At 34.8% G+C, this 72,089-nt stretch overlaps 6 protein-coding genes across 6 annotated transcripts; 4 read left to right on the plus strand and 2 right to left on the minus strand.

Annotated features, from left to right (window-relative positions):
* Positions 1–744: 744 nt before the first annotated feature.
* Positions 745–5,138, minus strand: LOC143583131 (plastidic ATP/ADP-transporter). The gene is made up of 5 exons (XM_077065528.1): positions 4,235–5,138; positions 3,278–3,532; positions 2,637–2,780; positions 1,679–2,026; positions 745–1,102 (listed from the first exon to the last, which is right to left on the minus strand). The coding sequence occupies exons 1-5, from the start codon at positions 4,991–4,993 to the stop codon at positions 773–775; spliced, it is 1,836 nt and encodes a 611-aa protein (XP_076921643.1). The 5' UTR covers positions 4,994–5,138; the 3' UTR covers positions 745–772.
* Positions 5,139–16,691: 11,553 nt separating this feature from the next.
* Positions 16,692–20,479, plus strand: LOC143581086 (uncharacterized). Its single transcript, XM_077063953.1, has 6 exons — positions 16,692–17,427; positions 18,109–18,753; positions 19,230–19,358; positions 19,426–19,629; positions 19,713–19,913; positions 20,026–20,479. Exons 1-6 carry the CDS (start codon positions 17,065–17,067, stop codon positions 20,137–20,139), a joined length of 1,656 nt encoding a protein of 551 aa, XP_076920068.1. The 5' UTR covers positions 16,692–17,064; the 3' UTR covers positions 20,140–20,479.
* Positions 20,480–20,828: 349 nt separating this feature from the next.
* On the minus strand, positions 20,829–22,319 carry LOC143581095 (putative histone H2A variant 3). The gene is made up of 2 exons (XM_077063961.1): positions 22,192–22,319; positions 20,829–21,279 (listed from the first exon to the last, which is right to left on the minus strand). Exons 1-2 carry the CDS (start codon positions 22,297–22,299, stop codon positions 20,983–20,985), a joined length of 405 nt encoding a protein of 134 aa, XP_076920076.1. The 5' UTR covers positions 22,300–22,319; the 3' UTR covers positions 20,829–20,982.
* A 2,059-nt stretch (positions 22,320–24,378) lies between these two features.
* On the plus strand, positions 24,379–29,167 carry LOC143583142 (uncharacterized). Its single transcript, XM_077065535.1, has 7 exons — positions 24,379–24,849; positions 25,561–25,696; positions 26,190–26,271; positions 26,375–26,550; positions 26,728–26,865; positions 28,513–28,652; positions 28,850–29,167. The coding sequence occupies exons 1-7, from the start codon at positions 24,732–24,734 to the stop codon at positions 29,074–29,076; spliced, it is 1,017 nt and encodes a 338-aa protein (XP_076921650.1). The 5' UTR covers positions 24,379–24,731; the 3' UTR covers positions 29,077–29,167.
* Positions 29,168–43,220: 14,053 nt separating this feature from the next.
* Positions 43,221–53,079, plus strand: LOC143583154 (boron transporter 4). The gene is made up of 11 exons (XM_077065545.1): positions 43,221–43,502; positions 45,322–45,427; positions 45,541–45,623; positions 45,724–45,916; positions 46,219–46,357; positions 47,875–48,040; positions 48,128–48,294; positions 48,436–48,609; positions 49,282–49,590; positions 52,300–52,622; positions 52,768–53,079. The coding sequence occupies exons 2-11, from the start codon at positions 45,333–45,335 to the stop codon at positions 53,039–53,041; spliced, it is 1,923 nt and encodes a 640-aa protein (XP_076921660.1). The 5' UTR covers positions 43,221–43,502; positions 45,322–45,332; the 3' UTR covers positions 53,042–53,079.
* A 347-nt stretch (positions 53,080–53,426) lies between these two features.
* On the plus strand, positions 53,427–55,996 carry LOC143581879 (putative serine/threonine-protein kinase PBL22). Its single transcript, XM_077064567.1, has 5 exons — positions 53,427–54,705; positions 54,969–55,110; positions 55,174–55,307; positions 55,642–55,756; positions 55,860–55,996. The coding sequence occupies exons 1-5, from the start codon at positions 53,542–53,544 to the stop codon at positions 55,994–55,996; spliced, it is 1,692 nt and encodes a 563-aa protein (XP_076920682.1). The 5' UTR covers positions 53,427–53,541.
* Positions 55,997–72,089: the final 16,093 nt, after the last annotated feature.

The raw sequence follows: 72,089 nt of genomic DNA on the forward strand, positions 1-72,089 counted from the left end.
ATAAGTATGCGGACTTGATGTCCTTCACTAGTTTAGTCGTCATGAACATGACACTACTAAAAATAAGATCATTCCTAGACAACCAAATCATCCACCATGTTAACAGATGTGAGGTTTCTGTCCCACCCCCGCGGTTCTATAATGATGTGCCCACAAATGATGAGACCGCGAAGGGTTACTTGAACCTATATGTTGGTTACAACTTACAAGCATGATTTTCTTGGCGCGATTGCAAGCGTGCATATTCAGTTTGTTTTGGCTTTCGGGTTCATCTTCACGTACTGCATTCAGGCTTTAATTTTCAGAAGAGATGATATAAAGGATGGGGAGTTTGTATTCTTTCTAGTTAAATAAATTGTCACATAAACCAACTTTTTTTTAATTAAGTTTTGTAACTCATGTATGTATTATTTGTTTTATGTGCTAAATTATTGTGTTTTATTTCAAATTTTGAAAATTGTGTCATATTTAAACGTATAGCCTTAAATCATCATCCAACTTTGTCATAACATTTTTCTTCATTTTATTATATAAAAATAATAATGAAGCCAATAAACTAAATTAAATTAACAGAAATAATTAAATATGCTGTTTATAAAAACTTAAAAGTCACCAACATTCCTGCCTTTGCTGCTCTTATTCCTTTTACTCAAAACAACAAAAAAAAATAAAATCTAAAGAAACATCCCAAATTTTCAATCTTTAACTATCTCAATGACCCTACCCCCCCCCCACAAGTCTTTTTTCTCGAGCCCGGCCCACAAACCTCAAATCATGCATTTCGAGGAGACGATGTTTCAGTTGAACTGGTGGTGTTTGAGTCACTCTCGAGTGACCCGTTTGTAGAAACAATCGGGATTTTGACCGCTGCTCGTTCCATCTCCTTCTCGAGCTCTTCCTCCTGCCTCAAGGCGGTGAATTGTTTGTCCAATGAGCTGGCAGCACCTAACCATGCCATCACTATGACTAGCAGAACCCCACCAAGGTACGGTGTTGAGTTTGCAAGCGACCCGAACGTTAAGATCATGAATTGTTGAATCAAAGCTCCACCCGATTTACCCAACGGGTTGCACACGACATCTATTGCCGCCTTACCTTTAACCTGATATTTTTAAAAAGAGTGTTAAAAGTTAACTTTGCAACTTGATAAATAATAAGGGTGTAAATAAGCTGAGGCCGAGCTTGAGCTCGAACTCGGCTCGTTTCAAGCTCTACTTCTAAAGCAAAGTTTATCAAGCTCAGCTTGTTTATTATTTATTAATTAATTTATAAACATGTATAATTCTACTTTTTATATATTTATAAATATAACCTCTTTATAAAGCATATCTTTAAAAAAAGGTAAAAATTATAACTTTTAAAACTTGATGAATAGTATTAAGAGTGTAAATGAGACTAGACGGGCAAACCAAGCTCGAACTCGACTCCTAAGTAGTTTTTCAAGCTCTCGGCTTGTTTGTTATTTACTAATTAATTTACATACGTTTATAATAACTATTTTTTACATATTATTTAGTTAATGTTCTTTAATTTCGTATATAATAATAACTAACAATTATAAACATATATATTTAATACATTAAATAAAACTATACATATAATAGGCTCATTTAGGTTCACTACTAAGCATGAACTACACATCATCATATATATAAACAAGACAAACAAGAAGCCTAACCTTGGTGTCTTCATCCAAAGGAATATATGCCATTTCTTTGCAAGGATCAAACAAACTATATTTTGCACTTTTGCTAAATATGTTTTGCATGGCACCGACATAAACCGCTGCTAAAAGTGGGGTTATTCCGAACTTCATAAGACCCGGTGCAAGAGGGTCGCCAAACAAGATCAAAGAAAAGAACCCGACCCCGGTCAAAAGTAGGACCGTTGGTGTGATTTTTGCAGCTACCCCCCAACCGTACTTGTTGAATATCCATTGACTTAATAACATCATTGTAAACGTTGCTATTCCGGTTGCGGTTGAAAAGTCGCCCATAAATGAAGAATATTCGTTCGGGCTAGGAAACTGTACCAAAAAAAGATAATAATATAAATTAGTTTATATACACATATATGCATCAGAAACTATATTTAATGTTTTAGATATGATTAACTCTATTATTATAATTATATTCGATATTCTTTTTAAAAGTGATCTAGGTGTACATGTATGAAACTATGAATCTATGATAATTTTCAAGCCAAGTGTGCTGGTAAAGCCATTTGACCCGTTACATTTTTTAGTTAACTTCTTTTAATTTGAAACGTTTGAGATTTAATAATAATAGCTAAACAAGAAACAGAATGAAAGTCGCACGATGTGCATATTAAATAAACCAAACCTCCTGCACGATTTTATTAAAAAATAATTAGATTACTATCGAAATATATATAAATTTATAGCCACATTTGACTCACTAACTGTTCATATAAATGTAAATACATTTGTCCATAAAAACATTCAAGTGTTGATCAAATTAACAAGTCGCAATATATTGTCAACTTTCAAAAATGGACTGTTGTAATTTACTAATTATCTGGTTACACCCTTACCATTGATCTTTTCAGAAAGAGTGTAATCGATAAATACTTCATTTTATCATTTTTCAAAGATTAATATGAATTTTAACTTTTACCTGCGCCTTGAGCTTTGATTTCCATGTAACCTCAACAAGATTAATACTAATTCCATATGCAACAACCAAAGTGGCTAAATCTCTAATGTATGGTGATGATGCCAAGAATTTCAAACTTTCCATTGTGGTCATGTTCGGTTTCTCCTGCAACAACAAAAATACACAACGTTACTAAAAAAAATTAAATAAACAACTGATAAGTACAAAAACTTAACAAAATCATATAATAACAACCAAATCATAAATTGTACCAAAAAAAACTTTCATTTTAAACTATAGAGTCCTTGTTGCGTGATTAAATCCGTAAACTTTATAAAAATAAATTTTTGTGAAGGTTTAAGAGTCCAAGGATTTAAATATGCAAAAATAAAGTCACATGAATATATAAAATGACAAAAGGTGACATTTTTTCCCGAAAATATAAACATGGTTGTCTCAAATTATGTTACAAGAAATGATAAATGAGTGAAATTTTTTTTAACTTTTGTTTGTTCAAAACAAAGTGTTTGACCCCTAAACAATGAGAGAAATTAAAAGCAAAAATCTGTTTTATAATCAAAGAATTAGTTCCAAAACGCAAATACAAACACCACATTAATTATTAGACCAGAAAAATTAATAAAACAAAATTGTGATTTTACCTTCTTCTTCTTGCTACGGGTAGGAAGAGGAACATATGTATTGACCCACCAATAAAGCCCGCAAATTGCCAGGCCCATTACCACCACAATACTCATCATATATTTTAAAGAGATGGCCCATCCATCGACTCCTGGGCCCAAATGTTTCCTCATATTCGAGAAGTACTTCACTGTGCGGCCCGAGAAAATTAACGCAACATTTGCCCCAAGCCCAAATAAAGGATAAAACTTTTTGGCTTCTTCAATAGTTGTTATCTGCACCAAAAATTTACAAAGGTCAAATTTTTAAAAACTATACATACGTGTAAATAAATTTGAATATACATACATGAAGAGATATACATTTCTATATATATATTATATATGTGTGTATGCACTTGTTTATATACATGTATGTAAATGACACATGCTATAAAAACATTTTAAGTAAATCTAAATATCCAATTGTTGAATATGAACAAAAGACACCCATTTCTTGCTATCCATTTATATTCTCAAAAAAATCAAATTAACAACCCGAAATACCAAATTTATGGTATGCAAGAAAACAAATCCTTACCTAAAATTTAATATAATCTTAATAACAGCTTTTTTATGGTCTGAAAACACTTAATTCAATCAAATTCACAACCCAAAACATCAAATTTACGGTCTACCATAAAGAGAAAAAAACACAAATTCTTATCTAAATTCTAATTATTATATCAAAAGCAACAACTTTATGGTCTAAAAACATTAAACACAATCAAATTCACAATCCAAGCCCATTTTATCTACAAGTAAAAAAACAAACTTTTAGCTAAAATTTGATTATAACCTCAAAAGGCAGCAAATGTTTCATCTGAAAACAGTAAATTCAGTCAAACTCACACTCATCCACAACAAAAACAAATCTTATCTCAAAATCCCAATTCAATAACAATCAACATAAACTTATAACAGAATAAACCATTATACCTGATTAGCAAATCCCCAAAACAAAACCGAAACCACCACACTTCCCCAAAGCTCAGCCATCACATAAAACAAACAAAAACTCCAAATTCTCATAATCGCAAGCGGTCCAAGAAACCGAGGTCCCAGAACAGCAAGAAGCTTATCAGCAAGTGCAGTTGGATGAACATAACCGCTAAGCGGATACAAAACAAACCCGAAAGCCCCGAAAAATGCAATAAACGGAAGAATTACCGTATAAAAAAGAGCCTTTTTCGACAACACATTAGCCAATTTTGTATACAAAACCATGAACCCAATTGCCATTGGCAAATTAACCCAAGTTTTCAAAAAAGGTATAATTTCAGCACTTGACCCTTTAGCTGTCACCACCAACACATCCTTTGTATCCCTTAATATTGTGTAATTAAAAAGAATACAAAAAAACATTAACCCTAAAGGTACAATCTTTTTCAATGTCAAGACATCAATCCCCAAAACCTTTGGTGGGTCAGCCTCCAATTCACCGGCGGCGCCGGCGGCGGCGGCGTTACAAACAAGAGAAAAGTTTGGATTTTTATGATTTTTGACACTAAAAAGTTGAATTTTTTTAGACCCATCAAGAGTTAAAGAAAACCCATTTGGGGATTTGGGTTTTAATGGGGTTTGTGAAAGATTGAGTCTTTGTTTTAAAGATTGCTGTGGGAATTTGTTGAAAAAGATTCTGGCTTGTGGGTTTGATGGGAGAGATAAGAGGCCTTTGGTTTGAATGACACCTTCCATTTTATTATCACAACTCTCTGTTTCAGTTTCTTGAAATCAAGAAACTGAAAAGATAAGAAATTGAGATGAGAGAGATGTGAAGGAAGATGATAATGTGAAGGCGTGTGCAAATTGGGTAGATGTATAAAGGGTTTTATGTATAAAAAAAGCTAAAACCTTGATGAAGAAAGAAGACAAATATGGAATTGGAATTTGGAAATCAGGATTTGTTGGTCAGAGTTTTGTGTAATCGGTAATTAATTAAATCGGTAATTCGGGTTTCGAGATGACTTTTTCAGTTACACATTTAATATTTTACCTTTTTACATTTTATATTCATTAATATTATCCAAAAAATATTTTTAGCAACAAACACAATGTTTGAACTCATGCCATATTTTCGCGTTCAACTAAATAAAAGAAAATAAATAAATAAATAAATAAAATTTCTTTCACTTTCTTACCCTTTTTACCTTTTCTTTAATTTTTTTTTCTTTCAATCCATTTCATTTCTTTTTCATTAATAAATTAACTCAAAAACACAATTTATATAGTCTCACTATTTCATAAGTGTAAGGATCTCAAGAAGCCTCTGATTAATCGCTAGTTTTTGTTTCTTCGTCACACTAGCTACTATCACTTACTACAACATTGTCACAATTTAAATAAATAAACATATTATCTAACAACTTAGTATTGTTTAAGGGTGGCAAACCCAACCCAAATGGATTGTTTTGGCTTAAGATGGATAAACTTTAAAAGTAAAATGGGTTATAATGGATCAAAAAAATTCTTCAAGTGGGTCAGGATAGGTTGGAAATATACAAGTGAGTTTCATTTATAGGTTAAGATGGGTCAAAACAAAATATCCAAGTTATCCAAAATTTATCTAATTCAAAATACCCAACCTATCACGTGCGAAACAAAACTCATCCGAAACCCAAAAAACAATCAAAACGAAACAAAAACCCCGAACCGACTAAAACGAAACAAAAAAAAGCGGGAATGAAACTGATAAACTGACCAAAACGAAACAAAAAAAGCGAAATGCAACCGAAACGCTAACCAAAACTAAACAAAAACACCGAATCGACCAAACCGAAACAAAACTAAATCAAAATAGAAAAACGACCAAAACGAAACAAAAAAAAAGCAAAATTAAACCGAAAAGTTGACCAAAACGAAACAAAAAAAAACGAAATGCAACTGAAAAGCGGACCAAAACAAAAACACCGAACCGACCAAAACGAAACAAAAACACCGAATCGATCAAAACAAAACAAAAAAAACAAAACGAAACTGAACCGAAATAGGAAAACGACCAAAACGAAACAAAAAAATGCGAAATGCAATTGAAACCTGACCAAAACAAAACAAAAACACTGAACCGACCAAAGCGAAACAAAAAAACCGAAACAAAACTAAACCGAAATAGAAAAACGACCGAAACGAAACAAAAAAACCGAATTGAAACTGAAAAACTGACCAAAAGGAAACATAAAAAAACTAAATGCAGTTTAAAAATCGGACCAAAACGAATCAAAAACACCGAACCGACCAAACGAAACAAAAAAACTGAAACGAAACTAAACCGGGATAGAAAAACGACAAAAACGATACAAAAAAACCGATATGAAACCGAAAAACTGACCAAAACGAAACAAAAAAAGCGAAATGCAATCAAAAAGCTTACCAAAGCGAAACAAAAAAACTGAAACGTAGCCGACCAAAATAAAACAAATGAATCGAAACGAAACGAAACAAAACAAAAAAACGAAATGAAACCGAAAAAACTGACTAAAACAAAACAACACTGAAACCGAGAAAACCGAGAAATCGAAACCGAGCAGATACCGAAACCGACCGAAATGAAAAAAAACAAAACCGAACCGAAAAAAACCCCGCGAAAAACTCGACTCTGAACCGGTATAAAAAGTTTTTTTTTTATGAACGAGGATGATGGTGAAAACATTTTAGTTATTTAACATTTTGCGTTTTTTATTTATATTTTGAGTTATTATTTTTTTATTAGTTTTTTTGAATATTTTTTGAGAGGTTTTTAAAACCCTTTATATGTCAACCTTCATTTGGGTCAAGATGGGTTAGTATTACCCATCCTGACTCATATCCATCCTAACCCTCTATTTTAAAAATCCATCCTAATCTTATATTCATTCTGACCCATACCCATCCTGACCCATCACCCAAATCCAACCCAACCCACTTTTATTGCCATCTCTAGTATTGTTATAGTGCTAAAACAGTGACTGCTTTCAAATTAAAATTCAATTAAATCTCAAATAAATTTGTTACTTGCATATGGTTTTAAAAGCAACTTGGTAACTTACATAACACATCTAATGTATGACAAATTATTTAAATATTAGAATTTTTGTAGAGCAGCGACTCACTCATACTATTTTAGTTGAATATTTTTCTTCAACATAAACTAATCAGGGGCGTAGGCTACTTGGCCACCCCTGGCCCCCTCCGTTTTTCCGTTTGGTAGTGTAAGTTTCTTCTTTTATAATGGAAAATTTTTATATATAGTATAATTTCACCTGTTTCTGACCGAAATTTTGAGTCCGGTCCCCTCCGTTTTTCACTTGGTAGTGTAAATTAATCATTTTTCAACCGAAAATTTGTATACGTAGTGTAAATTTACCTGTTTTCGACCGAAATTTTGAGCCCGACCCCTCCGTTTTTTTGCTCGGCAGTGTAAATTTATCCTTTTTCGACCGAAAATTGTACACAAAGTGTAAATTTAAATGTTTCCGAACGAAATTTTAAGCCCAACCTTCTGTTTTTTTTTTGCTCGGTAGTGTAAATTATCCTTTTTCGACCAAAATTTTTATACATAGTGTAAATTTACCTGTTTCCGACCAAAATTTTGAGCCCATCCCCTCTAGTTTATGAATTTTTTTTATATATATTGAGTCCGGCCCCCTCGACGTATATGTCCAAGCTTCGTCAGTGAAACTAATAATATTATAATGGTAGGTAGGATTTCAAATAGTTTTTTCGTTTCTAATATCAACAAAGTACGCCTAGATGAAACAATGAAATTAAAGAGTGTGATATATTGACCAAATAAATGTTTTAATATTTCCAAAAAGTGCACGTGAAATGGCATATTTGTACAACAAGATATTTATAAAAGTTGCCCTTTCTCATAAATGCTTTTATGTGTTTATATGTAGAAGCATGGTGTGAAATAATATTTGCATAAATCATCCAAACTAAATTACATACTTAAACTGACATATGCTAATGATTTTTAGCTTAAGATTGAGATGAGACAACAATATACTTCGATTTAAAAGGGGGAAAAAGAGTTATTAGGTTCAAGTCTCATATTCTCACATGTGATACAAAAAATAACGGGTCATGGGTTGGGTCGTGAGGTTTTATTCGCATAGTCAATGGTCACATGCGGTGTTTTTCTCATGAGAGTGAAATAAATATGATCGGGTGGGTTAGTGATCCGTCAGTAATATAGACAACCGTTTAAAAAGAAAACTTAAAACTAAAATGTAAATTTAGAAATGTAAAACTTTATGATGCGAAAGTCATCAAAGTGGTTTATGTTATTTATCTATTTATCATTTTATAATATGAAGGTAAATTTGATAAATTATGGATGCGCATTTTTATTAGTTGTTTTATGTAGTGGCTCTAGTATGACAATCACAGATGGTCCAATAATTCACCTAAACATATGGTAGTATATTTTATTAACTTGTCATTTTAATTCTAGTAAAATATGAATTAAAGAACAATTAAAGTTTCATTTTGTTATTAAAAGTTAAAAGAATATTAAAGAAAATGTAAGGGTAACTATGCTATTTATTAATTTATGTTGTTTAAGTTTTTGACGGTTTTTAAATCAAACCCTCTGCTAAATTGTTAGTTTGTTTCATTGTTTAAACTTGCTAGGCTTTAAGAATGTAACTTTTGACATGGCTTAAATATAACCAAAATTTTTATAAGTATGTAACAATAATATGTAGCTATATTGTATTAAAATTGTATAATACAACTTTGATTAAACATGGCATATTACATATGATAAATTACACTACACAACTATATGACATGTTTTTTACACTATGGATATTTTTAAATAATATTAAAAAAGTAGTGATATTTTGACACAAAATGATTGGATAACGAGAAAGATATGGTATGGTGTCGGATGGTGGAGCATCATCCACGATCTATAATCAAAGTATCTCATGAATATCCTCCTCGAGATTCTAAATCTTCCCAACATAAACCAAACCAAAATTAATAGAGAATCAAATTAACCAAAAATCGATTAACTAAAAGCTGAGTAACCGAAAATTAGTTGAGAACCAAATTAACCAAAAACAATTAACTAAAAACCGAATCAACCGAAAATCAGTTATATATATATATATATATTAACCCTTGGTTAACCGAAATCAAACGAACCAAACTAAGTCATTCATATTTTCGTACAATTATAGCTTTTATAACTCAATTTCATCTTTTTCATGTTTTATATCTCAATATCATGTATTTCAAAGCAAAAATATTAGCCCAAGTTCAGTTTCAATTATTAAACGAATCGAACCGAAACTCGACAAACTAACCAAATAAACCGGTATTGACGTCAGTTTTCAATTAAGGGTAGTAGACTAATAAATGAACCGAACCGAACCGAACCCAACTGTGCACACACAATCCCTAAATAAAATTATGTAATGTGTTAACCATTTATTAAGTGTTACCTTTGATGGTGTCATCTTTTCCGGCGTGACAAAAAGAGGCGCAGAAAATATCAATACCGTCCACGTGTGATTCTCTGATTGGAGGTACATAAGCATAGTGAGCATACCTCCCATTGACTCCCCAAACATAAACGCCGGAAGTTTACCGTACCTTTCACTCCGGCGAACGGTCAGAAAATACGAAAGTGACGTGGCAGCAGCGTTATCCATATCACCGATGTACCCGTGGAGTCCATCAGATCGTCCGTGACCAATAAGATCCGCAGCGAACACAGCGTATCTAATAGTATCCCATGATTTACGTAATTATATTGTATATATGGTTAGTCAAATATGTTAATTTAGGTTGTTAAATAATCTCCTAAGTTATAGGAGATCTCTGGCTATTTATGTTTGTAAGTTATTCATTGAGATCATAAATTCAAACTATTCCGGCAGTGCCTCTTCACACTCTCCTTCATCTACTCTCTATGAAACTCACATCCACAAACTACCTTCCTTGGAAAAATCAAAATCTATCCTTTCAAAATCTCACTGGTTACCTTGATGGAACCCTTCCTCCTCCACCTGCAACTATTACTACCAAACACCCAACCCTGCTTTTTAACATGGAAAGAGTCTGACCAAAAAGCTTTGCTATTAATACAGTCCACTCTCTTTGAAGAGGCCATGACTGAAGTCCTCGGGCTTACTTTCGCTCAACAGGTCTGGCAAGCCCTTGAAGCTGCCTACAACTATAACTTGTTAGAACATATGCACATTCTACGCGATACCCTCCGTCAAATGCAAAAGGGTTCGTCTACAGTGTCAGAATATGGCCGAAAATTTAAGCTTATTTGCGAGCAACTTGCCGCCATTAGCCATCCCGTCAAAGACCATGACAAATGTCATTGGTTTCTATGCGGTCTCGGATCGGCCTTTGAGATGTTCTCTATTACTCATCGTGCCCTTCCTATACCACTAAACTTTCGTGATTTATTGTCCAAGGCAGAGAGTCACGAACTCTTCATGCAATCCATTCATAATTCTTCATCTCCACAAGCAGCTTTTGTCGCTCATCCGTACCGACACACGGGTTTCTCTAAAAATTCTCGTGGGGCTGCTTCCTCAAATAAGGGAAGGTCACAAAATTTTTCCATGGGTCGTGGTCGTGGCCGAGGTCGTGGTCGTCAAACAATCACCTGTCAACTCTGCCAAAAAGAAGGTCATTCTGCTTCTTCTTGTTCAACCTTACCAACATTTGCTCAACGTGCTCCTCCTCTAGATGCACACCTTGCTCAAGCCTTTCAGGCTCAATGTCACGTCAATGGAAACTATCCGGATTGGACTGTCGATTCCGGTGCAACCGCCCACATGACACCAAATCCACATGATATTCGTCCACCATACACAAATCCGGGTAATGTTTCTGTAACCTTTGGAAATGGACAATCCCTTCCTGTCTCTAAAGTTGGTAACGCTGTCATAAATAACACCCTTCCTTTACATAATGTTCTCGTTGTTCCCCGCCTTACCAAAAGTCTACTATTCATCAATAGACTCATCAATGACTCCCCTGTTGATGTCCTATTGTCTAATGATTATTTTAATATTCAGGATCGAAAAACGAAGGAGGTGCTAGCGCGGGGAACTTGTGAAAATGGTTTCTATATTCTTCGGGAGGGACAAGGAGCATTTGTAGCTTCTATCTCATCACATCATCTTAAAGCATAATTTGAAAGATGGCATAGCAGACTTGGTCACGTTTCGTTTGATGTTATTTCAAAATTACATAAAACCAGTCATTTATGTCTTACTTCCTTGTTACCCAAACCGGGACTTTGTTCGTCATGTAAATTTTCTAAGTCACATCGTTTATCTTTTGACTTAAATCCCAAACGTTCATTGCATGTTTTAGATTTAATTCATTGTGATCGGGACCGGCACCTGTTATATCTACCGATGGTTATTTGTACTATGCTATATTTGTTGACGACTATTCTAGATTTACGTGGTTCTACCCGCTAAAATCAAAGTCTGAATTTTATGATGCATTGATGGTTTTCTTACCATTTGTGAAAAATCAGTTTGCTTGCAATATAAAGATTTTTCAAAGTGACGGTGGTACCGAATTCACCAACAATCGTGTTCAACAACTATTTCAACAAGAAGGCATCCATCATCGACTTTCGTGTCCCCATACACCCCCACAAAATGGGCGGGCCGAAAGAAAACATCGACACATAATCGAAACAGGGCTCGCTATGTTGTTCAACTCTCATGCTCCGGCAAACTTATGGATCGATGCCTTTACCTCAGCAACTTTTATTATAAACCAGCTACCCACCTCTCTACTTGATTACAAGTCTCCATTTGAAGTTCTTTATGGACAAAAACCAAATTATAAAAATTTCCGAATTTTCGGATGTCGGGTCTTCCCTTATTTACGTGACTATGCCAAACACAAGCTTTCTCCTAAAAGCGCTTCGTGTATTTTTATTGGCTATAGTCCAAAATATAAAGGGTATCGGTGCTTGGATCCAATAACCTCTCGCATATATGTTACACGTCACGCGCAATTTGATGAAGACGTGTTCCCTTTTAGTGGAAATGTTACACCAGTGGATGAAGCAAAATTGGTTTTCTCCAATTTTGATGAATCCATGTCATCCCCATCACTTATCTTACCCACCAAAAATCCACCACAAAAATGTACAACCTCGGTATCCCAAACACAAGGCACAAACTCTTGTATCTTATGTCAAACACCCACTACAACAAACCCAACCCAACATACCTTTACCCCTTTGCCGACCCAACAACAAACACCTACTACCATTCCATTGCAAGCACAACCAACTTCCACTCTCAACCAACAACATTCACCCACCATTGACACACTCCAAACTGTGACTTCTAACCACCAGATCCAACACCAGCTACTACCACAAATACCTCAGCCCAACAACCTCCACCAACAAATCAAACAACCATTACCTCTAGTCATCATATGCACACTAGATCAAAATCTGGCATTTATAAACCCAAACACTTTGCCAATCTTTCATTCCTCACTAATAGTATCCATCATGCTCTCTTTGTAGCACATGATCCTAAAGGCTACAAATCTGCAGCCAAACATGCGAAATGGGTAACTGCCATGCAAGAGGAAATGCTTGCTTTACAAAACAACAACACTTGGAAACTCGTGCCTCGTCCGGTTGATTCAAATGTTGTCGGCTCAAAGTGGATATACCGAACAAAATACAAAGCTGATGGCTCCATTGATCGATACAAAGCTCGCCTAGTGGCTTAAGGTTTTACGCAAATACCGGGACTCGATTACTTTCACACCTTTAGTCCGGTTGTTAAAGCATCTACGGTTCGGGTTGTCCTTGCTCTTGCCACCATCTATGGATGGCCCCTACATCAATTGGATGTCAAAAATGCCTTTCTAAATGGCAATCTTACCGAGACCGTATACATGGAACAACCGCCCGGCTTCTTCGATCCAAAATACCCCAATCACGTGTGTCATTTACAAAAGGCTCTCTATGGTCTTAAACAAGCTCCGCGAGCTTGGTTTCAACGACTTAGCACGTTTCTTACTACTCATGGTTTTTCTTGTAGCCAAGCCGACACATCGCTCTTCGTCTTCAAGCGCGATAACATACTTCTTTACCTTCTTGTGTATGTTGACGACATCATTTTAACCGGAAATGATCACTTGTTTATACGGGCATTTATTTCTCAACTTCATAAGGAATTTGCTATTAAAGATTTGGGAACCTTGGGCTACTTCTTGGGTCTTGAGGTTACGCACATGAAATCAGGATTATTCCTAAGTCAAGCAAAATATGCTCATGACATCTTGTCTCGTGCAGGTCTCTTAGACGCCAAACCGGTGGTTACTCCTCTTGCCACCACCGACACTTTTGTCTCCGATGGTGTGCCATTTCATGATCCCACATTATACCGGTCCTTAGTCGGTGCTCTACAATACCTTACCATCACTCGACTGGACCTGTCTTATGCCGTAAATCAAGCAAGTCAACACCTACAGTCACCAACTACTTCTCATTTTCAATCTGTTAAGCGCATCTTACGGTATGTTAAAGGAACTGTTTCCTTTGGTTTAACGTTTAGCAGACCTATTACCACCACCTTGGTTGGTTACTATGATGCTGATTGGGCTCGGTGCATTGAAACGCGTAGGTCGACATATGGGTATTCTATCTATCTCGGGGGAAACCTCGTATCTTGGAGTGCCAAGAAACAACCAACTGTATCCAGATCTAGTTGCGAATCGGAATATCGAGCTATGGCAAATACCGCAGCAGAGATCATATGGATCACACATCTCCTTCGAGAACTTCATGCATTACCTCTCGATCGACCCACACTACTATGTGACAACAAAAGTGCCATCTTCTTGAGTCAAAATCTCGTGTCACATAAGCAAGCTAAACACATTGACATAGATTATCACTTTGTTCGCGAGCTAGTTTCATCCGGGCGCTTATACACGAAGTTTGTCTCTACCAATCTTCAGGTGGCTGATATTTTCACGAAGAGCTTAGCCGTGAGTCATGAACACGAAGGCTTTGACCGGTTGAGTTTGGTCAACTGGAAGGCATGACCGTGTGAAGATTTTGCCGTTGGGTGTTTGGAAGTAGGATTTGGAGTTACGGACGCCTTGTGATTTGTAGAACAGAAGAATGGAGGAGGCGGTGGTAACGGTGGGAGGTCCGGCATGACGGTTGTATGGTGGTTGTAACGGTTTACTATTTTGGATATTGTGGATTGCAGGCGGAGTGTTGATTTATGGAGGGAGAATGTGGTATTGGGTTGGTGGACCTACTACAAGAATTATTTAGGTGGGGTCTAGGGTTATCGTGGTTGGTGGGTTTTATCAGATACAAGGAGGAGAAAATGGACGGATAGGATGTGATCTCAACAACAACCAAAAACGATAATTTTGATGTGGTGGAATTTGGAGAGAACAAGGGAAGTTAATACTTAATCGTCTTCTAGTTTTACAAGTTTGCTCGTATAGCTATTAAACGTTTAAAGTTTTACCAATAAATTAGTAACATTGTAATGAGTAGATTGACCATATATGTATCACATTACCACATAAGTGGGTTAATCAGTTTAAGGTTTTCTAGGTCGTGTTAATCAGTATTTAGGTTCCTATATACAAATCGCAATGAATACTTAAAACTTACCAAACATCGGATATCAGGTTTAGTAGTGGTGATGCGCATCAGTCAAGCATCCAACTACTTGCTTGATAAAGTTTCATCCACTAGTTTTCTTTCATCCTGTTTCAAATGACACCTAGATACAATCGAATTAACAATTGCATTTAGGGGTATTCATAGTTGGTATCAATTCATGAATACATGTAACCTTATTCGAGTTCACCTGCCCAAAACCATTTTCAACTCTATTTCCCTTAAAAAAAATATCTAAAACAAAATTACACTTCAACCCTTCAACCTTTTCATATTTACATAACCACCCCTCCATCCAAATATCCCATACTCCGTCACCTCCATTTCAAACACAAACCTTTGTCCAATTAATATCGCCAACGGTACAACGAGAAAACAGGTGACGTCCGGTCCGTCCAATTCATCCACCGGCGATCATTACATGGCCGGTTCGCCACATTCAATCAATTCATACAACAATGGCTACCGGCAAGGGCGGATTGTTCGAGAAGATACGTCGATTCGTACGGACGATTCATTTCCTTATAGTAATGGTGGCATCGTTATTAATCCTATGGCTTCCGATTCTGGTTGCAATTGGTGATGTACTGGTTCCGTGTTATTTAATATCGAGCTTCGTGTGCGTTTGGTGCTATAGTTTAAATGAGCATTTGCATCGGTACGATTTCAGAAGCTCGTTGACGGATGTTCCTCTCGTTTCGGCCATCAGATCTGTTATTATCACGTGTATGTGATTAGGTTAACTGTTTATCTGCATGCATTGTGTTTGTGTTTGATTATTTATTATGCATGTGCATGTGCATGGACATGATAGATGATGATATATGGATATGAATTGTGCATTGATTTTGTGTCGTTTATGCTCGGTTTTGAATTTCTAGCTGCTATAGGTGTTAGTGTTAGGATCTCGGTTTTCATACACACACAATTAGCTGCAGCTACAGACTAAGCAGCTAATGTGGAAAAATATTGGGTGATATTTGATATATTGGTTATCGTGGTGGGATATTTGTAATTTTAATATCATGTAAAGTTCATATATAAGGCAATTTAACAGTAATAGTTCAGTATATTCTCCTACCATTAACAAATTAACCTTTTGCAACTTGCAAAACACTAACAATCAAGCAAATGGAAACTGATTACGACTTAAAACAATAACTTTGAACACTAAAAATTGATAATTAAGACTTTAAACACTGATATTTGGAATATCAGTGATATATAAGTCAATATCGCCGATATTATTGGTACCGAGATTCTGACCAATATTTTACCAAGAGATCGATAAACGATATATCACTGATATATCAGTGATGCATCGGCATTATCGACTGCATAGGCTGCAGAAAAGATAGAACTCGAGAACGGTTATGTGGCTTGATTACAATGAGTAATCTATGTCCACGGGCTGCAACCAGGATTTATTATTTACGATGCTCAAGCACGAACCTAATAGATGATGATTATATCTGGCTTTGAATTGTGTAGTTTTTGCACAATTTTGAACTTCATTCTAATATAGGAACTGTTAAGATGTTGCAGAGTTGGTGCTTAGATGTGATTTTTTTAAATATGACAGGTTTTTGCCAAAATTTTGTAGTTACAAACTGACTAATAAAAATTTGAAAGTAAAACGATAAATAGACGCCTAGCTTATCTTATCAATTTACGCGTTATAGGACAAAAAAGGAAAGTACTAAAGATTGACAGATTTGGCAGAAAATCTCGATTGGCTAAATCAGGGCTTTAAATTAATGAGTTTAGGTCTGAGAGTTGGCCCAAATTGTCTATGGCTGTTTTCCATATGATCAGGCTTGTCGAGACCTTTCCGTCTATTGGTTATGGGACTGTAACTCCAGTCCTTGCCCAAGTTATGCTTGTTTGAAGTTTGGGCCTTTTCTGCCATGCTTACCCTTGTCCAACCGGTTCAAATAAGAGCCTGCGAGCTCTTGAATCATCTCTCGATCATTAAGGATTCATGTAATTATGTTAAGTAAATTTTAACACCAACAATCCACTCAGCATTCATCAATGAAACTAACTGCTCCAGCTTTGAATATAGTTATTAGTTTCTATTTGATCTAGATACATGTTATAATGCCGGAATTTGCTTTTATATATGCGGAAATTATTTCTAGCCTTGTTTTTGATAACTTTTTCAAGTTTTGTAACTTTTTTCAAATTGGTTGCAGCTGTTTATATGATATATGATGGGCAATATCTTGGAACGGTGACATTATGCTCTATTATTTCAATACTTGTTTTATCAGTTAAAGCGTGTGTGTTCACTGTAAATTCTCAATTTGAGGCTGAAAATTCATCTTCTCTTTCAAATCAAAGGCTTCATTTGAAGAAATCACGGGGCATGAATATATTATTCTTGTCATCTGTGGTTTTTGCTCTCGGACATACAGTTATTGCTTATAGAACAAGTTGTAGAGCACGAAGAAAGCTTATGTTTAATCGAGTCGATCCGGGTTCGGTAAGTTTAATAATATAGAAAAATAGTTAATTTCGAGAGATCGCAGTTTTGACCCGTTTACTTATTAATAAGCCGATTCGGGTTATGATTAGGCTTGCAAATGAACACGAACGGAGCATGTTCAAGTTCGTTTGTTTAACTTTAACCGAACAAATTTTTAAAAATGAAATATTAAAAGAACGAAGTTTTCTTGTTTGTTTTCGTTCATTCATTAGAAAATGAACATGTTCGTGTTCTTTTATATTCATTCGTTAAAAGCATAAACAAATGGTTCACGAACGTAATGAACGAACCTAACTGAACATTGATAAACTAACATAACTGAGTCAAACTAGTTAAAAGTAACATGAATAACAGTGTGTCGGGCTTAAAATGTTATTACTTCTAAGATATTATGGGCCAAAAATTTTTAATGAATATATTAACGAATGTAAACAAAAAAACGTAAAGAACGAACATGAACAAATTTAGATGAATGTTCACGAACATAAATGAAAACGAGACACGTGTTCATGTTTGTTCATTTAACTGAGCGAACTTTTCACTGAATAGCTCAAGAACTGTTCACTGAACGTTTAGTTCGTTTACAAGCCTACTTTCTAGGATAGGCTTTAATATGTGTTGAATGCAAATATGCAATCATAACTGTTTTTTGTACATTATTTTCTTACTACTTTCCAGGCTTTTATGAGCAAAATTTTATCTTTAATCGGTTACGCTACGCGATCTTCAACTCATGCTGACATGTCACGGAAACGTAACAAGAAGAACAAACGAAAATCATCGCGTGGAGGTCACAATAACCGAGAACTACCAGTCCGATTACTAGCTGACTTAGACAGTTTATTCATGAGTTGGAATAATCTCACAATCCATTACAAACTTAACGTACCAAATCCACCATCTAGAACTTTATCTTCAACAAATCTGCTCGATGATCAATCTTTAATTTCAGTTCCAAAAACCCAACATCATCTTAGAAGGAATTATAGTATTCAATTTGAAGATTCTTCTTTATATACTCCCTTGTTAGATGAGACGGATTCCCATGAAGAAATGTCGGTTCTTAATGTGGATGAAGGGAATAACGGGAATGTTTCAAGTAAACTGTTACAAAAGGATGCAAGTGGGAAATTTGGGGTGGTTTTGGTGCATGGTTTTGGCGGTGGAGTGTTCTCCTGGCGGCATGTGATGGCAGTGATGTCTCGCCAGGTGAATTATGTTGTTGCTGCGTTTGACCGGCCTGGTTGGGGTTTGTCTTCTAGACCGAGGCGGGAGGATTGGGAGGCAAATAAGCTACCTAATCCTTACATGCTTGATACACAGGTAAAGCGTTAGTTAGGATTACAAAAACAAGGTTATAACATGCTTGACAAATTTTAGTAACTTTCATTTCGCATGCACTTATCTGGAAAAACTAACGCCCGTCCATTCCAAGGACTATCTGTGTTATGTTTTGGAAACGGTGGGGAGCATACATGTAATTTCTCAAACTTAAGAACCAAACCCGCAATTTAGGCAAACCACATGGACTATCCGAGTAATTAACTCAGAGTTGAATTTAAATGATTTAGGAGTCTATGTACTTATAATTTAGGCTTGGTTTATGATAATTCCTTAATTAAATTAGTAAGTGTTTCTTATCCATAATTACAGTTTTAAAGTAGATAACCATATCATAGTTTATAATATATCAGCTTCAAAACTAGCTAGGATTAGTCAAGTATTATGCTTGATTTGATTATGGATTCTGTCATTATTTTTTTGTATTTAATTTTTAATGATGAAAAAATTATTTCTAGGTTGACATGCTGATTTCTTTCTGTAAAGAAATCGGGTTTTCTTCTGTGGTGCTTGTTGGTCACGATGATGGCGGCCTTCTTGCGTTAAAGGCTGCACAAAGAGTTCAGTCATCAGCAAGTTCTGTCGATGTAAATAACATTTGTCAAATCAGGTTATTGTAAGTTACCAATGTGTCAAAATAGACTATTTTTTCAGGTCAAAATAAAGGGGGTGGTATTGCTTACAGTAAGCTTATCAAGAGAAGTTCTCCCCGGGTTGGCCAGAATACTCATGCGCACATCTCTCGGGAAGAAAAACTTGGTTCATTCTTTACTCAGGACCGAAATTAGTCAAGTTGTTAACCGAAGAGCATGGTATGATGCTACAAAACTAACAAGCGATGTTTTAAGCCTCTACAAGGTAATGGATGCACAAACATATGATTGTGCTAATCATTACTATAGCATATTTTCTTATCACTATATTACTATTGCATGATGTAGGCCCCGCTATACATTGAAGGATGGGATACATCATTGTATGAAATTGGTAAATTATCATCTGATACGGTCCTCACCGAAGAAAATGCATCCTCATTGGTGAAAGCAGTTGAAGACACCCCGGTTATGGTTATTGCAGGATCTGAGGATGCTTTGGTTCCTCTTAAATCTGTTCAAACCATGGCATCTAAATTTGTAAATTCTGTGAGGATATTTGATCCCTGTCATTTCCTTTGATTGAAAAGAAATTTTTTAATGTTTATACAGCCTTTTCAAATATTGTTTGATGATGACCTGCAAATGTATAATTATGCAGAGACTAGTTGCGATATCAGGTTGTGGTCATCTTCCACATGAGGAGTGCCCCAAGGTGTTGCTTGCAGCAATGTTACCCTTCATCAGTAAAATATCAAGTAAGACAGATAAATAGTTTTTTTCTTCTTCTAATGAAGTTATGTAGTGGGGTTTGTATTGTATGGTTCAACTGAAATCACACATCTCTCCCTCTCTCTCTCTCTCTATATATATATGTATATGTTTGTTAATTTATTGTAAGCGAGTTTGGAGAGGAGTCGACATTATGCATACTTTTTACTTTTTAGATTGTTAGGTTGATCATTTGGTTCAAGCCAACTTTTCATTAATTTTCAGAATATTATGGGGGTTGTTTCCATGTTTAGGGCTGCAATGAACCGAACATTTAGACATTTAGTAAGCAGCTTGTGAACTGCTTGGCAGGAAATTTCGTTTATGTACATTTAGCAAACATTTTATATTCATTTATTTAAATACGTGAGCGCACAAACATGGTCACGTTCATTGATTTACGTTCGTCATGTTCGATTATTTTCATTCATATTATGGTTAAGGTTTGTTCATGTTTGTGTATGTGTATCATTTCTTTGTTAATGATTGTTGGCGTATTCACGAACAAAAACTTCACTCTACACAAACAAGAATATAGTTTACTTACATGTTCACACTCCTCTGCTTGATTAAAGTTAAGCCAATGAACACGGACAAAACTTAGTTCTTGTTCATTTGTGTAGTTAACAGTGTGTTTTTGGACCACTATGTTTTATGATCCTTGGTGTGCACAAAAACATCACAGTAGTAAAATACTCATGGTGCTCTTCCACATACATAAAAAGAACCACAAACTTCAAAGTTTTTACAAATATGCCATTTAAGAATACATATAGAACCACATTAAGGTCTTAAAATTAGTAAATACCCAAAAAGCAGGTGTATAAAATATAAACTATAACCACTTTTACTCTTTAGAAGACTTGTTGATGAGTGACTTGTGAATGTGAGGGATAACACCACCACCAGCAATGGTTCCTTTTATGAGAGTGTCAAGTTCTTCGTCTCCTCTAATAGCAAGCTGCAGATGACGTGGAGTTATACGTTTCACCTTCAAATCCTTGCTGGCATTGCCAGCTAACTCTAGCACTTCTGCTGTTAGATATTCCAGGATAGCTGCTGTGTACACAGCAGCCGTCGCTCCAACTCTTCCACTAGCAGAAACTCTAGTTTTCAGAAGACGGTGAACTCGACCCACTGGAAACTGCATGCATATAATGCATCATTAATATTAGGTTTTAGTTTGGGTTGAAAAAAATCGTTTTAAAATGGGTCACAACGGTTCTGAAGTTCAAAAGACATTCTACCCTTTTGAGCTACGGTTACAAAAGTAATGTCATTAACATATAAACGTTTTAAGAGGCTGTAATGAGTAAATATACACCTCCCGGGCCTCTTTTAACCCATTTGAGCCGTTTCAACAATTAACTACTAACCCATTTGACCCATTTCAACAAGTAACTTCTAACCTATTTGACCTGTTTCTAACAGAATTTGACCCGCTTCAATGTAATGTGACTCGTTTCAAGGTAAGTTTTAACTTATTTGACCCGTTTCAATGGAAATTGACCCATTTACGGTACCAATAACCATATCCACTAACTTTATTCAACACTTAACCCAAAACTATAGCATCCAAAAGATACTTGGTCAAATTAGACAACTTTCATCATTGTTCTTAAGATCTTCATTGATCTATGAGTGCCATATGAAATCAGCTTGTATGGTGACACACAAAGCTTGAATTGATCTTAAAAATTGTAAAAGAAGTTGGACTGTATGACATTTGACAACAGACTGTTTCTAAGAAGTTAACAAAAGTTTAGATTTTGCAATAATATAACAAAACTTGAAGATGAAGTTCACACACTTATCTTGAAAATCATTCTTCACGGATTGTATTCGCATTCAGACAGAAAATTGTCTATTAAAAAAACAGAGTGTTGTTGTTTCAAAAATATAATAATGAAGGGTTTTATATATCGGAGTAGATCTAGCGATCAGTAACAGTAATGGATTCATGGGTTGATTGATTGATGGATAAACATAAAGAGAAAGAGTGGATATAATAATAATAATAATAATAATAATAATAATAATAATAAGATTTGGTAACCTGAAGGCCGGCGCGTGAAGATCGAGTGACGGCTTTCTTCTTGTCTTTGGTGTTGGCGTTGGGGGTTGTTTTCCCCATTATCAGACCTTTAGCTCCTTTTCCAGACATTTTCTCTGAATTAGGGTTGATCGCAGTCAGTCAGGGATAACGATGATTGATTTTTGCAGCAGCAGCAGAGGAGAGGAGAGGAGAGGAGGTTAGATATTTATCTTAACAGAATATATAGGGGTCTCGTAAGACCGCCCGGACTCTATCGATGATAATTATTGTTGACCCACGCAATTAGTCAGCTCCCTACTTTTTCTTTAACAATAGCTAACTTGCTCTTTCGGGGCTATGTAGACTCCTCGCTCTCAGCCAAGTTTTAACTCGGGATTAATTCCTTCATTCGTCCCTTCACCCATATGCCCTCAAATTGGCTCAAGTGAGAATCGAACACGTGTCTCCGCATAAAAAGGGTATGTCTCTTACCACTAGACCAACTTTACGACTAAACTTCTTTTAAGATTTTTTATTAATGTTTATGAAATAATAATAATAATAATAATAGTACAATAAATAAATAAATAAATAACAAGATAACATGGTACCTTTCTAAACATCAACTTTGAGAACATATTAGAAGTTAAGTCACTTCTTCATGCCGATGGTTTCTTACGAAAGAGCACAATGAACATTGAAGGACTATTCGTTATCGTCAAATAACATTTACTAAACCGAAAGAAAGTTGCTGGACATATATTCTTAGTTGACACAATGGATCAGTATTGCATTGATAGTTTGCAAATTGCAACCTGAATGTGGGCTGGAGGCTAAAGCCAGACGAACCACGATTGATGCTACGACTCAAACATGTGTCGACCGTCAAACCATTGGACATATTTTTAAGAATAAATCAAGACCAGTGATTAAAGTTAATTTCAACAATGATATGAAGATACACAAGCCATAACAAAATTCAAGTTTATAAACTAATTAAGTGTTCGCTTTTGAAAGTTATTATAAAATCACACATGGAATTTCATATGAAAAGCCAAAATCCCAGTTTCAATAAAAACGAGAAAAAAGAACATATGAATTTTTCTTTCGAATTAAAAACTAAGGGTGGTTTACTCAAATGGAGACATTGACCAAACTATTTGAAAAGAAAAACAATGGTTCTTTCATTTTGCGGAAACTATGGTAAAGAATGACTGGATAGAAGAAAATGAATGGACGCACATTGTGATTTTAACATCCATGCGTTTTCTGTCGTGATATATATTTTTTAGCTTTGTCAAAATCTTCTATACAAACAAATAAACATTATGATTTTTATCATTAATATGGTAACATGTATGTTAGAAGTGAGATATCGACTCTTTTGGTACAAACCCTTCCATCTATAAAAACAAATTTGTGAGTGAGATACGAGCCAAAATGACTTTAGATGATGACACTTATTTTTTCTACAAAAATCTACACACGTAGACCAAAAAAAGCTTACTAGCAACACAATAAATAGTCAATCTATTTAGAGTGTGCATAAGATATTTTCACTATGACTAACATTTTGTGTGAAGATATATGTCTTTTGAAAACCTTATAAGTAGTTGAGAGAATTGAATGCCTTCTTATTAGATAGAGAAGAGGGGCTTTGAATGCTCATTGAAAAGTTGAGCTTGGAGCATTAAACGTACTTAATCACGAGTTCTTATGGCCGACTTTGTAGGCCTACACGCAAGGCCTTTAACCATTGGTCACATGCTACAACCCATGGGTAATGTGATCACCACGAGCATGTACAAGCTCGTCTAATGTATGATATGTTACCATTAGGATTTTTTTTGTATCGTTTGGTCTATCTCACATCACGTGTCTATATAGCTCAAAAAAGTACAATCTCGCTTGATGTGTCAAGCCTGGATAGCATAAAGAGACATGATCTTGTTTGGTACCATGCGTTTTAATACTCCCTTCCAAACGTCCGTTGTACCCTTATCTGGTCACGTCGTCTTTCATGAGTAGGACGATTACCGTTGTAAGACGGGGAAAAGAAAAGGAGAAGGAGGTGTTGGTAAATGATATTTATAAGGTGTCAATATACAAATTCTGAAAACATTGGGTAATCATATCACATAACATAAAACATAAAGGACCCATGACCAAAAAAGAAAGCACAGGGATACAATGAAGAAAGCAGAAACAATATAAATGGAACCAATCTCTTCACGGCAGGCTTGCGCCTAGCCCTAACCTATACACGAGCACACGGTCTTACTATGTATTAATTTTGGGTTGAGATTATCAATTAATAGTTAGATCCGTTCGTTCTTCATTGATATCACAGGGTAAGGAGGTGTGGATAATCGATCCCACCTGTGTTAATTGCCGCCATTTCTTCGTGTTCAACACGAATAATATCAATCAATCATCATCATCCATTTTATTATTGAGCCAATTGCGCGTCATCCGTTATCGGTTTTATAGTGATTGATTTGTGGAATTAGGGTTTGTTTGTTTGTTGTGTAATTTGAAGTTTTGTTTAATTAATTAATATAATGGATAAGAAGAAAGTTGCCGTGCCTCTTGTGTGCCATGGGCATTCTCGTCCGGTGGTGGATTTGTTTTACAGTCCGGTGACACCAGATGGTTTTTTCCTCATTAGTGCCAGCAAAGGTATGCTTTTTGTTTGATAATCTTAGCATTTTTTTAGGTTATATGAGTGTTTGAGTGAAGAATAATGCTGAAACGTTATCTGTTTATTGCAAGGTGTAATAAGTTGTTTTGAATTATTATTATTATTATTATGAGATTGATTAGTTGAAAATAGCGGTGTGCACGGTTCGGTTTGGTTAGGTTAATAGTCTTAACCAAATTAACCAATTGGTTTTCGGTTAATCTGTTCAGTGTATTCGGTTTCAGTTCGGTTCGGTTAATACCCAAAGTCGAATTTGAGCTAAAATTTTTACTTAAATATAAATGAAATGGTGGTATAAAATATGTATAAAAGCTAGAAATATATGAAAATATGAATTGTTCAACACGATTAATTTCGCTTAACCGAGGGTACAAGAAGTAACCGATAACTACTTTTCGGCTAATTAAGTTATCGGTTGATTTCAGTTCAGTTTTATTGGTTTTCGGTTCGATTCGGTTAACAGTTCGGTTATTGCTCACCGCTAGTTGAAACTAATTATTCTTGATAGATTCGAAGTTGTTGTAACTAAAGAGTAGTGTTAATATCGAATATATTATTTATTGTTGTTAAGTTTGTGTACAAGTGTAATGTCGGAATCACTTACTTGTATCAAAGTCTTAATACTGCAACATGTGTATATTGTACATTAGTTTTTTAGGATTGTTATTGTTTTAATTTGTTATTTTCAGATTCCACACCTATGCTTAGAAATGGAGAAACTGGTGATTGGATTGGAACTTTTGAGGGGCATAAAGGTGCTGTTTGGAGTTGCTGTTTGGATACTAATGCTTTACGTGCTGCGTCTGCTTCTGCTGATTTTTCTGCGTATGTAATAGAACTTTTTCTTTATTATTTATATCTAGTGAAAGAAATCTGCTTACCATGTTATATTGAGCAACACTTTCATTTATATTTTTATAGAAGTTCAATTTATCATATGCATCATTCTAAAATTCAGAAGTTGTAATATCATATTCACCCTTTTAAAACAAAATAAAAATCAGATGCTTATAAATTGCTTCAACGAATAAACGTAAAAAAATAGTCTTTTGAAAGAGTAAAAATGATATATAATGTTATGAAATTTTAAAGGCTAAATATAGCATTTTGAACTTTTTAAGGATATATATGAAACTGATCCTTATTTTAAAAATTGTATCAGAATACTTTCATTCCGCGGTCGTTGATTTTGTCTATTTCAAGATGGCTGTGGCACTTACTTTTATTTCACTATGATGTATGCTTTAAACAGGTTTTGTGTGATCCTGTTAAATGAAATAATTGTATTTTTAAAAAAAATCTCTTTATGTTTTTGTAGGAAATTATGGGATGCTTTAACTGGGGATGTATTGCACTCATTCGACCACAAACATATTGTTCGAACATGTGCTTTTTCTGAGGTAATTCATAATTGCATTTAAGCATATTATATTACGACTTTACTCACTGTGAATGCTAGTTTGTATGATGTATACATATATTTATGTATGTATATGTATACAGGATACTCATCTATTGCTGACTGGTGGTTTTGAAAAAATGCTACGCGTATTTGATTTAAATCGACCCGATGCACCTGCAAGGGAAGTTGAGAAATCTCCCGGTTCTATCAGGACTGTTGCATGGCTTCACAGTGACCAAACTATTCTAAGTTCTTGCTCTGATTCTGGTGGAGTAAGGTATGCAATAAAAAAGAATTCAAATTTACTTTTTTTTAAATGACCATAATACCTTACATTGATGATACATGCAGTTTATGTTTGAAGGTTTTTGTAGTGTAATGAAAAACTAGGCAATAATTCAGCATACAATAGTGTAAGATAATAATATGTTTGTATGAAATGATTTATTGGCAGGCTGTGGGATGTGAGGAGTGGGAAAATTGTAAATACGCTTGAAACAAAATCGCCTGTGACCAGTGCAGAAGTTAGCAATGATGGCCGCTATATTACGACAGCAGATGGTTCCAGTGTCAAGTTTTGGGATGCAAATCAGTAAGTTATTGTTACACCATGTATTTGATCTTATTAACTAACTTTAAATTAGGCATAAATTAGAAGCCAACTTAATCAACCAGGTTAGAGGCCCGTGTATTATATACATGGATTGAATAAAGAAAATATTAAATGGTTAGTAATGAAGATTTGAGAATTTTATAACAATAATTTTGATTTAAGATATGACTGAAATTACTTACAAGTTACCAACTAATGTATATCTAGTTAGATAAGTAACTACGTCCCATGCCATAATTCTTTGAGGCCACTATTCTTTTTCCTATTTCTCTTATTCTATCCTTTCGGATTTATCGTAATAAAACGTAATATATTAAGTATATTAAGTTAGATCGTAATTTATGTGAGATATTTGACTTTAAATATATTAAGTTATTAGTTAGTAACCTATACATTATATTCTTTCATATTTATCTCAAAATATCAATTTTATAATTCTTAAGTTTTCTTTACTATTTGTAACCTATACGTAATTTCCATCACTTTATAATTTTCAAGTTTTCATTAGTATTTGATACTTTCTTTATTCAACCCATGTAATACACGGATTTTTAACCTAGTAGTTTAGTATATTTGAAGACAAATATCTCACCTAAGTTATTTTATTTAATTTAGTATTTATATTATGTTTTATTACTATAAATACGAATGGGTGAATTAGGAGAAGCGGGAAAGAGAATCTTGGGGCTCACAGAATTGTGACACGTGGCGCAAGTAGTAACTTATTTTAGATTCTAGCAAATGACTTCATTTTAACTGTTTTTGCTTGTTTATTGTTGATGTGACACTGGTTCATGTCATGCCAGCTGCCACACATGCAAAAAACTTCCATGTGCAAAAGTTAATATGCGAGTTTATTCACAAGTTTGAAAAAAGTGTTTTTTTGTTAAAAGGCGTCTAAAGGTAATTATAATCTGTTAAATCAGATACCAAAGGGCTCTTGGTCTAGCGGTATCAAAGTGTATGATTAAGTCCCTAAACTTTGTTAATTGCATAATTACCTTTAGTTTATAAAACTAAATGAAAAGGTTCTTATCTAACAAGGAACAGGACAGTTTTGTTAATTTTTAACAAGTGAAAGGATTAATTCACACAGGAAAAGGTTTCCGTTCGGATATGATAAAGCCTCTAAACTTATAAAACTGAACAAAAAGGGTCCTTTTTACAAGTAAACACATATGATCATGCAAAAGACACTTTAAATTAAATTTTAACAAGTTAAAGTATTTAATCATACATAATAGGTTTCGTTCATCTTCATATATTTCATAAAACAATTTAATCAACTGATTTTTCAATTTTTGCATGATTAAGTCCCTAAATGTTGTTTTTATGTGATAAAATCCCTTAATTTATAAAACCTGAACAAAAAGGGTCCTTTTGACAAGTAAATACATATAATCATGCCAAGAAGACGTTTAATTAAATTTTATGAAGTTAAACTATTTAATCGTACTAAAAAGGTTTCTGTTCATATTCAAATTTTTCGTAAGTTAAAAGTGTTTAATGATTAATCGTATGAAAAAACAAAGTCTAGAGACTTAACATGTAGTCCATATCTTTTTGTTTTTTTGATTTTTTTGCTTTTCATTACAAATTTCATGATATTTAAATATACATTTTTAGTTTTGGACTAGTGAAAAGTTATGATATGCCTTGCACCGTGGAATCAGCATCATTGGAACCAAAATATGGCAACAAGTTTATTGCAGGAGGAGAGGACATGTGGATTCGTCTTTATGATTTTTATACTGGAGAAGAAATCGGTAAGTAACATGAATAATAATATTAGATGTGTTCGTTTTGGCCCGTTTAACCAAAACGTGTCTGCTTGGGTTGTATATTATCTCAACAATGTGACTCTTGTCATAAGTTACCCAAATGCTTAAAAACCTCACAAGTCACTTATTAAAAGTTTATATTATTACAATAGTAATATTATTTTGATGATTTGGGTTTGTAGGGTGCAATAAGGGTCACCATGGTCCAGTCCATTGTGTGAGGTTTTCGCCCGGAGGCGAGTCGTATGCATCTGGGTCTGAAGATGGGACTGTACGAATATGGCAGACGGTAACGGGTTCCACTAGTCAAAAAGACAGCACTGCCCCTGTTGTAAACGGGCCAAACAAGCAGCTTTCTGCGGTTGATGTTGTTGCCTCAAAAGTGGAGGATTTACATGTTAAGGATTAAGTTATATTTATTAGTAAACATATGTTTGTTAAATGAGTTGTTTTATACTTTTTGCTCACTAACTATTCTCGCATGACATGGTTCGCTACTTTGTTACGTGCGCTCTTTTTTGTTTTGTGATTTTATAAGCAAAATCTTTGTTAAATTTGTTGAAAAGTCTTGACCTTGGATAAGTGGCAATATAGTGGTAACTACAAGCAATAGTAACTGTTACTACTGTTGAGTTTTCTTCATGCTGATTTAATTAAATCACTGTCGACAACTGTCAACTAAGACGCTATGATGGTTTCTTAAGTATAAAAGGTGAGTCTTTGGCTTATTTTTGTTACGTATTGTGTTCATTGGAGAACCGCAAATCCGTCCTTGTTTACTCAAAAGAATTATCCGATTAAACTTTTGAAGCTAATATTGAAATATTTCAATCTGAAAGTTACGCCTTTTTAGGTTCTCAAAACCGAGAACTTGGTCACTAAATGCAGGTTAAAACATCCGTTTCAAAACGAAGTTATAAAAGCACTCGGGCCGATGTGAACATTCAGGTACGGGTCATACAATTGATGAATTAAATACAACCTTTTAAAATCAACAAAAAAGGAGGCACACATATAATTCATGTACCCTCATCTAGCTACTGTCTAGTCTGCCGTACGGTGGTCATTAGTATGCTATTTCGATGGGCCATAAAGTTGAATATAGCTTCATCTTTTGTTGGGACACTAAGAAAGAAATGGGGCCACTTTGAGCCGTTGAGGTGAACAAAATAACCGGTTCTGTAGTTTGAAACCCGAAATCGGTTAGCGATTTTTGAACCAAGAGTTGGTCTAGGAACCGGTTCTAACCATTGGGCGTGCACATGTCGTTTTTTAATATATGTTGATCGTTTTTTTAACCCTTTTGCCCAATGTGATAGTATAGAAACAGGTATAAGCATTTGAACACGCTCTCAAATGGCTTCCAAAATTGGATATATTCTATTAATGTAGGAGTTTCGTCAAGCAACACTGTTGCACAAGTTTTATCTACAATGGGGAACCCAAAAATTTGGTGCATTTTTCATGTCAAGTGGTCATAACAAAGCTCGATAAAAGAAATGTGGTACATTGAATTTGAATAAACATTAAGAAACGTATTGCAAGGTGGTGAAAAATGTTCCGTCTTGAGGTCAAGCAGCAATACCAAACGATGGTAATATTTGGAATTTCTATGTAAATGCGGTTCAAAATGACATGACAAAGTTCGTGACTTAAGTAAAAATAAAAGTCAATAGTGTGACTATGTAAGGGGTCAAATTAGGTCTGGTTAATAATTTCCACTAGTTTTTTTTTGTCATTGATTGCCGTTTAATACTTATTTGTTTTATGTTGCTTCTAATATACTTTTCATGTCAAGGGATGGTTTTGGAGCCGGATGTCTTTCTAGAAGCAATCTCTCTTCTATCCTGAGAGATACAGATGTAGTTCGCATACGTTACACTCTCTCCGTAGCCTCTACCAATCAGGGGCGGACCCACATAGACCCGATCGGGGTCCTGGGACACCAGTGTTTTTTAAAAATTACTTAGAGGCGGTATATTAAATTTTTGTAAGGACCCCATAAAAATTAATACTTGGAACCCATACTATTAATGCTGAACTGGTCTGGTAGAAAGTCCCTTGGTTTTTCTTTGAGAGGTTGCATGTTCAAGCCTCACCATACTATGTTTTTGTTGTTTTTTTTGTTTTTTTATATCCTAGTCAATATTAGTTATTTAGTTAGGGTATTTGTGTTTTTCTTTAGTTTCTCTCATATAGTCATTATCATCATGCAAAATATATAATGACAACATAGATTTTGCATATTCTTTTATTATTTAAACTGTGTATGTATATTATAATTAATTATTTATTTGTGTTAAAGTTTGTTTTTTATGTTTTGGTCATGTATGTAAGACAATATATATATATATGGCTTACGTTTATGTTTTTCGGATATGAATAAAAATGAGTTAAATGTCTATGTTCTATCTAGTTTATAATCTAGATTTTTTCTACTTACTCGTTTTCAATGACATCATATTTCCATGTTTTATTATGTTCCTCGTCTCGACACGACCCGACCCGAATAACGACCGACCCGAAAATTTTTGTAAACCGAAAAAATTAGGACCCACTGGCAAAAAATCCTGAGTCCGTCATTGCTACCAATACCTTTGTTATATGCGACATTTTACGTTTGTTGTATGTTTATTACAAACCGAGATAAAATATTACATTTGTTTAAGATTTATGTTTCGCTTTAAAACAAAAGCTGATCATTACGTTGAATTTTTAAATGATTTTCATATTATTTTAATTTAATACATGATTTGTTATTTACTTTAAATTTAGTGTTTTTTATTAAAATCCATATACACAGCATGTTTCTTTCCACAAGAGTCTTGGATGAGTTGTCAAATTAGATTCAGGAGACAGTACGCGGTGCATAATGTTCATAGACGATATTCTTTTATTTTAATCCATATATACACGATTTTCTCAACGCTATTATGTTCCATGTAGAAAGAGTGAACAGTTATGTATTTTCAAATGTTAAATGTGTTTTGTATTGCCAATCAAATTTAACTTGTGTTGAATTTGCAACTCTCCTTTCTCATTTGACAGTATTTTCTTTTAATTTTTGCATTTATGACTTGTGAAGGTATTGCTAAGAAAGTATTAGAAATTAAAATTATAATACTCGAGAAAAGCCATTTTGACCCCAAAAGAAAGTGACAATGTTTTCAAATCGACCTGTATATCCAAAATTATTTTGACCCGAACCCTTTTTAACATGAAGTTATTTTGACCATAACCTTTTTAAAACATGAATCTTAAATCTTTGTTTACAATGTATCTTGAATTCTTGATACATATGGCACTATAACATATTGTAGCTTTCTATGATAGATGTTTTTCACACACTTTTTCAGCCGTCTCTAACGTTATTGATATTTCACTTGATTCTTTAGAGGTTTACATAGTATTTCTTTCAATAGAATATGAATATGTTGTGAGCCTATGAATATGAATTTGTGATTTTAGTTTTATTAAAACTTGAATTTTAGTTCTAATGAAATGTTTATTGAAAAGAACACTCAACGGCGTTTAAATTCTCATATTCAATGAATTCATGTTGTCAAGCGGAACGGGTTGCAGGTCATACAAAGTTCAATGTAGCGTTACGTGCGCACCGACACCTGACTGAGCATGCACCGCCGTTGTGTGACGTGCTTACTAACACCGGTTAAGATTTTAATGCCGCAATACGAGCATCCTATCGCCAGGTTACACGTGTACTATTGTGAAGTCAGGCACAAACAGAGACAGTAACACCGGTTACGCATCTGATGTCATGTTTGCGTGCATACCTCGCCGCATCGCGCGGGCACATAGCTAGTACTATATATAACATATGAGAGAAGGGCAAATTAAGACAATTTGGTTTTAAGGGATTTACAATCTACATAACACATGATACAACATACAAAACATGTTGCAGAATAACAAAATGATCTTTCTAACATAAAATCTAACATGAATGTTCAATTCTTTGAAAATATTTATAATTTTTCACCCTTAACTTTAGTAGACTTTAGTTAAATTAAATAATACTTGTAAGTTTGGTCCCTCATCTTTTACTATATATTATTTTTTATTTTAATTATAAACCAACTCCCCCTCCCCTTATTTTAAAGCGATCATAACTTTCATACGTTAATATATATTTTTTTAAAGTTACACCATAAAAATGAGTATTTTATTCTTTTTAATTTGAGTATGATATTGTTGTAGTTTTTTTTAATTAAAAAAATAGCATGTCACGTATGGTTGTTCACAACTCGGTTTTGACGATTTTAAGTTAAACATGTGAGATAAACCTTTAGTAACACTTTTTTATTGACGAAAATCGAAACTAAATTGTTATAAACTGAACTGAAAGTTAAAGAAAAAACGAACTGTGAAACCTAGCCGTTGACTGGTTTAAATGATTTTAAAGTTTTAAATCGAACCATGAATAAACATAATTATTTGTGATTATCAGAGTCTGTATTTAAATATCCACCGCATCGCGCAGGCTCTCGTTTAGTTTAGTTAATATGTTGGAATTACCTTTGTCAATATTTGACATAAAAATTGACTGTTGTGTAAAAAGGAGGATAGATTGAAAACCCGATGTATGTACAATTGTGCATCATTTTCTATAATACCTTTCATTACATTATCTACGTTTTAATTAAAAATAATTTATTAAGTATTTATAGTCGTTGCGAAATCAATGTGATTCCATATGATTCTCAATCATTCGTTTTCAAATTTATTTTTGAAAAAAAATATGTGAACTAAAATTTTTGGGTGACAGAATAAAAAATAATATGGTTGGTTATGGACTGTGGTCCATATGGAATGATTGAGGTGAAGTTATTTACTATTCTTGGTTCACTTAATTAAAATAAAGACATAAATATAAATTTTAGTCCTTCAAACATATCTGATTTACGAATCATTTTTTTTAAAATGTATATTTTCAGACGGTGATCTTTGCATGCTATGTTTATTTGATTTTCGTTAGTTAAGCTAATTGTCATCAAATTCCTTCGTTAAGTTGATGCGCGTGAGTAACATGTGAGGGCTTTTTGGTCTTTTAATATGTCAGTTATACAAAACACCAGATCAATCACACCCAAATATCTTTAACATGTCTGCATGTTACTCACATGCATCAACTTAACGGATAAATTATTGGATGACAGTTAGCTTAAAGGACGGAAATCAAATAAAAATAGCAACACCGCCTAAAAGTAAACATTTTAAAGGACCTGATTCATAAATTATGTATGTTTAAAAGACAATATTTGTATTATGTCCTTAATTGAATGGTATTTGTTTATGACAAAATAGCAAAAAAACGTTCTTTATGTTTGATCGATTTTTCAATGTACGCCATTTAGCAAAAGAAATGGCAGAAAACATCCTTTACGTTTTAAAACCCTATCACGTTATGTCATTTGACACTAACCCAATTAATTTTTTCTTGTTAACTCTGGTAATTTGCAAGGCACATGAGGGTATTTCTTGTTAATCAGCATTAACGATTCTAAATGTTGATCAAGTAATTCAACACTTGGTACTTCATATGATGTCGTTTATTTTGTGTTCTAAAATGATTATTTCTATATGTATATATAATATACTAGCTTTTGAACCCGTGTATTACACGAGATTTGTAAAATAATAAAGATAAAACGTTTCATTATTTGAAAGAATGAACAAAATTATAGATAAAAGAAGATAAAATATATAGTACAAACAATAAGAAGTCTAGAATCTCAAATTTACAAATTCGATTTTTTTATATACAAAATTTGCAAAAATTGTTTTGACCAATTACCCGTGGATAACTATGTAATGAGATGAGAGATTAAAAAAATAATTATACCACATTTCTCAAAATTGTTTTGTCCCATGACCCATGAATAGGTAGGATAAATAAGATTAAAATTAGAGAATTATAAATTAAATTATAACCCATTTGGCAAAATTATTTTGACCCATGATCAATGGATAGTTAGGATGAATGAGATGAAAAATTAGAAAATTAGAAAGAAAATTATAACCCATTTGCCAATATGGTTTTGCTCCATAACCCATGGATAGGTAGGAGGAATGAGAAGAGAGATTAGACCAATAATGAATGTAGGATTGCCACATCATCCTTATTATTTTCTTTTATTAGTATAGTTAGATATCTATATATAAATTGGTTGTGGCTCAATAGTAGACCACTCATTTTACTAGTGAGAGGTATGGGGCCAAACCTCACTATCATCAATTTATATAGGAGATACGAGGGATGAACCTGGCTTGCAAGGGTGTCCTAATCTCACCCGGTTTTACCGGCTCTTCGCTGTCGTGACGTTTGGCGGGCGTGGGGGTCGGGTTTTATCCGGGGAATCCCTCAATAGGTGGACCGCTAGGGGCTCCGTCCGTCCGGACTCGTGGCCTTCTCGGGCTACCTTTAGCCAATGGGGGTCGCGTACGAAGTACCCGGCGTTACTTAGTTGATCGTTCCTACGTTACTTAATTTATCAAACCCGGCGTTACTTAATTTATCAAACTGCAGAGCATATTTTCACCTCCTGCTATGTTGCTACTTTGATATATGTTAGTAGGTGGTGCAAGATAGAACTCGAAGTGCATAAAATAGGTCGGTTTCTGATTTGTATAAGGAGATTATTCAAGGTATTATTTTAATAGCATATCGGTGTGTGTGGAAAACAAGGAATGATCATGTTTAATCTTCAAGCAAACATGTTAAAGTTGCTTAAGTGATAGAAAATAGAAAATCATTAGGCTTCTTGTGATTTAATAATAGATCAAAATACAAATCTATTTTTTTGAAAGATTGTAGTATCTCTCTCTTTATGTATGTAAGTTGTTTCTTTTGTAGTTCTGATTAATGCCTAGCCAATCTTGGCCGGTTTGTTAATGAAACCAGCCTTTTGAAAGAAACAATAATTTTGAGGGGTCGTTAACCAAACAGTAACACCAGTAAAATGAAGCATCAAAGGCCGTTAAAGAAATTGAGAAACCAAAACATTACATACAACGTCTCAAATAGCACAAGAAACAATGGAGCTTTAATTTATAACCGAACCGGTTATCAAACCCGCCACCTCACCGGTCCAGTGGTTGAACTAGAGAACCGAATGACATGTTAACTAATTTTAAAAAGATTATAAATGCATAGATCTTTTATATTTAAATATTCACAATAAAGACTTAAAAAAACACCAAAAAAACATAACATTCTTTAAAAACACCCAAAATTCACATATTGGGTGTGTTCGTTTCACAGAATGACAGAATTCGTAGGAATTCAAAGAAAATGAAATTAAAATCCCATGACATGCATGTTCGTTTAGTTGGAATTGGAATCTTAATTCCATTTTGGTGTGTTCGGTTCAAAGAATTGGAATTGGAATTGTAATTCAATTCCTTCAAATTCCTTTAAATATACGGATTTCAAATCCTTCCTAAATGTGGAGGAATTCAAGAAAATTCATTGGAATCTTATTTCGAGTTTTTTTTAACGAGGACAACGAATAAAACATTTTAACATTTTAATTTTTTTTTGTTTTTAATTTATATTTTAAGTTATTAATTTATTATTATTATTTTTGAATATTTTGAAGGGGTTTTTTATCTTAATAGAAAACCCTTTATAATAAAAAAATCATAACGCAAATATAAATTAATAACAAAAAATCTAAAAAAAACTAAAATGTTTTTGCCTTTATCATTGTTAAAAAAACTTCTTGATTCATATTCATTTGTCAAACAAACACATTAAGAATGTATTTGGATTTCAATTCCTCCAAATTCTAATTTCTATTGGAATATTCAGATTCCAAATCCAATTCCTTCAAATTCCAAATCCAATGCAAGTTTCAATTCCAATTTCATTCCATTCCGTGAAATGAACGCGCCGTTAAGGAAAAGAGTTTTCTAGGGACACCATCTTTTTTTTCTAAAAAAAATCTCTATACGCCCCGTATAGAACTATACAAGGTGTATACGGGAACCCATTACGTCTCGTATAACCCTATACAGGGCATAGGGAGGGGGTGTCTTAGTGTCCCTAGTAGAACACATTTTAAAACACTAAAAAACATTACATTGTCATATAATCATCACATTTTTACACTTACTTTTTAATTATCTATTTTTTTTAATTTAAGATCCAACATTTTCCCACATGGCCCTACCACGTGTAAAAAGTTGTGTTTTTACTATTTATTGTAAAAAAACCTCTCTCACCCACAATAGATAAGAACTAGTGAGTTAGACAAACACCAAAAAAGTAAAAACACATTTTATTGTGGATGATCTTAAAAGAAACCTACGTGAGCTTATCACATCTTTCTAGAGTGTCCAACTATGATGTCACCTAAATTAAACCTTATTTTAAATTAAACTTTATTTTAAAATCTATTTAATTAATAAAATAATAATAAATTGGATGTGGCTCAATGGTAGAGCACTCATTTTACTAGTGAGAGGTAGGGGTTCAAACCTCACTATCACCAATTTATATGGGAGATATGAGGGATGACCCTGGCTTGCCAGGGTTCGAGTCCTGATCTCACCCGGTTTTACCGGCTCCTCGTTGTCGTGCCATTTTGCGGGCGTAGGGGTCGGGTTTTATCCGATGAATCCCTCAATAGGTGGACCGCTAGGGGCTCTGTCCGTCCGGACTAGTGGCCGGCTCGGGCTACCTTTAACCAATGGGGGTCGCGTAAGAAGTATCCTGCGTTACTTAGTTGGTCGTTCAAAAAAAAATAATTAATAAAATAATATATTTATTATTTTTATTTTTAAAGCTCCTAAATTAAATGTTCATTTACTGGTATGATTCAGTTTCCAAAATAAAAAAATGTTCAATGTTATTTATTTATTATGGTTTTAAAATTTTACAGTTATTAAGGGTATGTTTGGGATTTTTTATTTAAGTTGGAAATGTCACTTTGTGATAAGTTAAAAATGACTTATGACTTTCTAAGAAGGAGTTTTCAAAAAAGTGTTTGGATTAACTTATAAACGTTTGGTCAATAAGGGTATAATGGGTATTTCAAACTTATAAGTTGATAAGTTAACTAATCCCAACTTATTGAAAACCCTTTTTTTAACCTTGTTGATAAGAAGAAAAGTAAAAGTTCAAATGTGTTCTCAAACACTTTGTAAACATAAAAATAACTAGTTAAACCTTCATAAGTCAAAATGAGCGGAAAATAAGGAATCCCAAACACACTCTAAATATGGGAAAACCACATATATTGTGCACAACGAGATATTTGAAGGTTTATGAACAAATTTTGTATTTAATCTTTTTACAAACTTATATATAATGTAATATTTAACTTCATATACGAAAAACTGTTTACGTTACTAAATTATATCACATTTATTGACGTTATATTCTTTATTCATCATGTGTATTAATGGGTTACTAACCTAGTGTAAACTATATTAAATTAAAAGTGTATTTCTTAGGAGAGTTGAGTTTAAGTCCTAGTCACTATAAAAAAAAAAACCTTTTAAATCGAAGCGGCTCGACCCCATGGAGCCGAACCAATGGTTGATGGTCGAGTTCCTCCGATCAAGTCCGGTCTGGTATTAGACACACTGAAAAGAAGTCTATCACTCAAACCTAACAATAATACAAAGACTAACAACAGAAAGAACATAAATTTAGTAGCTTCACATTCAATACAGAAAAAAACTTATAACTGAATGACAACTCTTGTTTTGTCTTCTTGCAAGCTTGATCCAACAACTGAACATCATGCACATCAATAACTATCGTTCCAAACCGTCCATCAATTATATATACGGATTCACCATCTTCATTTATTATAAGATATATTGTTATTATAATCAGAACGAATCCCGGTCACATGTTTTTTTGCCCAGAAAATATGAACAGTGTGATCTTGTATGGTTGTTAATAGTTATAGATGTGTATGGATAATGTCCTCTTGTTTGATACTTACATGAAGCATTCTTGGGTTCTGTAAGAACATGTTTTTAAAAATCATCGAAATGTTAGAATTGGATTCGTAGATTGGTTAAAAAACTCGTGTTTGTTGATGTAATTTGGTTTTAACATGAGTCCATAAAAACAAGTATCATAGAAATGTTTGTAAATCGTATACATACTTATATAATATGATGACAAACATAGATATAATATCGTTTTTTTTTCTGTAGATATGAGTGTTTATTTACTTGATATAATTTTGTGATAAGTGTAAATTGCGTGTTGACACAATTTAAGAAAAGAAAAAAAAGACTAGTATTATTTGTTAGTTTGTCTTGGATTTGCATTTTTGATGATTGTAACAAGTAACAACATATATTAATTTAACATGTTTGTAAGTATATAAGGGCCCGAGGTGCTCCCATCCAATTCTCAGTAATGTAAGTTTATTCGTTTTCATTCGATAATTGTTATACGCGTTGTAAGTTTATACAATTCCATCTAAAAATTTTGAGTTTGGCCCCCTCCGTTTATGAATCTTTGTTTATGAAAATTTGTATATGTATTAAGTCCCCACCCTTGCACGTGTTTTAGTTCATGCTTCGCCACTCTACATACTCTATAACAATATAATATTATTATGTTTAAATGTGTTTATTACTTTAACGTGAACCTCTTAACGTTTTATGTAATGACAGATTGACTTGAAATCGAGATATTAGACTATGTGGTGTGGGCACCAATTCCACTCCCTCCCACCGTGTCAAGTTATCGCCTCTTCACACCTCACTTCACTTCACTATCTTCCACTATATCAAGGAAATATTCAATCTGCTTCACTCCCTTTATAAATAAAATAATAATATTAGTATAGATAAAAATAATATATATAAATAGTTGGACCTTGATATGACATGATTAATTCTTTAGATCATGTGTTATGGAAGGATTTAATGGCGCCCTATCATGCTCTACATAGATGCATTGGATTGGGTTGCTAGAAGAATCACATCCCCCTTTGCCATTACGATGGTAGTGAGGAAAGAGGCTCCGACCTATTTCGAAGTTAATGCGGAAGACGATACCTCCTTTTAGATATTCCTCACCTCTCTACAACACTCAGTCTTATTAAAAGTTCTCACTTGTAGTGATTAACGAATTGGTGGGACGGACATAATATAAATTTACGTTTTCATAAAAGAAAAAAATAATATTCTAAAACTCTTTACTAGATGTTATTATAAAAAGAAAAGTGATTGGGGGCACGAATGCTACGTGCCGTAGGGGATAAATAAGAAGTTACATAGTTACATGGTATAACTCGTATTGGTTACATCTATGTTTTGGTTCACGACCCTAGTTTCACATGTCTAGCTTCTAGATATCTATTGTGTACTCTTTACACTTTCTAAATTCATTGTTGATACTAGCCGTCTCTTTTTTCAACATTTTTATTGGCTTTCATATCATGAGCATTTCATTTGTTTTAAGGTGATGCTCATACCTACTAGCTAGTTAAACATATATAGGAATCGTTGACTTCAATGGTGCTACTATACAAACATTACCTTTACAATTGTGTATCAACTTATCTCTTAGATCATCATGCATTGTAAGATCAAATATATTTTACTTTTAACATGAAAACAATGAGAACCAATTTGTTGTTATTATTAGGTTTATTTTTATAGGTGTTTGTTGTTATTTATTGTTCGTATTTGCTAATTTTCAATTAACAGACATTATAAGTATTTGCTTATTTATATTTTTTTTGTTATTATTAGATTTTTTTCTGTTACTGTTATAAGTATTTGCTGTTATTATTTTGTTCTTGATTTTGATTCTTTTGTTGTAATTTTTAGGTTTTTTCTTTATTATTATAAATCATTGTTTATTTAGATTGGTATAGTAGTTGGTATTGTTTCTTACATTCTTATTTTTTAACAAATTATTATTATTTCATACGTTCTCATGTAAAGATTAAAGTGCACATGAACCTTCCAATTATGCATATCAACATGCTTCACATCATACTTGTCATATGGCGTGACGAAAATAGTCATAGATGTCATATACTTTGTTATAAGTAGTTATATCAGTTAGTCAAAAACATTATACATGTAGAAAATTTTGCCCCTTGTATGACACATATGGCCATATTCCCCGGTTATACGACATGTAAAGGACACAACTCGTATGACACATTAATAATATCTGAATAATGTGTGATGCACATGTTTGTTTAAATCTGTAAATTCCAAATTGTAACTTATAGAACTACTACCTAGCGATGACCTTCATACAAAGAGTGTTTTAGCTTGATATATACATTTATATGTATATGTATGACGAGTATTGTACATATAACTAAATTATTGTGAAAACAGAAAGAATAATTTTAATTTGTTTATTATTATTTATCAATGATTCACATTTTAAGATGTCACACTTCTTACATGTACACAAAATGAAAAAATCAACATAGTTATGCATATACTTTTTAATTTTGTATTGTTTACCTATACTTGTTCATATATATTATGAATTGCGAGATGCTGGGATCAATGTTTTTCCTTCTCAGTTAATCGATATTCATGATTTCATGCCATTTTCTTGTAACTTATGATCATTTTCTCCATATTATATGACTCGCATTGGACACACACCTCGTATGACACGTCATAATGTCAAAATAATGTGTCAATGATGTTTGTATAGCTAATTTGTAATAAGTTGTACTATTGTAATCCAATTATTAATCACACATTGATTCGGGTAAAAATTAGCAACTTAAATTGAAAACAGGAGACTTTCACTTGACTAACATCGGGAAGAACGCGACCCCGGTTGGGATAATGGCGTGAATCAAGGGCTTATTTTTTCAGTCTTAAATGGCATTGATACATGTGTTTGTTAATAGAGGTCATGTGCATGTGCATTAATTTCTTTAACATGTTTGCATATATTATGGATATGGATATATGATCCTATGTCTTATTAGTAGAGAAAAAATATAATACAATAATTGCTTAATGTATAATAGGTACGTGAATACTGATATTCATGAGATCGATCCATTAAATTACATCACAAGATTTCAAAATCATCAATACATATCCAATTAATCATTAGTTCACCGAAAAAAACATATTTGGATCGTTAATCAATCAATTTTTTTACTTTTCTTCACGAAAACCATTTTGAGCGTTTTAGTATTTTGGCTGAGCGTTTTAGTATTTTTGCCTTTGAGCGTGATTCGCGTACTTATTATACGTTAAGCAATTATTGTACGATAACCTTCCCTGTTATTAGTATATATCAAATTTGAAATATATTAGTTTGCATTACAGTTAAACATATTATCATTTAAGTTTCTTTTACTTGCATAAACATGCGCAAGTGTAGCAGAAAATGTGTGTTGTATTTAAAGTTTGTTAACAAGGAAGTCAATGATAAAAAGACATCTACAAGAATATCTCTTGACTTTACGTGTTACGTGTCGTATTATTTTTCACATCAAAATTTTCATGCATCATTCAAAACATCCATTTTTATTTTCAATTAATCTTATGTTCACTTTCAAACGTTTTTATTATCACCATCATCACTTAATTTTTACTTTTCTTTTTCTAGCACAACTTTTTTTATTTAAAATAAATTAATATAAAGTTTTAAAGATTGTTTTATAATTAAAACATAAAAAGTTACATAAACTATTAATTAAAAGTCACATTAATTAAAATTAAAAAATGACATAAAAGTAATATAAAATAATGAGACAAAATTGAAATTAAAAATGACAAAAGATGAATATCATTCTCAGTTCTTTCTCTTATGTTCCTACATTTCTAGTATATTTCTCAGGTTAAAGAGTGACTTTGAAGTTAGAGGTCTTTCTGGAAGCAATTTCTCTATTATCAAAGATAGATCATAGATGTATAGATTGCACCCTCCGTAAACCCTACAAATAGCTAGATTCTATTAGTTAGGTGGTTGTATTTTTAACTGTGGACCAGCCCCACATACCTCTTGTTTGTTCGCTTTGGAAAATCGAATGCATGACCAGACAACACCATCCGAAAGAATCCTCTAATGCTCCCATACTTAAACGTTAGATGGCATCCATGTCGCCATTTGGTTATACCCATTGTGGGGGGTGCTCTCACATTCAAAACTTAACTAATCCATATCACTCCATGATTACTTGCCAATTAACCTTCAAAAGCAGTGCAGTGGTTAAGCGCCTTATTTCTATATTTAAGAGTTCTCGAGTTTAAATCTTGTTTTCACTTATTTCCTACCATGAATCTTGAACACCGCATGCCCAATGCAAGTTGTGATTTACCTGATTCCATTGATTAGCAAAGTATTTAACATCACATATGCCAAACAAATGTGATTAACATGATCTCGTTAATTAGCAGGGTGATGATAGGCACCGTGATTTTTCTGATATAATATTCTCATGATTAAAAAACTATGTAATTAACAAGACAACTTAAAATATCATTCTACTATTCATTTCACATGAATCAAAATTGTTGGTAAGATTAGATTATAAACAATGGCTTGAAATTATCCTCTTAAACCAAAAGGCAATGTATATTGAATTCTGAAGATGAAAGAAAGCCCTCTCTTGTCCCAAAGTAATTGAATATTGAATATTGTAGGGTCAGTTAGTAAAGTCTGCAACGGTAAATCAATATGCAATCTTGGCTCCTACCTACCCGCACAGGATGAATATATTGCTTTAAAAACCACTCCACTTGTATTGCCGTTACCCAAAAGCTCACTCCTCTCATAGCTAGCTTTTGGTTTCTTTAACATCGTCAACAACCAACCTTGCACGTTTCGTTAATCGGTTCCTAAAGGTTTGTAAGTTTTGTTGCAAGTTCTAAGTTATGTTGACCAGGTATAGGATCAAAGTTATCGATAAGTATAGTCTATTACTCTACTTGTATATTTGACCGGTTATAGCAACATGAGTTGATAAAACGTTTCTACTATTGATAAAAAAAACAAATAAATAACGTTACTATGATTGGTAACATTTTATGATGTTACTATTCATTATTTAAGTACGGATAACATAATGAAAGTACGTTACTATGTTCTTGAAAATTGTTAATTAGTGACGTTGTTTGAATAAGACGATTTAACTTCATTTCTTTTACTTTTGCCACAGATGTTTTCATAGGTGTTTCTAATCCAAATTTTGGTTTGATCGACAGTTTTACTAGAGGTGTGCATGAATCATTTTATGTTAATTTCAAAGATTGTATAAGACACAAAATTGTTTTATATCGCATAAAATTGATTTAGGATCCTAAATGATCGATTGAGCTATAAAAACAAATAGTAAAACTATAAAGTGACAAGTTTAAAACCTTGCCACAGGTTCGATTGCAGTGGGTTTAAGGTTCTTGTTTGTGACTAAAGCATAGCTTACGGGTCAAGTGGCCCCATAGATGTTTTTTTTTCTATTTTAATATAGGATTTATGCAATCGAAACCTGAGTGGCTACAATAGTTTTATTATAGTGACCAAATTAATAAATATAAATTGCATGTTATAAAACCAAAATTGATATATGTATGCTGCCCTAACATTGCCATAAGTGGAGGTGAGGGGTGCGAATCTTTTTTGCTATTTTTTCCTTTCACTTTTTGGACTTGCAATGTCAATAATAATGGTAGTTTATCTCACTTAAGGCCATTGATCTCCCTGTTTAATGATATCCTAGTTTAACATTTTTATTTTTAATTTATTATTATTATTATAACGTCAATTTTTTAACACCTAAATTCAACCTTAACTTGCACTTGCAAACCTAAATTCATACCGTAGATTGTCGTCGTTTAAAAACTTTTTGCAAGGATTTAATTCCAATTTCCACAGCCTCATATTTGTGAGAACACCGTTCATTGATATACTAGTTTAACCTCTATATTATTCATTTAATTAGTAACATTAACTCTCTTTAGCTAGTTTACAAAAACTTAGAAAGTATTTGTATATATCTAAAACTAATTTTTTAGTTCTTAGTTATTTACCATCAATCTTTCATTGTGTTTAATATATATCGGCAAATTGGATTTTAAAAATTCAAATTATTACTCATTGACCGATGATAATGAGACTTACTGTTTGACTAATGATATTTCTAACTTTTACTTTCGTTGTCAAGAGCAATCATAGGAGTTTAATCATCATATATTTATACTTTCGTTGTCATGATTATTATGAATCAAATGGAGACGTATTAGCATAACTGAGTATGAATCAAATGTAAATTTGTAATAATTATGCTAATAAGATTGCCCTTCACAACATAAGTGAAAGTTAAGGGTGTTATTGATCAAATTGTCAGTACGGATTATTATTGGCTAATAGGTCAAAGTTTGGATTATTTAAATCCAATTCGCCATATATACTTAATTACCAAAATACAACGTTATAACTTATAACTAGTATGGTATCTATTGTTTCAAGTTTTCAAATTTTTGGGATATAATAACACTCACACTTTATCAAATAAGCAATTTGGACTATCAATATGAAACAACCTCGAAATCCTTATGTATCAAAACACAATAATCAGATAAACAGTTTCAATAACCAATCTAATTCATGTGAACTACAGAGCTAGTACCAAAGTTATAAACTGATAGAATCGGTTTTATATATCAGGGATTGAGAATATGAAATATCCATTCAGAGGGATTGCAGGGGACATTAGAGGCAGGGTATCGTGTTACAAACAAGATTGGATTGCTGGTATTACGCCCGGAATTAGGTAAACTTATCTAAAAGTTAATTCAAAAACTCGGTATCTCCTATTATTTCATGAAAATATAGGAACAATGTTTTTAGCAGTTCGTTAATTTCATAGTTTTGATGTTGTCGTAGGATATTAGCTCCAACTATGTACATCTTCTTTGCTTCTGCGCTTCCTGTCATTGCTTTCGGAGAGCAACTTAGCCGAGACTCAGGTACCCTATTAAAGTCCCATATACAAACACAAAAAAACTTGTCTTGGTAGCTAGAGTGCTATATACGCATAAGTATATTTTTCACCATTTTTTTCCTTAGATGGAAGATTAAGCACTGTGGAGACTTTGGCTTCTACTGCTATATGTGGCATCATACACTCTATTCTTGGAGGACAACCTCTTATGATAGTGGGAGTTGCAGAACCTACAATTATAATGTATACATATTTGTATGAGTTTGCCAAAGGGAGGCAAGGATTGGGTCCACAACTCTACTTGGCTTGGTCTGGATGGTAATATATCTATAACTCCCATATTATAACGTTTTGGTCACCATTCATAGTGTATATACACAGGCTTTGTAGAGAAAGTTGTAGCTTAATATTTCAAAAGTACGTAATCTCAAACATTACATACGAACGCGATTCTTTGTTTAGAAGGTTTAGCTAAGAGTTCAAAATTAGCAAACTCGACTCTAGAAAGTACTTGTTTCCAATGATTATATATTTAGCTTGCGAGTGATTTATCATGTTAAGTTACATGTTTCATTAAAAAAACGTGTAGCTTCTGAATATGCTTTGCGTCACGTTTGCAGGGTATGCGTATGGACAGCTATACTATTGTTTGTTATGGCCATATTTAATGCTAGTGATATCATCAGTCGATTTACAAGGATGGCAGGGGAAACTTTTGGGATGTTAATTTCTGTTCTTTTCATTCAACAGGCCATCAAGGTATTTAGTCATATATGCATAAACAACTTCCAACAGTAAATTACATGTTCATTATTGTTTACATTCTTTCTTCCTTTCTTTTGTCCCTTATACCTTCGTATTCTCCAATTTTTGTTTTCTTTTTTTTAAAGAAAAATGTTAGTCATACGTAACTTTACACCAATTGATTAGTAAACTATTTTATTTCCTAGGTTTGAACCCGAGACTTCCCCACTAAAAGACATATGCATCTATCAAGTGGGTTAGCCCCAAATTAACAAACTGTTTATTTTTAATTGAGTTATCATTTTTTTCAACCTAAAGCCATAGACTCGAGGGCTACAGCATAACATAAATAAATCACAAGAGTAGCCATTTGACCACACTTGGTTAAAATGATTGCATCCAATCAAAATAAGCCAAGTGTCTATGGATGATACAATTTTGAATTTTGTGCTACGTCAATCAAATAATGTCATGTCAAATATGGCCCAAAAGTCTTAAGGTTTTGCGTCAATGGTGAGGACCAATGATACGGTGACACGTAAGCATATGTACAAAACTCAATGTTAAGACCATATGTAGTCATAAAGCTCCACTATCAGGGGTTATGCGTCACGTAGCGCCCAGTCAGAATTATGGTTTTATACAAAAACAGGCTGTAGTCATAACTCTCCACTACCAGGGGTTATGCGCCACGTGGCGCCCAGTCATTATTAATTTTTTTTGTTACTCACAATCAATATTTTTATAATATTTATAATGGATATTTGATATAAGTATGGTATTGGTAAAATGATAGGTAGAATAGATATTTGATATAAATAATATTGAATTAATAATAGTTATGTACATCTCTATCTTCTTCTTCCTTCTTCCCTGTAACTCACTCACCCAACCACCACCACCACCGATCATAACATAAACCACCACCACCACAACTCACCCACCACCACCATCGATCATAAAAATAGCCGATCTGTAACCCCTTCTTCTCAGATCTGTACCTCCAATCCACTCACCAAATCATCCGGCACCTTCAGCGGAGACAGCCAACTATGTAGAAAACGGTCAGATTTGTTGATATGCTTGCCCATTCTTGCGTTTTGTAGAAAACGCCGGGGAAAAAGAAAATTACATAACGCAGGGGGGGCGGTGTACCCCCGCGTTTTCCTCCATAACGTGGGTGACAAAGTTGCCACTACGGGTGGTCTAAGCTTGTGTTGGGCGGTTGGCACAAAATATTCATGAAGCAAAATCTTGCCAAGTTTTGCATCCAAATATCCAATGTTGTCCTTACGCCAACTAGTAGGTTTCTTTGTCATTGAAAAGTGTGTAACAGTCAAGTATTTTGTTTTTTTTTTCTTTCAAGTGAACAACTATTTTAGTAAACAAGTTTGGTCAAATTGATAACTTTAAAATATGAATATGATAAATATATCAATGTTTATTTTGGTAACATATTTAGTGGCTATCCTCTTGACTCATATCCATCATAGACAATATTTGGTTTAACTGAAGTGTGACTATTTTACAAGGGACTTGTGAGCGAGTTCAATATTCCCAAATCCGAGAACCCGGATTCAGTTAGCTATCAGTTACACTGGCTTTACACTAACGGCCTACTAGCAATTATATTCTCGTTTGGCCTTCTATACACTGCGTTAAAAAGCAAAGACGCTAGATCTTGGTTGTATGGAACAGGTGAATAACTTCAAAATTTTATTGGACATTTTTGCACTTTTGTGTCAAGTTTATTGCAGCCCTAATGGACAATTTACATGTAATTAGGGTGGCTTAGAAGTTTCATAGCAGACTATGGGGTCCCATTGATGGTTGTAGTGTGGACTGCACTCTCTTTTTGTGTACCAAACAAAGTCCCATCTTATGTTCCAAGAAGACTTTATAGTCCACTCTTATGGGATTATGAGTCTTTATACCATTGGACTGTAATTAAGGTATATCTTTGCTAAATTCCCTTAAATTGCTTAATTATTTTCTATTATCTTACTAGATATCCTTAATTGGCCCATCTATATAAAAATGAATGAGACTAATTTGTCTTGTATACTTGGTTTTTTTTACAATGAGACTAATAGGACATGGGTAAGGTTCCTCTGGTGTATATCATGGCTGCCTTCATCCCCGGTGTTATGGTAGCCGCGCTTTATTTCTTCGACCACAGTGTTGCTTCACAATTGGCTCAGCAAAAAGAATTCAATATCAAGAAACCATCCGCCTATCATTATGACATTTTCCTGCTTGGATTTACGGTATCCATTTTTTTTTTGTTAGGCAAATTGTTTGATCAAATTTCTAGATAACCAACTTTTATTAAAGCTAGAAAAAACCTTCAAAATTTTCGATTCAACGTAATCATATGAATATCAGTTTAGGAAAAAGTCAACATAGTCAAAGTTACACGACACGTCATGTTACATTAAATTGAAACTTTTCGAAATTTTGACCGTTTACCTGGCCTAAAAAACTACTTGCCTATAATAATATACAGGCATTCTAAATTTTAAAAATACAACCGACTATGTGACGAATCACACTTATAACTTTCATTTTCGTTGCAGATCGACAATCAATCTCATTCTATTGAAAAAGTAGCGTTGTCTTTCCCTTATGCCTAATTGACTTATTTTTATCCCAATAGGAATATTGTAAGTTGTTTTGAAACAATTAACATAAATGAAATTTAGGGCATGTAGAGTTGCTTTTCTTTTAGAGTGGGATTACCCTTAGCAACGAAAGTGAAAATATAAGCAACATTAGTCAAATTGTTGGTACGTGTATTTTATCGAGCAACGAGTCATAATTTGAATTTTAAATTCTAGTTTTCAATAGAATATTTACAAAAGTGGTTAGCTTTTTATGAAATTAGGTTAACTTTTTATGAAATTAACCTTATTTTCCTATGTTACTAAATGCTCTCCAAGACTTTGCTTTGTGGATTGATTGGATTACCCCCTGCAAATGGTGTTTTACCTCAGTCTCCCATGCACACTAAAAGTCTAGCTGTTCTTCAAGGACAGGCAAGTCTATTTTTTTTTATAATTTATAAAGAAATTATTTTTTCACTTCACTTATTGAGTCAAAATCAATTTATAACAATCGAGTTATTCAACCAGTTTATCAAGAAGAAGATGATGGAGAGTGTTGACGAAAGCATGGAACAAAAAGCTAGTGTTGCTGAGATCTACAACAAGATGCGGAAAGTGTTCATAGATATCGACAACACCCCAATCGTAAATCTTCTGTTTATTATTCGTACAAGTAGTAGTCGGTTTTTAAAACTTGGAAAAGGATCTGAGTTGTTTGATTATCTGTATCAAACTTCAAAAGTTCTATGTAAGGCCCCGTTACCGGTAGCCCTACTTTCGTGTTGGATTTACTCATAAACGCAATTCTAGATATCAGAGTTAATTAAAACATTCGCGGAATATAAAAGCTTTCATAAAACATTTCATAACAAAACACCTCTTGTCTTATAACAACATCTTGTCTTTCAAAATAAACAAAACATTAAACTTAAACGTCTTGAGTCTTCCGATGCCAGCCCCTTATTCAGTGCCACGTGTCTCCTCAAGCGAGCTGCCTCATCCTACTCACCTGCGTGCATACTAAAAGTCAGCTACGCTGAGTGAGTTCTAGTTAATCACATAATCATACAATACCGTCTTACATTTCATACTTAACCTCTTAACTTTCTTACATACACACGTAAGTGCATATACTTTCATTCTTACCTTCATACTTCCTTTACATACATAATCATATGTTTTAAAGAGCCTTTCGCCCTATAACCTCACAGATATTATAAGGGATTATAAGGGTCTGGTCCCTAACATCACAGATATTATAAGGGTCTGGTCCCTAACATCACAGATATTATTAGGGTCTGGTCCCTAACATCACAGATATTATTAGGGTCTGGTCCCTAACATCACAGATATTATTAGGGTCTGGTCCCTTTGTTTCGTTTAACTGTACCGTACCTGTTCATACATACTTTCCTTGACAATACGTGCAATCTCCGAAGAGCGTTCACGTACCATCATCATAACATACATACATTATGCATACATCATATATTCATACATACATCCTATCTTTCATCATACTTATCAATCATATCTTAACTACCACCTGACGGTACATGCAATATTCGTAGATCGTTCACGCACCGTCAAACAATCATCATACATAAATCATACAAGGCATACACTTACCACTTAAGATAAGTGTATTAACTATCACATCGAGTATACACATAGCCCCGAAAACATAACAAGGAAGTGGGGCTAGAAACTCACCTTAATGCGGTTGCGTTCACCGTTTATAGTTATCCCCTTCTTGAGCTGTGCACGACTAACTGTATAATAATTATACGTTTCAGTAAACTATCACTACACATATCGCCTTTTTAGTTTAGTTATTACCCTCAACGAACGGGGGTCCGGGGGCAGCGCCCCTGGCAGCGGGGTTCTAGGGGCGGCAGCCCCCTAGCGGGGTCCAAGGGGCAAAGCCCCTGGCTGGGGTTAAGCTTGGAAAAATTTTATTTTCATTAACTGTCTTATCACATTTTCCATTAGCATTTTGAATCATTGAATAATATGCTACTTAAAAGTTCAAGGGTTTATTTGTAATTAAATCATTCTTTTCTAACTCCAGGGAATGTTCTGTCATTCTTTCAAAGTTCTAATTCGTCACTCAGTTCTTAAAGAATGAGAATTCAAAACGAATTAGCCATTATAGCGAATCTGCCTTTGTAACGAATCAGGCATCTTAACGAACTGGTCCTTATAGCGAATTGGACCTTAACGAACTGATCTGGTCAACGAATGAACCCTATAACGAAGGGGGTTCATTCGTCCCTCTCTTAGCGAATGGCCTTAGAGAATGGCCTAGTTCGCCCTTATTTCCCTAACGAATGACATGCTAGTTCGCTAATCTTTCCTTAGCGAATCGGCTGGCGAATCACACCTACTTCGCTAGTTACCCTTAGCGAATTAGGGTTAGGTCAGGGAATGTCAGAACATTCCCTGACATCGCTAACCTCGTACCAACCTTTTCCGGCGCCGCCTTTCCGGCGCCGTCATTGCCGAAAAGCCGCCGGAAAAATGCGATTTCGCCGGAAAAACGGGTTTTAGCTTGTTTTTCACCGTTTTTCGTCTCGTTCAATCCAGATCTGAGCTAGGGTGACTCCTAAGCTCATCATAGGTTCGGTTTATACCCGAATCCACCCGGATCTCGTGACTTAAACGGTTTAACGGTGTCGGCTCGTCGTTTCATGATTATATCTAACGGATTTAAGCTCATACAACAAACTACTATCATACCTTGGGTCGGGATCCGATTCTTCTTCTATAATTCGGCTAGAGAGACTAGAGAGAGAGAGAGAGCTTAAGTGTGTGTGTTTGAGAGGTGTAAGGGATATGTGTAAATGAATTAAATGGAGGATTAAGAGTATATATATTTTTGATCATGGGCTTAAGCCCATGGTCTTTCCTTCATTCCTCCATAACCCAAGTCCATAACCCATATCCATTTACCCAACACAAGTCCATCTCGTATTCTATTCAACTAAACCGATAACGACCCGCTATAAAATAAACGAACTTTATTTTATTAATATAACCGAAAGTAGGATGTTACATTCTAATTTTATATAGCAACCATTCGAAACTTACATAATTTCCTTATATTAATTTAGGAAAACGTTACGTCTTTCTAATTCATCCGCGCATTGTAACAAGTAGACGCTGACACACATCTTTATTCATGTGTCATCGTCACCTTGTTGCAAGGATGATTTAAGAAGATATAACATTCCTCCCATGATTATGTTATTCTGATGATCTAATATGGAGTATTCATTTTAAAAACACATTAATACACATACACCCCTTTGTGACTTCCTCAACGTCAATTCAACTAACAATATTCCATCACAGACAAGCTTAGTCGTTGGCGAACTAAAAGACTTGGAAGACGCAATAATGAATGTAGAAGACGGGTTGAAAAGCACAAAGGAGAAATTCAATCTTGAGAAACACATTGATGCTTACTTGCCCGTTCGAGTTAACGAGCAAAGAGTTAGCAACTTTCTACAATCAATCCTTGTAGCCGCGTCTATATGTGCCATGCCCGTAATCAAATTAATACCCACCTCGGTTTTATGGGGTTATTTTGCTTATATGGCCATCGACAGCCTTCCCGGAAACCAGTTTTGGGAAAGAGTCTTGCTTCTTTTCGTTTCCCCTGGACAAAGATACAAGTAAGTTACTTACAAATAAATTGACTCGTCTTTAACATAAACGTAAAACGTTTATAAGTAAATAAATTTACTCGGTTTTGTCTATTGTACAAAATCGTGTGTTCTACTTCTAATGTCATTGTGTCTTACGATTGAAATTTGGCAGGTTTGTTGAAAAGGTTCACACTTATTTTGTGGAGACTGTACCATATAGAACCATCGTGATATTCACCATCTTCCAAGTTGTCTATTTCCTAGCGTGTTTCGGCGTGACATGGATCCCAATTGGGGGCATTCTTTTTCCTCTGATGTTCTTCATCCTCATCGTCATTAGACAATACATTCTGCCAAAAATGACTTCCCTTCGTCATTTGAACGAGTTGGATGCAGCCGAGTTTGACGAATTTGAAGACGGTCCATCACAACCTCTATTAAAATAATATATATATAGCGATGTTCAATACAAACTCAGATTTAAATAGAGAACCATATATATAGATTAAATATTGGTTCATATATATTGTTTTATTTGTGATATATAATTGTCTCTCTTCTAGCACAAAACTCATGGGTTTGAGTTTACTCTAAACGCGTTCGGGAAGTTTTAGGTTGAACTTGCAAACACGTTAGCATAATATATTAATTACAAATAAATTTATATTACAATACAAAGTGAAATAAGGAAACAATTATAACTACTTAGAATATATAACAATAATAGGAGATTATGAATATCTCAAAGATTTGCACTTCAGTCATTTATTTAATAGAAAACGCGTGGTGAATTGGGAGACTTTCTTTATATATAGGTTTCAAAATCACAAACGAGCCAAATCTTAATATAATAGGGAGAAGAAAGAAAAGAAGACTGATCAACCCTCCCAACCACGTTAATTAATCCACATAATAACCTAACCTAACCTGTTTCAATTTCCACATCATGTTTATGTCTAAGAAGCTGGAGAGGAAGGCTGAATCCTCCCCGCGTCACATTTTAAAACTATATGACATACCGAAAGCAACAAACAACTTCGATGAATCATTAATAATCGGGAGAGGATGGTGTGGGGATGTTTACTTTGGTGAAGTCTTCAATGTTCCTGCTGCTTTTAGAAGAATTAGTCCCAGGTCAAGGGAAGGGGCAAAAGATTCTTGGCCCGAAGTTGAAAAACAAGGGCTTTGCGCCTTGCGCCACCCTAATCTTGTATCCTTGATTGCTTACTGTAACGAGCAGACCCATCAAAAAGAAACCGTTCTTGTCTCTGAATTCATTTCTAATGGGACGCTCAAGGATCATCTCCATGCACGCCGTACCCCTCTTCCCTGCCTTCAACGGCTCCAGATATGCGTGGGTGTCGCTCGTGGTATACGCCACCTGCACAATGCTGGTGTTATGCATGGCGACATTAGGAGCTCTAATATTTTCTTGACTGATACTTGGGTACCCAAAGTTGGAGACTTTGGGTTGTCCAAATTAGGCTTCACATATTGTGATGATGATGATTGTGATACATCTCACTTCGAGTGTAATTATGGAATGTTTGGGTATTTGGATGGCTATTCTATCCAGTCTGGAGGCTTAACCATGAGCTCCGATGTTTATTCCTTTGGCGTGCTCTTGCTCGAATTGCTTTGTAGGAAGCCTGCAGTGGATGGAAGATTTGTTTCGGATAACCGGCAAAGAAGTCTATTGAGGTGGGTTCGACTAATTACTGCGGGGACGGATTTAGAGGATGTAATCGACTCGGGTTTGCGGAAACAAATATCCCCAACATGTTTGAAAGATCTTTTTGATATTGCCGAAAGATGCACGAATGAACGTATAAGAGCCCGACCTGCCATCGCTGAGGTTGTGGCCAGGCTCGAGACTGTACTGACGTTACAAGAGAGATTCAGTAATCCTGTGCCGTCTGCACCAAGTGTGAAGGAATTTGTGTTTAACGACCTGAAAAAAGCTACTCAAGAATCGCTTTTGCTTTTGGATCAGGCAGGTTCCTGGAAGGTGTGCCAAGGTTGGGTTGAGGAGAACACATCAGATGAAAGTGCTGGTATTGCCGTTGCTGTAGTATCGATCACCACTGATCAGTTACATAATGACTGGCTGGTAAGCATCACCATCATTTTACACCTGCAGCCATATAACTGAAACTTTAAAGTTCTTGTTGTGGCACCTGGTTTTATGTGAGGGGCTTTTCGGATGAAAATGTAACCAGACCAACTTTCAAAAATTATCTATGTTTTTTACACGCGTCAGTATTTTTGGTTCCCATTTTTAATCGGTACAACTGACCAGAAACGTTTTGAACGGTGGTTTCTTTTTTCGACATCAAGGTAATTTTGTAACATAAAAATAATTTGTGAGTTCAGGAAGAGGTGAAGTTCTTAGAACAGTTGGCACATCCTAATACTATCAGGCTTTTAGGACATTGCATCGCGGATGGACACGGACACGGACACTTGCTTGTTTACGAGCACTTGGAAAAATCACTCTCTCGCTTTATTCGTGGAGGTAGGAACTCTTTTTGTTTTCTGCAGTAAATTAAGTAGCTATATGAGATGAATAATTTTGCAGGTGATCATTTAGAGCCGCTTTCATGGAAAACACGACTTAACATACTGATAGGAGTTGCCCGTGGATTGAAGCATTTGTGTACGGTAAAAGGGGTACATTGTAACTTCCTGATCGATGATATATTGCTCGATGAGGTAGGAACTTTCAAAACTCTTTTAGATTATGGGTGGGAGTGTTCCTCGGGTTATTTTTACGGGTTAATTGACCCGTATCTTTGTTCAGACAGTCTATTGTCACCTGATCTTTAAAAAAAAATTCATGCGGAAGTTAACTTTTTGAAAAGTCAAAATTGATTTGGAACCAAAAGATGAGAGGTTTATGTCATTAATCCTGCTCGGGTTAATTACTTGTTCGAGCAGGGTTACGGTTAAAAAACAAAACCACATGTGGATCAAACCACTTATTATTTTTGGTTTTATGTCACTGTCATCAAAGCTAAGCACTTACGATTACTCTTTGTTATTCCAGTATTTGAATGCTAAGTTTGGGGGTTTTGGGTATGTGGAAATCCAACAAAGACATGGTAGAGAACTGCTAAAGGGAGTCTTCGATTATTTAAAGCCAGAGTATGACCCAATCAACAGTAAGTATGTTGCACGCTATGAACCAAACACACTTCTTAGTTTAAGAAACGCCAAGTTGATGCACATATTTAATAATCTGTGGTTTTGTTATTCAATTTACAGGTTACTTACCGATGGATGATGTGTGTAGCTTCGGATTGGTACTGCTAGAAACTATTACAGCCAAACACCCCGGTGACATCATGGAGGAGTTGGTGAGTTTGGAGATGCGGGCCCCTAAGTGCTTTTCAAGGAAATGATGGATCCACGTCTTAAAAACAACTATTCCCCAGAAGGTGCTTTCAGTTGCATGGAACTCGCATTAAGGTGTCTTGCTGGACGACCCGAGTGCAAGCCTTCAATGGAAGAAAGTATGTCGAGTTTGGAAAAAATATATGCGCTTAACAACTAGATGGAATTAGGAGTTTGGGTTTGATGCTTGGCAAGTTACTTGTAATTTGGAACCGGATTTGAACATTATAATCTTTATTTGCATGATTGAGAATATTATTGAGTATTAGATGGATGTGTTGGTTTAATCACAATGCTAAAGTTAAGAATCATAAGAGACCGAATATTGGACCATGTAATGGTTAGTGTTGCGTTTGACTGAATATTGGACCATCACTTGTGCTCCAAACCTTCAAAATGTATAGTGTTAGTTCTTGAAGTCTTCAAACATTTGTATATAACATGATAACATATAACAACTAATCTAAAAACTCATACCACAAAATTAATAAGCTACAATTCAAAAGTGAAGAAAAGAAACATTACATCCCGAAAAAGATACATTTTAGGGTGTTTGGATGTACATGATTTCCAAAATGATTATTGCAACTTGAATAAAAACACAATTGATAACTAAATAGTTAGGTTACAATAACTAGTTTTTTTATAATGCAACTAACAAGCGTCCTAATAATTAGTTTGCCTAAACACTTCATATGTCACAAGCAAAATTGATGACTAAATAGTAAGAGTATAAAAAACCGGTTTTCTTAAAATGCAACTCCTGTAAAGATAAATCTGAATAACAATCAGTTTGCACAAACACTTCACAACTCAATACAAGTTTAAAACAACATTCAATTCAAGCTGGTAATTACATCAATTCAAATGAAATTCTAGCTTTGCAAAGCTGGAATAATATCAGAAACTATACAGAAGCTTGTTCTTCTAGTAAACTTCATATGAAATTGAAGTAAAAGTGTTTGGGCCAAGCACGAAAATCTATTGTTGTGGGCCGGTGAGTTTAGAATACTTGGGCCAGATAATTACTAAACTACATACCAACTAGAGTGTACAAAACCGGTTTTAAACCCAAACCGAACCGGTTTATAAACCGAACCGGTTTGGTCAACGACTGGTCAAAACCGGTTTGACTCAAACCGGTTCGGCTTATAAACCGGTTTAGAAGCAAGATAGGTCGGCCTGGTCACGTTGGTTCGGTCCGGTTTATGAACCGGTTTGACCGGTTTGATAGATATTAGGGAACTGGTCCTGAAACTGGCGGGTTGGGTCGATTTGGGAGCCGGTTTGGGTGAAACCGGTTTTAAACCTAAACCGGTTCGGTAAAGGATAATAGAGAATATATACTTGACTACGATTTTTATTCGAGTGATGAAGTTTGTACTTTTGCGAGGATCTTGAGCTTCCTATTAGACGGGCTGACCTGACATGTCTAAACAGAATCCACACAGAACTGGCCCAAATGTGTAGTCCTTGATACATGATTCGTTCTAGAATAATAAGAGATCCAAATCTTTCAACCAATCTAAACCCATCATACCCGCCCCAACGGACTGAGTTAGATGTGATCTGGCGTGTCTTAAAATTTATTCCTAATCTAACACGTCATATTCCTTTGTGGACTAATTTTACATTTGTAATTCGCATACGTTTTACTCATTTTAGCTATTGATCGACCCATTCAATTTATTTAATTCTCATTCTATTTAATTTCTTTTTTTCTTATGACTACTAAAACAATGAGGCCCACTATACGTTCATTTACATTTGATATATATCAAAGATTTCAAGTTTAAAGGAGTTCAAATTCTTTTAAAAGAATCATGCATGTTAGTTTGCTAAAATAAAAACGAACAAAAACTAATTAAATATTATATAAAATATACAAGGAAAATATATATATTTATCATTATATCATTTAGAACAAAACTCATGGGTTTGAGTTTACTCTAAACACGTACTAGAAGTTTTCGGTTGAACCTGCAAACACGTTTAGCCAAAGTATGTTTCAAACTGATAGAAATTACAAATGAATTTATGATAAAATGTATAACAGGATAAAAAGAACAAAACAAAAATACAATCTTTTAGGTTGAAAAACAATATTACATTTTTACATGTTACAGGGGAGTAATAGTGTTTTAACTGAGGTCATTTTAGTATGTTACCCAAAATCTTTTACATTAGAAGTCATTTCGGGCAACAAGCCTTTAGTAGTTTAGTGGCCGACTGTATGGGCTCACATTGGCGGACATGAAGTTCTTCTATGCTTGGGCCGGGCTAAGGAACCAAATTAATTCAAAGTGATTCCCCCTCTTGGCCTCTTGTCACATTTTCTAGCAACATAAGCATAGACCAAGATTTCAAAGGAGCCGAACGATCTCCATAAAACTATTCTTTGAACAATCCTCAGGACTATAGAACCTACAAGGTTCGTCGTCTTTGTATCTCATGTTTTATCGCTTTACTTTCCACCAACTATCCTTCAATCTTGTCTGAAAAGCTCTCTATGTTTCTCACTCTGATAAACTTCTAAATTTTTACATACTTTGGTGTTTTCTTTAGTGGTACCGAATTCTCTCCCGCTTGCTCTCCATTCTAAGGTAATTAATTATATTCTTATGATTCTAAATTGAATATTTGAAAAGGCCATGTTAATTAATTATATATTATCATGTTATCTTCTATGAAGCACACTATTTTCCTTTTATGGTCTTTTTTCTCATAACATTTATCATTGGAGATATTTTTAAAATTCTATAAATGTTAATTCGTGCTTATCACTAAAGCCATGCGTAAGTACTCCGGACTGGACTTTCTTCCTAACCAGGTCAAGCAAGGGCTTAGGGCCACCAGAAAATAGAGCCCCCCAAAATTTATATATATATATATATATATGGGTGAGTTATTGTACAATAATGAGTTATCGTACATTACGTACGCGACACTCCTGATCATCGATTTTAATTTCACGCGGTGGCAGTTTGGTAAATAATCCAAAACAGTAGTTCGCGATCAAATTCATCGATTTAAAATCGATTCCGATCCAAATTCAAGACTCCTTAATCTATCTCATCCAATTTCTAAACTCTAATCACAACTTACAGTATGAAATCTCAAAAGTCAAAAACCAAAATTGAAATAGAACGTCACTGAACATTAAAAATCTTCAAATTGATCAAAAATTGTTGATTTAATTAATATAATGATGTGTAAGAGGCTTTAGAATCATCAATCGATTATGAAATTGTAGAATAATACACTTAATTGAGCTATGATTAGGGTTCATGTTTAAACGTTCTGCACAAAACTTTAAACATTCTGGACTTTTTGTACAGAACTTCTAATTTTTTTTGTCTAGAACTTCTAAAGTAAAAAAGTTTAGACCAAAATGAACACCGAAAATGAACAAAAAGTTTAAACCTTGGGTAAGTGTCTTCAATAAAAACTGATTGGTCAAACGGTCAACGACATCAAATATCTCAAAAGTTTCTTTAAAACTTTGAAATTGTTTCACAAAGACAAACTTTCTGATCCCGAGCACACCATATTTCCCTTTACGAGCACGATAGTACATAGCCATGCTTGCGAGTAGGAAGTGTGCTCGAGAGTAAAAAGTTTAAACGTTCAACTAATACATTCTGACCATAACTACAAATTTAAAAGTTCTGACCAAAATTAACACTAAAAATGAACAAAAAGTTTAAACGTTCTAATACGTTCAAGTTTGTTCAATACAAAAACTTTAGAAGTTCTAACAAATAACTTTAAACGTTCAAATACGTTCAGGCTTAAAACTTTAAACGTTAAGTTAAAACCCATAACTCAAAACTCAAATTGATCAACTGAAACTTCAAATTGATGATTAATTGGATCAATTTCAAGGTTTAATTGATCAATTAGTTCATCAATTTCAATTGATCAATTGGATCAACTAACCTGTGAATAAGTCGTGAAGGAGGAAGATGGTGTAGGGTGGACGGAATCGTTGGACAGTGGACAGACTCGTTGGATAGTGACGGATTGTTGAACGACCATGGTGAAGGTGGACAGTATCGATCGGAGCAGTGGTGGACGAAGACTGGCTCGACTTTGTTGTTACTCGCTATTCTGATCGAAAAACCCTAGATCGATCGAACGTTTCATAGCCTCGCGTACTTAATGTACGATAAAGGATTTTCGTATTTTATCCTTTATATATATATATATATATATATATTGGATTGGACTGATTGAAGTTAAATAGAGAGATGCCCAAATAAAATAAAATATGAATTTAGTACCAGGGTAGTAGATGTACTTTAAAAAAAACAAGAAAATCAATCACAACAACTGCAACGCGATATTTGGGCGGTACTCATTGATTTTCCGCTTCGGCGTCGTCGGTTTCGATGACTACTCCAGCACTGATATGCCATATAGCGGCCATAAACCTTTTAGTTTATAATTTTCGGTTCCAAGCCCGGGTAACGAGGAGGGTTATTGAAAACTTTTTCAAAATGCCTCAACTTGGTTCCAAGCCCGGGTAATGAGGAGGGTTATTGAAAACTTTTTCAAAAATGCCTCAACTTGGTTCCAAGCCCGGGTAATGAGGAGGGTTTTTGAAAAATTTTTCAAAAATGCCTCAACTTATTAGTTTGCTTAGGGCCACCAAAAACGTTGAAACGGCCCTGTAAGTACTTACAATAACGTCTTGAAATGGTAATGATTGAAGATACATTATTCATTATACACAGGGTCGGCCCATATATGTTAGAAACTAAAGCCAGGGCTTTAGGCCATAAAATTTTGAGGTCCTAATTTTAAGAAATATAAAAAAGTATATATTGTATATATAAACGTTTTAAATTGAATCATGCTCAAATGAAACGGCTTTGATGTAGTGGTTAAGGATTAAGGGTTATGCTTTTATTTGGGGTCACCAGGGATCAAATCCCGTCAATATATCTCTTAAATCAAGTTTTTGAAGTCAACTAAAATCCTATATTTATTTTTCTAGAAAAAGGATTAATTCAATAAATTTAGCTAATGCTTAATACTTTTTATTTTTCTTATAACAAATATTAATCCTACATTTAGTTTTCAGTTGCAACCAAAATTATTTTGAGTTAAGAAGATTAAATTTTAACATTATATTAGTTATGACTAGCCCTGCTTGCGGTGCGCACATATGATGTATATATGTGTGAACCCTCGGGTGGGCAAAAGTGAAATTGCACTAATTTTGACGTTATTTTACTAATCTCGTGAAAATAACGTTAAAAGTGACGGACGGTTAATCAGGCATCATGTAGTGGCGTTGATAGCCGAAAGACAAGGGTACATGCACCGATCAGCCGGTGTCCCGATGATTGAGTGCTATGTGCCTTATGTCCAAGGCTTGATGCAAAACTACTATCGAGCCGGGGGTCTCACCGGAAGCAGCCTCTCTATCCTTATGGGGTAGAGGTAAGGCTGTCTACATCTTACCCTCCTCAGACCCTACTATAGCTTTGCTATTGGTGGGATATACTGAGTATGATGATATTATATTAGTTATGACATTCATTAATTTATAAAATTAGGATGATATATGAACACTACAATTGCCAATGCTCATATTGAAAATCCCCAATGCATATGGTGTTATTCACAAAAAATTACAATATCTTTCAATCAGTTATTTTCATGTCATGCTTATGTTTCAAAACATTTATATATTGTTTGGTTTCTTTAAAGAGACAAACTAAAATTGCCATGTAAAAAACTACAAACTTATTAGAATAAAGTGCCAAAAGATAAATGAAACTATTTTGGTCTTAATTTAACGTATTCATCCAATTAAATGTGAAGCTAAATAAATAAAAATTAAAAGGTACAAATGCATTATATTTTTTTTCTTAAGAAGACCTCGGATATATTTTATTCGTTTTAGGCTACCAAAATGATTAAGCCACCTCTAATCATATGTGTGTTTTTTCTTTTTGCTAAAAATAGTAATGATAATATGATGGAAAATGCTTTCTAAAAGGTGCAAACCATTACACATGACCAAATCATGCAAAATGATACAAAATAAATGTGAATATTTGATTACATAATGGTCTTATATAAGGGCGAGCAAGCATAAACCAAATAAGACCCGCGATAGTCGAACCGATTAGACCAAGTTATTTAGGGGTTGTTTGGTTCTTTCAGATCTGAATGAACATCTGTACCATTCAGCAACAACAATAAGTCTGAATGATTCAGACCTAATTTTAACTATATATATGTTTTTCTGTTCAGAACCAAACAGTCTGAAGTCTGAATGAATAAGATGTTTACATCTGAATGGTTTCATTCAAATGTAAATAAACAACCCCTTACTATTCTAGAGTCTTTAAGCAAAGTCCATTTTGGTCAACCATCTAACTCAACTTTCCAAAAAGTATAAAATAAAGTTCATAAAGCGTTAAGAAATCCACTTATGACCACACTCCACGTATTCAATCTTATCCACACGTCAATAATATAACACTCCTCAACTACTCCGCATCGTCATCTCCGTCAATGGCCACTTCTTTCACTCCGACCACCATCATCCCGCCAACAACCACCACCCGTAACCACCGACGAACCACCACCGCCTCCGCCACCGGCAACTGGTGGACGCCGATCTTCGGCTGGTCATCAGATCCGGACTACATTCACAATCCGAGTTCCAAAACACTAGCCGATGGATCCGTAACTGAAACAACTTCAGATCTGGATAACGGTAATCAATGCAGGTATAGATTTGCTCCGGGAGGCTTCACGGAGGAGAAGGCGAAGCAGTTAAGGATGAAGACGGTTGAAACGACTAACTTCCATGACGTCATGTACCACTCGGCTATTGCTTCACGACTCGCTTCGGATATTTCCGATCGGTAATAATAATAATAATAATAATATTACTCGGAGTCTTGAAGTGAGTTTGTTTTCTGTATGCTACTGTTACGTTGTAATCATGCTGGATTTGTGATGAATGCATTTAGCAATATGTATGTGTGTTTACTGTTGACCGGATTGCAAAAGTTTTAAAATGTGATGTACAGAATTTGCAAATTGGATAAGCATACCAGTTATTAATTAGGGTGCAGATCATCATCATATGCTTGCATCCAAATTCCAAACGTGTTAGATAGTTTGAAACCTATATTGTATTGTAGTGTTGTACACACTGCAAAATGCCAAAAGATGAAGCATTGTATCATAATATCAGGTAATTAACACGTTTGTAATGGACAGAAAACTTCAAGATTTTAATATTGAATTTTAAACTAATTTAATGTTTTTATACAAAATGGTAAAATGGTCATTTCTTGTAATTAGCGCAAACACACTAGAGTTGCACTTGTTTCCGAGGAACAGGGCTCATATTGAAACCAATTTGACAACTAATTAGAAATAACCTTAAACACGTCTGCATATAGAACACTACTTGAAACCGGGTTGTAATTAGTCAAATCCAAGCTTTGACTTCTTCAAAGACCTTCCAACCAGATGCGGTTTAAAAAAATGGTTTTGACCTTTATTGACCCAAACTGGAAAGATTTGAACTATAGACCACAATATGCACCTCTATAAAAAAACAAATTGGCATTATCTTAAAACCAAAAATGTGATGTTAACGTAAACAGCGTGGGTGATATGCGATATGTGAATTTTTTTCATGGATGGTCCTTGCATTTTTTTCATGATGTTAACGTAAACACGTGTATTAGACTAGTTGAATAAATAAAATGTTAAACTGTTGGTAATGAAAATTTAGAATCTGTAAAAGATATTTGAGATACGGTACAACTGAGAGATACATGTATTAGACACATGTTCACAATGGTGGTTGGGGGGTCGAGAAAGAAAGAAATAAATAGGTTGGTTTTGATTTTTTTAAGATTGTGCTATCCGTTTATTTTGAAAAAAATGAATTTAACTCATCCATTTAAAAAACCGTGACATGATTTCAAATTAGAACTGTAGAGAACTAAGAGAAGCTAGAAGAACGTCCAAGAATCCAGCCTGTAACTCATTCTGACCAAACGTAGTGGGGGCGTTTTGGAGGGGGGAAGCCCCAAAACGCCTGGGTACGTCGCCTGGGGCGTTATAGGCTTCAGATTATCTCCCAACGTTGTGTACAAAACTCCATTAAGGAGAAGAAAGTGAGGCCAAATTGTCTCCACCCAATAGAGAAATGGAGGGGGTATTTTCCCCCTCCACCACTACACATGGTACGTCGGTGAGTTTTACCTAATAGACCTGGTCTGATGATGTAAAGACTAAATTGAGAAGATCGCTATACGGTGATTTTTACTCATATTACTTGTATGACATAATGAGAAATAATATTACTCGTACACGAGTTTAGACTACATATAATAACTTAGAAATTTAAATCTTTGGAGCCACATTTCAAGATCAAAAGCTAAGACGACATGCTATGGGGCACTAATATGGGTGTTCTTGTAAGGCCCCGTTCCCGGTAGCCCTACTTTAGCGTCGGATTTACTCATAAACACAGTTCTACAAAACATAGTTTATTAAAACTTTCGCGCAATATAAAACTTTAACCGTTTATCACAAAACATTTAATCTTTTCTTTAATACCATAACACAAAACATTATATTTAAAACATCTTTTCTCCTATCTTCAGATGCCAGCCGTTCAACCCATGTCATGTGTCATCCTCATGCCTTCTCGATATACATATGTACCTACGTGCATACTAAAAGTCAGCTACGCTGAGTGAGTTCTAGTTAATCAGGCGACATACAATACATACACATACCTTACATACATATATATCTTAACCCTATATAATTAATGTCACATAATATCTATTAAAAGAACTATTACTATTACCCTACAATTTATATTCTCCATAGAAGAACACTATATATATATATATATATATATATATATATATATATATATTCTCCATAGAATGGGCATCCTATTTACTTCCAAAGAAGGAACACTATGTTTTCCATTAAAGGGACACTAGGCTTTCCATTAAAGGAACATTAGGTTTTCCGTTAAAGGAACATTAGGCTTTCCGTTAAAGGAACATTAGGCTTTCCATCAAAGTAACACGGGGCTTTCCATTAAAGGAACACTATATATATTATCCGTATAGGGAACTCTAAATATAAGTTATCATTTAATATCCATTTAAGGAGACAATCATAGCTGTCCTTGGCAATAAATGCAATATCCGAAGATCGTTCACGTATCGACAAGTAATCATCCCTGCATTACACACAATATCCATATCTTTATTTATAACCTAACGGTACATGCAGTATCCAAAGATTGTTCACGTACCGACAAGTAATCATTCATACCGTACACATATATCACATAGGGCATAAACTTATCACTTAGGATAAGTGTATTAACTGATCACATCGAGTATGCACACAACCCCGGAAACATAACAAGGAAGTGGGGCTAGAAACTCACCTGAACTCGGTTACTTCTTCTGCTAACGGTTACTCCTTCTTGAGCTGTGCGCGTCTAACTGTTTAATAATTACAGTATTAAGTACCGCTCTAGTCATCTCATTGCTACTTAATTAGTCTTACACGTCTAAGCTGTTTTACTTCATTAAATCATTACCTGGTTAGTTAATCGTTACTCATTAACCTTTAAATGTATCTTTCATAAATTGCCAAACTCCAAGGGCTGTTATGTAATTATATAATTCTTTTCTAAGTCCAGGGACCATTCTGTCTTTATATTAAACTCCTAGTTCGTTACTTTGCCCTTAACGAATTGGGTAAAGAATCACCCTCTGATTCGCTAAGCTCCCATAACGAACTAGCTAACGAATCGCCCTCTGATTTGCTAAGCTCCCATAACGAACTAGCTAACGAATCACCCTCTGATTCGCTAAGCTCCCATAACGAACTAGCTAACGAATCACCCTCTGATTCGCTAAGCTCCCATAACGAACTAGCTAACGAATCACCCTCTGATTCGCTAAGCTCCCATAACGAACTAGCTAAAGAATCACCCATAACGAATCACCAATAGTTCTTATCCAGACTTTGACTCAAGGGTCAAAGTCAAAATCGTCAAGAACAGCGAATAGTCAACAGATCTTAGATCTGCAATTAATCCTTCGTTTCTTAACCAAATATCACGATTTTGGTATCAACGGAATCGTCTGACCAGCGCCTACAAACCCCAACCATCAAATCGGCCTAACATCGATGTTTAAGGGGTGCGATTTAGGCATATAGGTTACGGGTTCTTTTAGGTTAACAATCAACCTATCAAATGCTAATCAATTCCAGTAATATTTGTTGTTTTGGGTTCGTTTATAACAAACTAACGCAGATCTATGATTTCCCAAATCAAACCGAACCTATACGAACGATTTCTAACTATAAACGTACCTTGAACGAGTCGAACTACGAACACGGTTAAGCCTTGATGTTGTTTTGGTCCGCCATGACGTTCCAGCGCCAACAAGCTCGGGTTTTCGCCTTCGGATCTTGGTTCGGGTTATAAGATGGTGTTGTGTGTGTTTTCTAAGGTGTAGGCTATGGTGTAGAGATTGATAATAATGGAAAGGATTAGGGTTTAAGGGGTATTTATACTCCCTTAAGCCCATGGACCTAAGGCCCATATTTCCCTTTTTGGTCCATAATTAAGCTCATCTAAGAGCATACTTATCCTATCATATTTATTATTATAATTATTATTATTATCCGAACGAAAAATTTGGATGTTACAGTTCTTCGGGTTCGTTTTTCGGGTTTCGGGTTTTTCAGGTCGGGTTCTTCGGGTTTTAAAGTTTTAATTCTTGACCCGAAACCCAACCCAAATCTCTCACGGGTTTTTCGGGTTCGGGTAATTCGGGTTTCTTCGGGTTGGGTTAGTCGGGTTTCGAGTATCCTAGAAAAAAAAGCACACAACTAAATTTTTTTTAAAATTACAATGGTAAAATTAAAACAACATATTTTTCTTTGCTTATAACACAAAAACTCAAATAATAAACTAACATAACTTGATAAAACAATTCAAAAGAAGAGTGAAACCAACTCGAACCATATTCGTATTCAATCGGGCGTGTTTGGTTGTTCGATTACGGTTGATATTAGTAATAAACAAATAACATAAATTAATAATAAAAAATCGATCCATAATAGTTAGAATGACAACAGTCGATTAAAGCCAGATTCTAATAAGTTTAGTGGCTAAAACTTATTCTATTATATATAAAAATAAATTTAATTTCAGAACTAAAAGTTTATTCGGGTTGACCCAAATCTTATAAATCAAACCCGAGAACCAACCCGAATCACTTCAGTTCGGGTTCGGGTTATTCGAGTCGGGTTAGTTCGGGTTCGGGTACGAGTTTTTTCGGGTTGGGTTTCGGGTTTCGGGTAAAAGTGACAGCCCTAGGCACTAAGGAGAGGGATGGCGGGCGCCCTTGGGCGCGGAACACCACTAAGGGGCGCCCCACCACCGGTGCCCATCGTTTGAACGGCCGGCGCCTTTGGGTGTGGAGGTGGGCCCCCTCTCACACACATACATACATATGTGTGTGTATATATATATATATATAAATGGACAGCTTTGGGGCATTAAACCATACCGGGACATTATTGGTTGGGGCTTCGATGCCCCCTAGTGCTTACGTGGCACTGAGAAGGGGTTTCGAAACCCCTCATCTTAGAGGATAGCCTAATATGTTTCTCTCTGTAATGCTTACGTGGCCATTATTCTATATAGCGTAATTGTATTGTATACCGAGACATCCATTCTCTATCTAGGTACTGCTTTAAGAACCCACCTATAGTATTAGTCACAAACATATGGTAGATTTAACTATGTGCACTCCTTATGCATTCATTTGGAATGAACACGCGAAACCTTGTGACCACGTCACTACTTCGCGTTAACTATATTTGGACTAAGTTAATATGGTAGATTTAACTATGTGCACTCCTTATGCATTCATTTGGAATGAACACGCGAAACCTTGTGACCACGTCACTACTTCGCGTTAACTATATTTGGACTAAGTTAATCACATAACTTAGCCAAATGTATTTAAACATCTTTGCCTATAACCTTCAAAATACTAAAAAGACAAATGATAAAACAAAGGTTAGTATTTAATATATCAACTCACCAAAGTGTACTAGTGTAGGAAACAACGTGCCCAAGCCCATGAGATCATCAGAGCCCAAAAAAGGTTAATAAGCACAAAGTACCCAATATGCAAAACAAAGAAGAAGCCCAAATGTGGAAGAAAAAAATAATTGAAATAGAGAAAATGTAATACTATTAACATGAGAATCCCAATATGATCACGACTTTCTCCGATCTGTTAGGTGACAATACCCTTCACATGGAAGGGCAACAACGACCGGGCTTGCGTGATATCCCATAACAATGATTAATAACGGTTTGTTCACCCGCAACACGTATCTACTTTTAACTATATCAGAGTAATGTGAGGGGTGTTTTCTCAACCAAACACATGTCATCCCCATTTCCTTCTCCAAGAAGGTATGAATCATTTAACAAATATCTCAACTAGTAAGATCTCTTAGGTACGTGCCCGTCATATGAGTAGGTGAGAAAACAACCAAGATTCCTCTCTAAAAAAACTTGCTTTAACTTTGAAGGTCGGGCGATCTATATGTATGTTTACTCTCATACATACACTTGGTATCATATGTCATTTTGTGTACGTTTAGACATGTTCATTTATTCATCGTACGCTTATATTCTACTAGATTTGTGCAACACAAGGTGTTTAATGTCGGTTTCTCGTGAAGTTAGACTCCTCATCCTCGGTATTAGACTCAAAATGTCATAGGCGTCAAAGCGGGCTCCCTGGACTTTGACATGGGCCGCTCTTACGTTCTCTTAATCTCCACAACACAATAGTTGGCTAATCGATTGGATTGAGCGACTGGGCCACGAGTGAAACCTTGCGTCCATGCACCATCATGTTGCTTTTGTATTTCTCTATAACTAGGGTAAATTTTGATAGCTTCAAAATTGTTAACCAAGTTTGATTGTAACGTGTGGGCCATAAGTGTATTTATCAGAAAGTATGTTTAATGTTATCATGACTAATAGGTTAGGGAATCATTATGCAAAGATTGTAAATTAGATTAGGGTTGTGTCGTTCATATAAATGACACATTTATTCATCGGACTATATATCTGGTGATCACAAATGTATACCACGAGAGTTATTGATCGATCAATAAGAACTGTATTTTGGGTTTCATCCCTTTGTTCTTGTTCTTAATGTTTGAATGAATGAATAATAATATGTTGGTGTTGGCTCAATTGTTGTATGGCCCAAGTGTAAGGCCCAACACAATAATTAGGTTTTATTATATTTGGTAATGTCTTGGCTAACAAGTTAGGGTTAGTCTATATAAACTGAGTTATGGTTAGACATTAGAGATTGTGAGTTTGGTGTAACCGAGTTAAGGTTCATCAAGAGTCAACCGAGTTCGGGTTTAAGGGTTTGTAATCAGTTTTTAGAGTGATATTTTCTGATTAATATAAACGAGAGTTATTCGTTTAATTCGTGTGATTATCGATACGGGTCTTGAATTGGTATCAGAGCCAAGTTCAAGAAATCGATAATCGGTCGGCGGCGAGTGGTGGCTTGGGAGGAGCTATCGTCGGCGCATATCGGAACCAAGTTGGGTTTCCGAATCGGCGTTTCTTTTCACGATCAAACCCTAACGTCTAAGAGCAGCGATAGGTCAGGCGGATCTGTGGTGGCAGTTTGTTCTTGTCCGGTAGTAGCGACTGAAGAAAAAAAACCAGGAAGATTCCGTTGATTATTGTTCGGAGGCAAAAGGTTTACGGTTGTTGATTTTTGTGACAAAAGGTGATTAATAAAATTGTCATAAAAGTCAACGTATGTGTTTTTTTTTAGTATAAGCTTGTACAGGTTACAAAGAAAAAAAAAACAAAAGTATAAGTTTTTGCAATTTCCACAGAATTTGTTTTTTTTTTTCAAGAGTATTTGTGAGTTGTGACCGGGTTTCTGTAAGCAAGCGTGTTCGATTCTGAAAAGTTATTCAGACTAAGTTGTTTGTGTTTGTTCCAACGAAGTGGAGCAAGGGGGTTTGACGACAACAATGGCAGGTGACAAAGAGGAGCCGATAAACCAACCCAAAGCGAGTGGGAGGATATCGTTGCAGGTTCCAAAGTTGAATGGAACTAATTACATCACATGGACAATTGTGGTGGAAGCGATCTTAGATGATCAAGAGTTATGGGAAGTTGTTCAACCGAATGAGGGTGCGGTTATTGATGCGAAGAAGAATAAAACGGCAAGGTCGTTTTTGTTCCAAGTTATGAAAGGTAATATTCTTCTTCAGGTTTCTCAATACAAGAATGCTCGAGAAATATGGGCGGCTTTGAAGGCACGGTTTGTTGGGGCCGAGCGAGTCCAAAAGGTTCGACTACTAACGTTGAAAAGTGAATTTGAGAAACTCAAGATAGCGGAAGACGAGACCGTTGATCAGTTTGCGGGAAAAATAACCGGGTATGGTTTCAAAGGCAACGGGTCCTAGTCACGTGTTTGAGCAAGATGTATTGGTGAAAAAGTTACTTGACGTGGTTCCAGACAAATACTTCAACTTGGTAGCATCAATCGAGCAAACGGTTGATCTTGATAGTATGAGGTTTGAAGATGCTGTTGGAAGACTTAAGGCGTTTGAGGAACGTCTACGAGGGAGAGAACGCGCTTCAAATTCACAAGGTCAGTTACTTTTCAATCGGACAGAAAGTAATTACAAAGGGAAGTCGTATGATCAGTCCGGTAGCCGAGGTAAGGGTTGGTCGAGTTCACGGGGACGTGAAAAAGGCCATGAAACCAGAGGTCAAGATCGAGAGGATGAGGATCAAGATGGTTGTGAAAACCGAGATGGTCAACATCGTGGGTCATGGTATACGGGTCAAAGAAAGGATCGTCAATGGATAAGAAAGGATATGTCACAGGTTTAGTGTTTCCTTTGTGATGAGTTCGGTCACTTTGCGTCTTCGTGTCCGGAACGTATGAAGAAAAAGGAAGAATCTAATTTGAACAAAATTGATGATTTTGATCCAAGTTTATTTATGATAAAAGGTGATCAGAAAATGGTTTTTCTGAATGAAGATGGTGTGATTCCAAAGCGTTTCGAAACCGAGCCGATGGAGAATGATGTTTGGTATCTCGACAACGGAGCATCGAATCACATGACGGGTAATAAATCTTATTTTTATGAATTGAATGAACGAGTCACGGGAACGGTGAAGTTCGGAGATGAATCTTGTATTGATATTCGGGGAAAAGGTTCGGTCTTAATTGAAGTAAAAACGGGGGAGCAACGTTTGTTGACCAATGTCTACTACATCCCGAGCTTACAGTGCAATATCATAAGTCTTGGTCAAGCAACGGAAGGTGGATGCGAGATTCACATGAAGCATGATTTGCTAACCATTAAAGATGATACAGGTAAGCTTTTGATGAATTTGACAAGGACCAAGAATCGATTGTACAAGATCAATCTCAAGATAACAAGTCCGGTAAACGAGCTATAAGTGGAATGAAGAATTTTGCAGGTAGGAATCTTCAAAGTATTGGACTGAAAGAAGACAAGCCGGTTATGCGTCAGATTCCAATCAAAGATCCAAGTTCCAAAATTCAAAGTCCAAAGAAGAGAGTTCAAAAAACAAAACGCGTGGTCAATAAAGTGATTCAAGCCCAAGGGAAGGCGTGTAATGATCAAACGAAGCAAGTGTGTCTTCTAGCCAAGTGAAGCCTAAAGAACATTGCAAGAGATCATGAAAAGCCTCGGGAGAATCAAGAGAATGATGACTAGCGTGAAGTTGAAGACCCGCCAATTTCGAGTAGGAAATTAGGGGGTGAGTCGGGTGACTCGGGTACAACAATTGCGGGGGTGATTGTTGGCTCAATTGTTGTCTGGCCCAAGTGTAAGGCCCAACACAATAATTAGGTTTTATTTTATTTGGTAATGTCTTTGCTAACAAGTTAGGGTTAGTCTATATAAACCGAGTTATTGTTAGACATTAGAGATTGTGAGTTTGGTGTAACCGAGCTAGGGTTC

This window comes from Bidens hawaiensis, unplaced genomic scaffold (assembly GCF_021521415.1).
Source record: "Bidens hawaiensis isolate Kalapana, Puna unplaced genomic scaffold, B.hawaiensis_p1.1 tig00001511_1, whole genome shotgun sequence".
NCBI lineage: Eukaryota > Viridiplantae > Streptophyta > Magnoliopsida > Asterales > Asteraceae > Bidens > Bidens hawaiensis.

Excerpts from the sequence above, each read along its gene's own strand:
- LOC143583131 (XM_077065528.1), bottom strand. The coding sequence starts at position 4,993 with ATGGAAGGTGTCATTCAAACCAAAGGCCTCTTATCTCTCCCATCAAAC. Across the intron at positions 2,027-2,636 it reads AATCAAAGCTCAAGGCGCAG|TTTCCTAGCCCGAACGAATA; the intron begins GTAAAAGTTAAA and ends TTTTTGGTACAG. Across the intron at positions 1,103-1,678 it reads CTTTGGATGAAGACACCAAG|GTTAAAGGTAAGGCGGCAAT; the intron begins GTTAGGCTTCTT and ends TAAAAATATCAG.
- LOC143581086 (XM_077063953.1), top strand. The coding sequence starts at position 17,065 with ATGCGGAAATTATTTCTAGCCTTGTTTTTGATAACTTTTTCAAGTTTT. Across the intron at positions 19,359-19,425 it reads CATCAGCAAGTTCTGTCGAT|GTCAAAATAAAGGGGGTGGT; the intron begins GTAAATAACATT and ends CTATTTTTTCAG. Across the intron at positions 19,914-20,025 it reads CATCTAAATTTGTAAATTCT|AGACTAGTTGCGATATCAGG; the intron begins GTGAGGATATTT and ends ATAATTATGCAG.
- LOC143581095 (XM_077063961.1), bottom strand. The coding sequence starts at position 22,299 with ATGTCTGGAAAAGGAGCTAAAGGTCTGATAATGGGGAAAACAACCCCC. Across the intron at positions 21,280-22,191 it reads CTTCACGCGCCGGCCTTCAG|TTTCCAGTGGGTCGAGTTCA; the intron begins GTTACCAAATCT and ends ATATGCATGCAG.
- LOC143583142 (XM_077065535.1), top strand. The coding sequence starts at position 24,732 with ATGGATAAGAAGAAAGTTGCCGTGCCTCTTGTGTGCCATGGGCATTCT. Across the intron at positions 26,551-26,727 it reads TCTGATTCTGGTGGAGTAAG|GCTGTGGGATGTGAGGAGTG; the intron begins GTATGCAATAAA and ends ATTTATTGGCAG. Across the intron at positions 26,866-28,512 it reads AAGTTTTGGGATGCAAATCA|TTTTGGACTAGTGAAAAGTT; the intron begins GTAAGTTATTGT and ends ATACATTTTTAG.
- LOC143583154 (XM_077065545.1), top strand. The coding sequence starts at position 45,333 with ATGAAATATCCATTCAGAGGGATTGCAGGGGACATTAGAGGCAGGGTA. Across the intron at positions 45,917-46,218 it reads TACTTGGCTTGGTCTGGATG|GGTATGCGTATGGACAGCTA; the intron begins GTAATATATCTA and ends TCACGTTTGCAG. Across the intron at positions 48,041-48,127 it reads ATCTTGGTTGTATGGAACAG|GGTGGCTTAGAAGTTTCATA; the intron begins GTGAATAACTTC and ends ACATGTAATTAG.
- LOC143581879 (XM_077064567.1), top strand. The coding sequence starts at position 53,542 with ATGTTTATGTCTAAGAAGCTGGAGAGGAAGGCTGAATCCTCCCCGCGT. Across the intron at positions 54,706-54,968 it reads AGTTACATAATGACTGGCTG|GAAGAGGTGAAGTTCTTAGA; the intron begins GTAAGCATCACC and ends TTGTGAGTTCAG. Across the intron at positions 55,757-55,859 it reads AGAGTATGACCCAATCAACA|GTTACTTACCGATGGATGAT; the intron begins GTAAGTATGTTG and ends TTCAATTTACAG.